Raw genomic sequence first — 59,905 nt, 5'->3', positions numbered from 1 at the left:
CTCCAACCTTGTTAGTTTGTTTTTTTTCACTTCCCCACAATCTCAGTTGTTTCTCGAAAAAGAAATACATACAACCCCATCTTCTCCTACTGTCCCTTACCTTTTGACAAAGTGTATCAGTAATAGCCTCAATAAATGCTCAAATTTCCTGAACAAGTTGTAGAAAAAGGCAAGAGGTTTAAGTTATTCTACACATCTTTAAAGATCCCAGTACTTCTAGTTTATCTGAGGTTTACTTGTATTTACTAATTGAAAGAATAGGTAAGCAATGTGCCATTCTTCCTTACTTTTACGTAAATCAATGAACAGAGAAAGGATTAGAGTAAGAGTAAGGACACTATTACTGATTTTAAAATAGGTTTTATGATTACAAGAAATGCAGTTCCACTGAAGGTTAAAAATTAATCACATACGTTCAAAGAAAGTAAATTATGACAGTAGCGCAAGTAGAGTAGGGGCATTAGGGGACGAGAGCTGAGGAAGCGTTGTTCTAAGTCAGCCATAAAAATGTTGGCATACTGTGGGGCCATGCAGGTACCATAGCAGTGCTGCTGATTTGAAGGTACACATTGTCCCCAAATGTGAAATAGTTATGGGTGAGGACAAAGTCACAAAGTTCAGCCACCAGGTTTGCCATGACATTATCGGGGATACTGTTCCTGACTGTTCCATCTTTGTGTGGAATGTTGGTGTAGAGGGGTTCTACATCCATAATGGCTAGGATGGTGTTTTCAGGAAGATCACTGGTGGATTGTAGTTTCCTCAGGAAGTCAGTGGTGTCTCATCATGAATAGGTCGGAATATGAACAAGAGGCTGCTAGGCAGCTCTCCATCACCATTTTCTACAAGCCATTACCCTCTGATCCCACTGAGGGTTACCAAAAGAAACTACACCATCTGCTCAAGAAACTCCCTGAAAAAGCACAAGAACAAATCCGCACAGACACACCCCTAGAACCCCAACCAGGAGTATTCTATCTGCTACCCAAGATTCATAAACCTGGAAATCCTGGACGCCCCATCATCTCGGGCATTGGCACCCTGACAGCAGGATTGTCTGGCTATGTAGACTCCCTCCTCAGGCCCTATGCTACCAGCACTCCCAGCTGTCTTAGAGACACCACTGGAAATGGCCCACCTTGATTATCACAAAAGGTCGTGTCCCCCCCCACCGCTCTCCTGCTGGTAATAGCTCACCTTACCTGATCACTCTTCTTACAGTGTGTATGGTAACACCCATTGTTTCATGTTCTCTGTGTATATAAAATCTCCCCACTGTATTTTTCACTATATGCATCCGATGAAGTGAGCTGTAGCTCATGAAAGCTTATGCTCAAATAAATTTGTTAGTCTCTAAGGTGCCACAAGTACTCCTTTTCTTTTTGTGGATTCAGACTAACACGGCTGCCACTCTGAAACGTCTGAGATGTAATTTATTACACCTTTCTTGGGGGTTATTTTCAGGTTATACAATGGTTTGATTTTATTTTTCATTTAATGCAATAAAATCATAAGCAATAGGCCCTGAGTATATTTCACAGCATTGTAGGTGTTCATTGAACAGGAGCACTTGAGGTGTGAAAAATGTTTCTCTGAAGTCTGGACCTTGACTATATCTTGGCCAAGAAATTTGGACCTTGACAAAAAATAATTAACTAACCCTGGTCTAGATTTACAGGAGACTTGTGAAACTTAAGTACAAAAGTGTGCTAAAATACATCATATTTGACTAACTTGAAAGAAACAGTTATGCATTTTTAGTCTCTTTCATTGTCTATGTTTTCCCCCAGACCAGTTTTTCTTGAATTTTTCATATTTATAAAAGTTTTCTCTTTTTCTTCCTCTGAAATTTTCTATTTAGGCCAAGATTTTTTTTTTCTTCCTGTTTGGCCTTTCTCTCCATATCTCTTTACTTTCAGTGTTCTCTCTCCTCTTTTTCCCTCTCTGTTCCAGTTTCTACCTACTATTATCTCTCATCCCTTCATTTCTTCCTCTTGATCGCTCCTTCCCCTCAATTGTTTTGGGATTTGGGAAAGTGAGCAGGTGATGTTGTGTGAGTGAATTAAGGAAATTTGAATGTCATCTTCCAAATACAGGTTAAATAGCATAAGAACACAAGAATGGCCATATTGGGTCAGACCAAAAGTCCATCCAGCCCAGTATCCTGTCTACCTCCAGAGGCCAATGCCAGGTGTCCCAGAGGAAGTGAACCTAACAGGTAATGATCTAGTGATCTCTCGCCTGCCATCCATCTCCACCCTCTGACAAACAGAGGCTAGGGACACCATTCCTTGCCCATCCTGGCTAATAGCCATTAATGGACTTAACCTCCATGAATTTATCCAGTTCTCTTTTAAACCCTGTTATAGTCCTAGCCCTCACAACCTCCTCAGGCAAGGAGTTCCACAGGTTGACTGTACGCTGAGTAAAGAATAACTTCCTTTTATTTTTTTTAAACCTGCTACCCATTAATTTAATGTGGTGGCCCCTAGTTCTTATATTATGGGAACAAGTGAATAACTTTTACAAATTGCCATCCAGGACACAAACTGCAAAATCCTCCCTGGCCTCAGGAGGGAATTACACCAAACCCTTAAAATCCACTGAGCGAGTCTTCCTGTCCGCATCCCCCACAAATTAGTGGGGAGTTAGACAAGGGTCTGGTAAAGTGAAGACAATTCCTAGATTTGTGCACATGGGAACAAGATGTATTCAGTGGGGGGCCTTTGGCTCAGGAATTTGCTTTCTGCTCTTGTGTGACATATCCTGAACCCGTTGACCTTCAGGGTGCAACGAGAGGCCTTCTTTTGGGGGTTGAGGGGTGGACAGGTGGTAAGGTGATGCGTTTTATCATGTGGGCATGGGAGTTTTAGTGGTGACAGCACTTCATGATGAGCCATGTGTACTATTTTACATTTTTTAAAACATAATAATGTGAAAGATTGGGGGACAGGGAGATTCTGTAGGGCCAACCAGCTTGGGAGGGGGCAATATCTGACTCTCGAAGGAACTAAATCCCCCAAGGGTCTGTGTTCACAGGCCCTGTCTACACTATCAGCCTTTCTCTGTCTCCACCCCATCCACCACTGATGGGGTCAGCGTGTGTCCTATGAATGCCCCCTTCGGGTGCCCTCCTCCCCCAGCACGTTGTGGTGTGTAGGAAGGGGAGCCAGCGCTGAGAAGCTGCCAGCGCTACTAGCTTGCGAGGCGGAAGGGACTGGGCTACGCTTAACGCTTTCGGGCACGGCAGTGTCGCGTGCCTATGACACCCCCGCCTGGCTGGCTCACGCGCACACGACGCTCCACCCCTCGGACCCCGGCGGGGAGGTGCTGGCACAGGCGGCGGACGCCCGCACTTGGCCCCGCCCCTCAGAGGAAGGGCGAGTGGGGGAGGGGCTGGCACGGCGCGGATCGCGCTTCTTTAGTTGTCTCCGCCCTCGGCGCTCGCTTGTCCCTAGCGCGGCCCCGTACGGCGCCCTCAACTCTTTCGGCCTGTCATGGAAGGTGCCGGGGCCCCCTCGGAGACCCTGCGCTACGTTGAGTACGCGAGGGTCCCTGGCGGCGGCAGGCAGGGTGAGCCCGACACGGACAGGGGGCTGGTGAGTGTGGGGCAGGGAGCCTGCGGCTGTCGCGCTCCTTCCCCTTCCCGCCCCGCCACTAGGATGGCGGTTACCCCTCCGCGCCCCCACCCGCGTCTCTGCGTGACGGGGGCGGAGAGCTGCGCGTGAGGGGCCCGTGCTGCGCCCCTCTCGCCTCAGTCCGGCCCTTCCGTGCTCCGCCGCTTTGTCCCGCGGCCGGAGCGCTGCCCCCGCCCCCCCAGTTACCCGCGGGGAAAGGGGCCCCGAGTGGGACTCGCCGCCCGAGGTCAGACGCGCCTCAGCCGTTAGGGATAAATTCCGGGGGGGGGGGGGGGAAAGGCTTCTGGAGCCTGCTGGCGAGGAAGGAGCGTGTCTGGTTCCCGGTGCCCGGCACTGGGCACTGCAGGAAATCACGCGTGTGCGTGGCGGGGCAACGCCGGCGCCAGGGGGTGGGAAGGAAACGACACCTGAGAGGGTAAATGGGTTAGTGACCGTCACTCGAGCACGTGTTCTTCTGTGCCACCGCCACGGACAGTTATCGCACCACTGCTAACACACGACAGCGCCACCGGTGGGAGCCAGATCGGGAGCCCTGCCCTCGAAGGCTGCTACCGCCCAGATTTTAAGCGCCATGTTGGTTGAGACCTCAGTGCTGACCTGGTCCTTAAAAGGGGTGACTTGACTTGATTATGGTCTGTGAGTATTTACAAATATTTAAAGATAGGCCGTTCAGTCTAGCACAAAGTAACACGATCCAACAGCAGGAAGCTGAAGCAAAACAAAGTTAGATTAGAATTAAGGGGTAATTTCTTTGTAACAGTGAGCGTTATTAACCATTGGACCAGTTTATGAAACGTCATGGTGGATTTCCCATCACTGAAAATTTTTAAATCAAGATTGGGTGTTTGTCTAAAGATCTGCTGTAGAAATTGTTTAGGGGAAGTTCTAGGGCCTCTGTTAGATCAGACTAGATGATCACAATGGTCCCTTCTGGCTTTGGATTCTAGGGGGAAAAAGCTTGTTTCAACAGCATTGTGCCTGTGTACATAGGAGTTCCCCCCCTTCCTATTCCCTAGTACAGACAGGGCCGAGGATTATTTTATTTGCATACTATAAAAAGGCATTATCTGTAAAATTCTCATCTGATTTAGTTCTATTACTTCTCAATTTAAATTATTTTCTAGGCTCTGAGAGTTACACTTAGGAAATTTTATTCTCATCAGACAGTATAACTGGTGGGAGAGCCAATGAGGCACTGAGTAAATTGTGTAGGTAAAATGCCTGCTGAATTTTAGGTAATATCATGATCTAATGAAAAGATTTTGTACCTTTATCTGGTGTCTGTTTATGTTTGTTCTGGTGATCAGTTTATGGAACGGGTGACAAATAAAATCGACAGGTTTCAGAGTAACAGCCGTGTTAGTCTGTATTCGCAAAAAGAAAAGGTATACTTGTGGCACCTTAGAGACTAACCAATTTATTTGAGCATGAGCTTTCGTGAGCTACAGCTCACTTCATCAGATGCATGATGAATCTGATGAAGTGAGCTGTAGCTCACAAAAGCTCATGCTCAAATAAATTGGTTAGTCTCTAAGGTGCCACAAGTACTCCTTTTCTTTTTGCAAATAAAATCGAGGCAACTCCACGGATCAGTTCTTAAAACATTGGCCACAGTTGGCATTACTGAAAGTAAACATGCTTCTAGTGCAATGGGGAAACTTTCACCATTTAAAATCTGCCTTGTGTTATGTTTTGCTTATGTCATTATTTGTGTTGTTGTAGTGCAAAGAATTTTTCTACTATGAAGGGACACTATCAGTTTTTTAAAAATCGCTTCTGTATGAATTTTTCATTCACCGTTGTTACAAGTTAAGATTTCTATAACTTTAGAGCTTTTTTCCCTCCTCTACTCTCTCCATTTCTTCAGTAGATTCATTTTGTGTGCTTTTGACAGCACTTCATGTATAGTTGGTTTCACTGTTTTTTTAATGACAGGTTTCAGAGTAGCAGCCGTGTTAGTCTGTATTCGCAAAAAGAAAAGGAGTACTTGTGGCACCTTAGAGACTAACCAATTCACTGAATGCATCTGATGAAGTGAGCTGTAGCTCACGAAAGCTTATGCTCAAATAAATTTGTTAGTCTCTAAGAGACATTAACTTTTAATATGGTGCCACAAGTACTCCTTTTCCTTTTACTGTTTTCTTTGTAGTCTATCTTATGGTTTTACAACACTGCCATCCATCACTGTAGTAGCTGAGTGCCTTCCACGTGAAGTGAACATCAATAGTAAAACTCCTCGTGGACTTGGGAGTCTCTGGTTCTTTTTCTCTTTTTGGAGAGGAGACCAAACTCCACTTGGGGTATTGTGTGTTGTGCTTGTGTTGGTTGTTTCATTTATTTTATTTTTTATTTTTTTTAGAGAGGAGATATGTTTTTCTTTCTATGGTAAAAAGGGTCAGACTCAGGATTCACCTAATCCCCTTTAGAAGTTCATTTCATAGAGTCTATGCCATAGACGGTTCCCCTCCCTTTTTTCCCACCTCTCATGTACTTCATCCTGGGTTTTGTGATCTGCCTGTCCTTGCACTGCTTTCACAGTGGTTCATAGAAATTCAGTTAACGTAGCTGGGAATGATGCATTAATTGCTTTGAAGGTTAGCATCAGAGCCTTAAAGTGGCACCTGAAACTGAGTAGGCACGAGTTTGGGGATTTGAATGCAGGCCTTACGGGCTCATGGTGATCCAGAACCTGGACAAAGCGGGCAGCCATTTTTTGTACTATTTGAAGCCAATCCATTGTCTTCACATTCAGCCATAAGTGCTGAAACTAAAAAGAAAAGGAGTACTTGTGGCACCTTAGAGACTAACCAATTTATTTGAGCATAAGCTTTCGTGAGCTACAGCTCACTTCATCGGCTGCATCATGAGCTGTAGCTCACGAAAGCTTATGCTCAAATAAATTGGTTAGTCTCTAAGGTGCCACAAGTATTCCTTTTCTTTTTGCGAATACGGACTAACACGGCTGTCACTGTGAATGCTGAAACTAAGAGTGCTAGGAGTGCTGCTGTACCTCCTGTCTTGAAGTAGTAATAACCGAAATAGAAGGTTTCAGTCTTCAGTATCCACACTATAAAAATTATTCTAGCATCACTGCATTCCGTTTCAGTGAATGGCAGTAATCCAGCCTAGAGATGAAAAATGAATGGATCAATGTGGCCAGGTCCTTGTTGGAAAGGAGGGGTGGAAGTTTCCTAGAATGCCTAGAGTGCTGAAAGAGGTGAAAGAAGGCATTTTTATTCACTGATGATACCTGATCATCTAAGCTTTGTGAGAAGTCAAATTTTAGAAGGAGACTTTGCACTGATTCAATGAATAGGGGTTGTATGCCTTCAATGGATGGTGGCAACTGTACCTCAGCTAGTTCTTCAAAAAGTTTCATCATTTTCAGTCTTGCTTGGCATCACTTTGAGTCAACTACACTTTGTCCAAGAGCTGATGTTCTGTAGGCTTTCTGATATTTTAGTGAGGATGGTTGCATTATCAGTGGTGAAAAATCTTGTAGAGTGTCATCAGTAGGGCCCTACCAAATTCACAGTCCATTTTGTTCAATTTCATGGCCGGGGATTTTAAAATTAGTCATTTTCTGTTTACATTTGAAATTTCACAGTGTTGTAACCATGGGAGTCCAAACCCAAGAGGCCGGTTGTGGGGGAATCACAAGATTATTGTAGGGGGGTAATGGATTGCCAACCTTACTTCTGCCTTTCTGCCTTCAGAGCTGGGCAGCCAGAGAGGAAGGCTGCTGGCTGGGCATCCAACTCTAAAGCCAGTGCTGCCAGCAGCAGCAGTGCAGAAGTGTGGGTCACAGGGTAGGAGGGTGGGTTACCATATGTCCGGTTTTCCCGGCAGTCTCCCATCCCAGTGTGTCTTGTGGGGTGACAGCTGGAGACACAGCCTCCCCGTGGGGGGAAGAAGGGGAGAGATGACAGCTGGAGATGCGGAGATTCCTGCAGCTAGGGGAGGTTCCCGGTAGTGGGTCTGACCCGCCCTGGGAGCAGCCCCTCCAGGGGAAGAGAAAGTCTTGTCCCTCCTCATCCCCAGCTGGGACTACTAGCGGGAACCCTGCACAGGGTAGGAGCCCCCGACTGGGCACCAGACTTCCTGGAGAAAATCAAATTCATGGTTCATGAGGAATTTTTCACAGCCATTAATTTGGTAGTCATCAGCATATTATTGGCAGCTGAACCCATAGTATGTCACTGTTTCTCCCAGTAATTTCGTATGTATTGAAAAGCAGATGGGGTGATCTGAATCTCTGTGGGATTCAGCAGGTGAGGGCCTATGGAGAGAAGGAGTAATTACACATCACTATTCTGAGGTCTGTTGGAGAGGAATGATTGGAGTGACTAGTGCTGTACCATCTACTCCTGTTATGTCAGGTAGGCAGGTTAGCACTACCTTGTGGTCTGCTGTTTAGCAGAAAACCCCAGCAATATGAACACGGGCAATGTGCTTGTGTACATACTATGCCCATCTTTTAGGGCCACTAGGATTGTTCCTATGCCCTAGTTTGAATCCAGGATTCTGGCTGTCACTTTTATGTAGGAGCTTGATGGTTACTACTTTCTCAATTATTTTGCCCAGGAATGGGATTTTGGAGACAGGATGAGGTCAAGTGTTAACTTCTTGTGGATTGAGCTAACTATTCATTGTTCAAAGAGTTTGACTGATATTGCTTTCTAAAGGAGGTATTAACAGAATACATTGGTCAGCTTTCCCTGTTTCAGCATGAAAGACCCACACAAATGTGTGAGAAATATCTTTCTAAAAATAGGAAAATGTGATTGTAGAATTACAGAAATCAGCATGGGTACCTGAAACTACTTCTCATTCACTTTTTGAAACTGATTAGATTTCAAGTTTTTCTTTTACAGTTAATTCAAAATCAAATTAAGGGACACGCCTAAATCAACTTTGACTTCAAAGGGACTACTTACATATTAAAAGTTAAGCACATGCTTAAGTACCTTGATGAATGGGGTACTAAGTTAATATCAATAGCCAAATCTCATCAGTTCTGATGAGCTAGATAAGTGCTTTCTCTTTCCCTGTCCTCCACAATATACTTTAGCCACTTAAATGCCTAAAAAATATATCTAGGCCTTGCAGTGAGCTATGAAGGCTATAGACATGTAAGCAATGGCATGTTTTCAATTCCATCAGGAAAGTGCTTTCCACATCATGCTAATATAAGGCCATATGAAATCTGTTTTACTATACTGGATTTTTTATATAGTAAATGTTTTACTTTTTCTTTCCTCTAATTCCTTCATTGAATGGAACATCACATAATTATGGAATACAGAAATTTTACATTTTTAGATATTTCTTCAATTGTTCTCCATGTCCACTGAGGGGAGGACAAGAAGTAATCTGTTTTAATATGCATCAAGGGAGATTTAGGTTAGATATTAGATATTCTAATTACAAGGATAGTTAAGTACTGGAATAGGTTACCAAGGGAGGATGTGGAATTCCTGTCAATGGAGGTATAGAAGAACAGGTTTGAGAAACATCTGTCACCGTAAGTGCCGACTCCGTGGGTGCTGCAGGGCTGGACGGGAAAAAAAAGTGGGTGCTCAGCACCCATCGGCAGCTCTGTCAGCGCCTCCCCCTCACTGGCAACCCACCGATTAACGCCGCCTCCTGCCTGCCGTGGATCAGCTGTTCTGTGGTGTGCATGAGGGCCTGGGGGAGGGAGATGGAGGAGTGCGGGGAGGGGCGGAAAGAGGGGCGGGGCTGTAGCCACAGGTGGACCTGGGTGGGCCACAGGCTACCCACTTAACATCCAACCATGCCCACCCAAATCTGGGCCAAAGTCCCTCGAATCCACAGGCTGGGACTCCCGACCCTGGCTTGGTGTCTGTTGGCCTGGCTGCATCCCTGTCCTGCTAGTGCCAAGTGCTGCTGCCCTGGTCTCCGGCTCCTGCGCCTGGAGTGTGCCTTGTTGGGGTGGGTCTGGGCGGGGCTAGTGCTGAGAATGGAGCAGAAGCAGCGCATGTCGCCAGAAGGAGAGGGATGTGGCTGGCCAGGCAGACGGACACCAAGCCGGGGTTGGGAGGGGCGGGTGTAGCTTGAGCCCCAGCGGTGCCCCCCTGTGCCCCATGGGCGTGCCCCGCAGCCTGTGTGCCCCTGGCAGCCTCATCTTCGGGTGCCTACTGAGCAGTAAGGGCTGGTTGGAGGGAAACGGATGCCCCCTCCCTGCTGCCCCCCATCATTGCCCACTCACCCAGTTTTCCTGTCTGAGCTATGGTGGGGCAGGGTAGGGAGGAAGGAATGGAGTGGGGGCTGGGCCTGGGCCTGGGGCAGAGCAGGGGTCGAGCATCCCTTGGCAACTAGGTAAGTCAGCGCCTATGTCTGTCACATCTGGTCTAGGTATAGTTGGCCCTGCCTCATACAGTGAAATGGACTTCACTAGATCACCTCTTGACCTCCCTTGCAGCCTTTTGTTTCTGTGATTTGTTAATGCAACACAGTAGATTGAGAATCTGTGGAGAGTGGAATTAAATCATTGCATCTTTTTGTTGTTGTGTTATAGAATAAAAGCTGTTGAATAATAGATCTTTAAAGGGTCATGAGTTGGCCTCTGTACACTTACAGTATATGAAGTTATTTCAATTTATATAATAGAAATAACATTTATTTGAGGGTAAACATTTTTTTCATCCTTTATTTATGTAACAGTGTGGTCTGTCATGTCTGAAGCAGCCTTTCTAATCTCTCTTCTGCTCTGCATTTCTTAAAAAAAAAAAAAAAAATCTAGCCTTTGCTGATTCAGCAACACTTTCCTTGAATCATAGAATCATAGAATCATAGAATATCAGGGTTGGAAGGGACCCCTGAAGGTCATCTAGTCCAACCCCCTGCTCGAAGCAGGACCAATTCCCAGTTAAATCATCCCAGCCAGGGCTTTGTCAAGCCTGACCTTAAAAACTTCCAAGGAAGGAGATTCCACCACCTCCCTAGGCAACGCATTCCAGTGTTTCACCACCCTCTTAGTGAAAAAGTTTTTCCTAATATCCAATCTAAACCTCCCCCACTGCAACTTGAAGCCATTACTCCTCGTTCTGTCATCTGCTACCATTGAGAACAGTCTAGAGCCATCCTCTTTGGAACCCCCTTTCAGGTAGTTGAAAGCAGCTATCAAATCCCCCCTCATTCTTCTCTTCTGCAGGCTAAACAATCCCAGCTCCCTCAGCCTCTCCTCATAAGTCATGTGTTCTAGACCCCTAATCATTTTTGTTGCCCTTCGCTGGACTCTCTCCAATTTATCCACATCCTTCCTGTAGTGTGGGGCCCAAAACTGGACACAGTACTCCAGATGAGGCCTCACCAATGTCGAATAGAGGGGGACGATCACGTCCCTCGATCTGCTCGCTATGCCCCTACGTATACATCCCAAAATGCCATTGGCCTTCTTGGCAACAAGGGCACACTGCTGACTCATATCCAGCTTCTCGTCCACTGTCACCCCTAGGTCCTTTTCCGCAGAACTGCTGCCTAGCCATTCGGTCCCTAGTCTGTAGCGGTGCATTGGATTCTTCCGTCCTAAGTGCAGGACCCTGCACTTATCCTTATTGAACCTCATCAGATTTCTTTTGGCCCAATCCTCCAATTTGTCTAGGTCCTTCTGTATCCTATCCCTCCCCTCCAGCGTATCTACCACTCCTCCCAGTTTAGTATCGTCCGCAAATTTGCTGAGAGTGCAATCCACACCATCCTCCAGATCATTTATGAAGATATTGAACAAAACCGGCCCCAGGACCGACCCCTGGGGCACTCCACTTGACACCGGCTGCCAACTAGACATGGAGCCATTGATCACTACCCGTTGAGCCCGACAATCTAGCCAGCTTTCTACCCACCCTATACTGCATTCATCCAGCCCATACTTCCTTAACTTGCTGACAAGAATACTGTGGGAGACCGTGTCAAAAGCTTTGCTAAAGTCAAGAAACAATACATCCACTGCTTTCCCTTCATCCACAGAACCAGTAATCTCATGATAAAAGGCGATTAGATTAGTCAGGCATGACCTTCCCTTGGTGAATCCATGCTGGCTGTTCCTGATCACTTTCCTTTCATGCAAGTACTTCAAGATTGATTCTTTGAGGACCTGCTCCATGATTTTTCCAGGGACTGAGGTGAGGCTGACTGGCCTTGCTGTTGTCTGAATCCAAAAAGCTTTGTTATTGTAAATTGAACTAAATAGTAAGAATAAACATACTGAGATCAGCACAATAGGATATACCAATGATTAACCCAGGAGAGCTGATGCACTAAAAAAGAAAAGTGTTTGTGGGTCAGCTGCTTTTGTCTTCTGTTCCATTACAGCTTCATACATCCTTGACATTAATTTGTTTCTTGGCTGTTAAGGGAATACTTTAAATGTAGCTACATCTAAAGCCTGTATTTTACAAATTCCTCAACAGTACACTCTCCAAAATGTAAACCTTAAGTAAGCACACTGTTGAAAGTTAATGACCCTTTATTCAGTTTCTACTATGCTGCATGTATAACTTATTTTCAGACAATGAGAGGAAGAAGTAGTTTGGTGGTACTAGTCTCATATAACACAAATCTCTTTGTACCCTCGAGAATGCTAGTAAATTGCCTTTTAACATCAACAAAAAATCTGAGTTTAATTCAAGTTTTGTGCTTTTGACATCAGTAATACTGAGCACGTTACGGTTTCAAAGCAGTGTACAAACTGATTATTCTTTAAAAATCCAGCTGAGATAAGTGGGTACAGATGGGGACACAAACAGAGGGCTAAACGATTTACTCCAGGGCTCTCATTGAGTCATTAGTGGTACTTGGAGTTGCTGTTCATTCTACTGGACCTCATGATCTGTCATTTAGTGACGCAGCATTTTTATGTATTGATTTAAATTAATCTTGGGTCATGTGGAAGAATAGAGAGTATCAATTTAGATTTTTAGTGGATTTCTCTACAATAGAAGCTTCAGTCTAGCACTAAAAATACTGAAATAACAGTTGAGTCCTTGATTAGTGTATGGAAGATTTCAATAATATACTTCCATAGTGTGCCTAAACAAGTTCAACTGAAAGACGCTCTAATTTTTATTTACTAAATTATTTAAGAAATCTGTACCCATTTTTATCCAGCAAACAAAAAAATTACACCATGAGCTATTTATCAGATTTTTTTTCAAGATTCAGTTAACATGGATACTTCTGAACCTCCATTCACAACTTTCTGAAAAATTGCATCAATTGTAACATTCCACATAAGGACTGGTGGTGTTTTATCGGTTATCTGGAAAAGTGAACTGTAAAGTGGCAGTTTTACAGATGAAAAAATATTTTGCTTATTCAAGAATAAATAAAACTGAGGAATTTCAGAAGGACTTAACAAAGTTAGGCCAGTGTCCAGCGCAATGGCAGGTGAAATTTCATTTTGACAAATACAGGATAATAAACGTTGGATGGAATAGAGAGAACTACTCTTAACACATTGTTGGGCTCTTAACTTAGAAAAAAGATGTAGCTGTTACTTGGACACGTCAGTGAAAGTCTTTACTTAGTACACACCAAAACAAACCAAACAAAACGTATAATGAAAATAGCATAATGCAATTATGTATCAATATGATGCCATCCCCTGAAATACTGTGTCAAGTTCTGGTCGCCTATCTCAAAAGAGATAGCAGAAATAGAAGAGGTTCAAAAACAGGCGTCAAATGATTAAAGGCCTGACAAGACTTCCCTGTGACGCAAGGTTGAAAAGATTGTGGCTATTAAATTTAGAGAGGAGATAAATAAGAGGAATGTAAAAATAATAAATGGTATGATGAAGGTAAATTGGGTGCTCCTGTTTACCCTTCTCCATAGTGCAGGAGCAATGGGAAGTTTCATGACACTAAATGGCAACAACTGTAAAACTGATATAAACTTTTTTTTTTACATAATTAACATGTGAAACTTTATGCTAACATTGAGACCAAGAACCTAGTTACATTCAAAGTAGGATTAGATATTTATATTGATAATGATACTGTTGACAGTTACAGAAAAACTAACTAAAACAGGAAGAAAACCTCTTTTAGGACGGATATAAACCCCATGCTTCAAGCAGAATCCAATGACTAATTGAGAGACGTTAGGAAGAAGCCTCCCTTGTTGGCAGTTATTGAATATTTGTCTACTATGAAGTTTAATACACCTTTCTCTGATGCATCCATTACTGGCCATTGTCAAAGACAGGATACTGTAATAGATGGACCACTGATTTGGTATAGCAGTTTCTGTGATTTTCCTTTTTCCCCCGTCCCACCAATTCTGACTTTTCAACAGGGAAAAAAAAACTCCATCTGGCTCCAAAAGTTTCAGATCTCTAATGACTTGCTTGGGGAGTTACAAGGAATGGAATCTCAAGGTATGAAACAAAACAAAGACTGCAGGCTGATGCTTGCTTGGAGGAATAGGAGCTAGGAGGACAAGTCAAGGGCTTCCTTTGAAGAAGGAAAACAAAGGTGGCTGCTTTGGGGAAGAACATCAGAGTTTCAGAAATACACCCCCACCAGCTTCCTCTCAGCTGCTGTGCCCAATGTGGAGGTAGTCAGAAAGCAAGAGGTTCTAGAACTTTTTCTCTTGATGAGGCCTGTCTGAGTTTGAGGGACAGAGGACTTAGAAGGCCCTAAGGCAGTATTGTACTCCCAGCTGCATTGTAGATCTCCCAGGCCGGATAGACTGACACAGAGCAGCTCTGTTCAAGCTAGCATGCTAAAATGAGCAGTGTGGATGTGGCGGCATGGGCTAGCCACCAAAGTACAGACAAGGGTGGTTGGACCAGCCTTGTACTTGAGAAGCTAGGTCATGCCATCTCCCATGCTACAACATTCATGTTGCTATTTTGAATCTGCTAGCCGAAGCACAGATAACGTGTTTGTTCAGGCTGGGAGGCTCCCAGCTGCAGTGTAGACTTATCCCTGCAGATCCTATTTTACCCCTGTGACCTCAGCTGTAACTCATGCTGATTGCATTGGGGAAGGAGTACCAAAGGCTGGGAGTTCTCCCAGTTATTACTGTGTAAGTCTAGGGACTGTGCCTGAGTTAATACTCCCTTTTCTAATCCCAGAAATTCTGTCATGATGAGATTCCTGTGCAAAGCCCTAATGAAAACTTTTTTCCATTCATAATCCAACCACCTGGATTTTCTAGTTAATATTATGGAGTTTTCTGTTATCTGTGTCCTTTTAAACTAAACTGGAGTTTTACTGTGTGAATTATTTCAAGTAACCCTAGCAGAATGGTTTTGCATGTCATTTTATATGATCTCCTGTGAAAACGTTTTAGCAAATCACATAATTGTGAAACACTAGCAAGAGTCCGTTTCAAACTAAACATGAGGTTTTGTCAGAGGTTAAGTAATGCCACGGAACAAGAAAAGCTATTTAATTTTCCAGTGTTTTCTGAGTTTCTAATTTCATGCATTAAAACGTATCCAAGAATTTATTCCTTTTTTACACACTGAAAGTATTGGTACATTCCAAAGTTAAAATACGCAGAGAAAAGTTGTAATTTCCTTTTATAAGAAAGAAATAAAATATTAAACCTTATTAGGGGAAGATTCGCTAAAGGGTTTACAGAGGTGGACCATATGGTATCCACATTCAGACTTCAGAAATGCTCACTGTTGCAATAGAATGTCAATTTACTTAAAATCAGAGCTTAAATTTTATACTGACTCAGTTTTTCTGTTATAGGCCAGAACTATGATGGCAGTTGGCCTGGGTGTTGCAGCTGTTGCATTTGCAGGTAACTGACCAGCCATCTGAACATGCGGTCCCAGTGTGATGCTGTGCCCAAAAAGGCTAATGTAATATATAAGCAGGAGCATAAGAAGTTGGAGTAGGGAGGTTCCATTTGTCACTGGTGAGACCATTACTGGAATATTGTGTCCAGTCTTAGTGTCCACCCTTGAAAAGGAATGTTGAAAAATTGGAAAGGTTCCAAAAAAGAGCTACGAGAATGGCTTGATGTCTGGAAAACCTGACCTAATGAAGTTGAATGTGTTTAGCTATCACAGATAATAAGAGGTGACTTCATCACAGTCTACAAGTACCTACACAGAAGGAATCACAGAATCATAGAATATCAGGGTTGGAAGGGACCTCAGGAGGTCATCTAGTCCAACCCCCTGCTCAAAGCAGGACCAATCCCCAATTAAATCATCCCAGCCAGGGCTTTGTCAAGCCTGACCTTAAAAACTTCTAAGGAAGGAGATTCTACCACCTCCCTAGGTAACGCATTCCAGTGTTTCACCACCCTCCTAGTGAAAAAGTTTTTCCTAATATCCAACCTAAACCTCCCCCACTGCAACTTGAGACCATTACTCCTTGTCCTGTCATCTTCTACCACTGAGAATAGTCTAGAACCATCCTCTTTGGAACCACCTCTCAGGTAGTTGAAAGCAGCTGTCGAATCCCCCCTCATTCTTCTCTTCAGCAGACTAAACAATCCCAGTTCCCTCAGCCTCTCCTCATAAGTCATGTGTTCCAGACCCCTAATCATTTTTGTTGCCCTTCGCTGGACTCTCTCCAATTTATCCACATCCTTCTTGTAGTGTGGGGCCCAAAACTGGACACAGTACTCAAGATGGGGCCTCACCAATGTCGAATAGAGGGGAATGATCACGTCCCTCGATCTGCTGGCTATGCCCCTACTTATACATCCCAAAATGCCATTGGCCTTCTTGGCAACAAGGGCACACTGTTGACTCATATCCAGCTTCTCGTCCACTGTAACCCCTAGGTCCTTTTCCGCAGAACTGCTGCCTAGCCATTCGGTCCCTAGTCTGTAGCGGTGCATTGGATTCTTCCGTCCTAAGTGCAGGACCCTGCACTTATCCTTGTTGAACCTCATCAGATTTCTTTTGGCCCAATCGTCCAATTTGTCTAGGTCCCTCTGTATCCTATCCCTAGCTGCCACCGTATCTACCACTCCTCCTAGTTTAGTATCATCCTCAAATTTGCTGAGAGTGCAATCCACACCATCCTCCAGATCATTTATGAAGATATTGAACAAAACCGGCCCGAGGACCGACCTTTGGGGCACTCCACGTGATACCAGCTGCCAACTAGACATGGAGCCATTGATCACTACCCATTGAGCCTGGCAATCTAGCCAACTTTCTACCCACCTTATAGTGCATTCATCCAGCCCATAGTTCTTTAACTTGCTGACAAGAATACTGTGGGAGACCGTGTCAAAAGCTTTGCTAAAGTCAAGAAACAATACATCTACTGCTTTCCTTTCATCCACAGAACCAGTAATCTCATCATAGAAGGCAATTAGATTAGTCAGGCATGACCTTCCCTTGGTGAATCCATGCTGACTGTTCCTGATCACTTTCCTCTCGTGTAAGTGCTTCAGGATAGATTCCCTGAGGACCTGCTCCATGATTTTTCCAGGGACTGAGGTGAGGCTGACTGGCCTGTAGTTCCCAGGATCCTCCTTCTTCCCTTTTTTAAAGATTGGCACTACATTAGCCTTTTTCCAGTCATCCGGGACTTCCCCCGTTTGCCACGAGTTTTCAAAGATAATGGCCAATGGCTCTGCAATCACAGCCGCCAATTCCTTTAGCACTCTCGGATGCAACGCATCCGGCCCCGTGGACTTGTGCATGTCCAGCTTTTCTAAATAGTCCCTAACCACCTCTTTTTCCACAGGGGGCTGGCCACCTACTCCCCATGCTGGGTTGCCCAGCACAGCAGTCTGGGAGCTGACCTTATTCGTGAAGACAGAGGCAAAGAAAGCATTGAGTACGTTAGCTTTTTCCACATCCTCTGTCACTAGGTTGCCTCCCTCATTCAGTAAGGGGCCCACACTTTCCTTGGCTTTCTTCTTGTTGCCAACATACCTGATGAAACCCTTCTTGTTACTCTTAACATCTCTTGCTAGCTGCAGCTCCAGGTGCGATTTGGCCCTCCTGATTTCATTCCTACATGCCCGAGCAATATTTTTATACTCTTCCCTGGTCATTTGTCCAATCTTCCACTTCTTGTAAGCTTCTTTTTTATGTTTAAGATCCGCAAGGATTTCACCATTAAGCCAAGCTGGTCGCCTGCCATGTTTACTATTCTTTTGACACATTGGGATGGTTTGTCCCTGTAATCTCAACAGGGATTCCTTGAAATACAGCCAGCTCTCCTGGAAGATATGGGATAATAGAGTACTCTTTAATCTAGTTTACAAGGGCATAAAAAGATGCAGTGGCAGAGAGTTGATGCGCCTTTTTCCCAGTTTGAATTTGTCTAGCAAGTTTTAGCAGTGAAGGTAATTAACCATAGGAACAACCAGTTCTAATTTTTTATGTCCATGTGCGGAATGAATTTTGTTATGTGCACCAATATGGAGGTGATGTGTGACACATCACCTCCATATTGGTGCACATAACAAAATTAATGTAGTGGGGATGGGGCCGAGGGGTTTGGAGTGCGGGAGGGGGCTCAGGGCTGGAGGAGAAGGTTGGGGTGCAGGGGGGAGTGAGGGCTCTGGCTGGGAGTGTGAGCTCTGGGGTGGAGCGGGGGATGAGGAGTTTGGGGTGTGGAGGGGGCTCAGGACTCGGGTAGAGGATTGGGTGCAGGGGGTGAGGACTTCGGCTAGGGTTGAAGGCTCTGGGGGTGGGGCTGGGGAAGGGGGTTGGGGTGTTGGGGGTGTGCGGGCTTTGGGGTGGGGCCAGGGTTGTGGGGTTTGGGGTGCAGGCTGTCCCAGGGCTGCAGTGGGGGAGAGAGGACTCCCCCCAGCACTCTTTCACTGCAGCAGCTTGGGGCCGGGGGAGAGGCGTCTCTCCCTGGTTGCGCAGCTCTGGTGGGGCTGGGCTAGGCCTGGGGAGGGGCTGCTCTCCCCCAGCTGCTGCAAGTCCAGGGCAGGTTCGCACTGGAGCCGGCGGGGAGAGGGCTCCTCTCCCCACCGGGGCAGATCCGCATTGGGGGAGACACATCTCTCCCTGTCGCAGCCCTGAGCCCCTGCGCGAGGCTTAAGAGGCAGTGGTGCAATTTACAGGCAATTTAGGGAACAATTTACCAAGGGAAGTGGTAGATTCTCCATCTCTCTAAATCTTTAAATCAAGATGCGATGTTAATTTGAAAGATAGATTCTCGTTCAACCTTAAATTATTGGGTTTAATTCAGGAATTACAGGTTGAAATTCTATGGCCTATGTTGCATGGGAGGATCAGGGGTTCCTTCTGGCCTTGAAATCTACAAATTGATTTCTGTTCACTTCAGGTAATCAAATCACACCATATTAACTTGATTTCTTCGTAAACCTAAGCACACGCTTTCATGATTGAAATGACCTATGTAGACATCTTGATCATTAAGAATGAAAACAAAATGCTATCTGGTTAAAGCATTATCTTATTTTAAAAAATAATTAAAATGGCATAATGATGACTAAATTTTCTAGTATATAGTAAGCAAAAAACAACCCAACCAAACAAAAAAATGATCATTCCTACGATGGCTCTGATGCAAATTCTGATACTGAACTTGGTAGACCTACTCAATTCTTTCCCAAAATGGTATAGAATTTACTGACTGCTAAATAGAGCTCCATCCAGTCTGTTTTGTATTTAGAGAGGGTCATGGCTAAGTTGGGTCTTTAATGGTGCTGGATCCAAAAAGACTCAGTTTTTCACTAAATAAATAAGAATGCAAAGAATTACTCACTCTGTGTGATATTGGTGCAAAGTTGTATGAACACTAAGGAAATAAATTGGGAAACAACTTTGAGCTGTACTTATTTTGGTGAATTACATTACAAATGCCAGCTATAATTGCTAATTGCAATATTTCCTACAATTTACAAGGCACATATCTCAGTTTATCCTATCCAAACATATTGGAATATATTGGCCTTGGGAACAAACATTGTGAATCTTGCAATTTATTACTTTCTTTTCCAAACTTATTACCAGACTTTTCCCCTCTTCTTAATATAAAGATTGAAAAATGCAACCGATTGCAAACTCATCAGAGAACTGTTCTGGGCCTGACTACAAAACTGACAGCTCAGGGAACATCTTGTAAAGCAGTAAAGTGCAACAGTGCTTGCCAGCAAACAAATTACATGAAGAGATTAAAAATGGAGATGGCTTTGATTTTTATACCAAAAATCCTACACTGGTATTATACTTGCAAAATAAGTGTTTGCACAGGTAAACCTCTGTAAAGGTTTCTTTTTTAAGTGAAGTTTGATTTTTTTATTATTATTATTATTATTTAATTGTTTTTCAGGTCGCTATGCTTTCCAGGTCTGGAAACCACTGGAACAAGTATTCACAGAAACAGCAAGGAAGATTTCAACCTCTGTAAGTTTAGAGATTATTTTATCATAAACAATTTAAAATTATATTTAAAATCACAAACATGATTTAAAATTGAAGAGAAACATTTTAGGATATCTAGTTAGGTTTTCCATTGCAAGATTATTCTCAACGCTACATGCTCCAGTGCTTTGTTCGGTGTAGTTTTAAATGCTTTCAGATGAATTTTTCTCAAAAGATGTTGGTGAGATCCAAGGTATGAGTTTAGTTCCCTAATTTGACTTTCCTAGTCTCAAAATTGTTTGCCAGAGAGTGTATAAGGAATGTAATCATGGCCCCTTTAGCTATGGCAAACTTCTAGAAGGATCCAAATGACTACCCGTGACCTAAGATATCACTTTAAATGGTGGAAAATAAAAATCTCTAGTCACTTTTCTTTCAGACATGGCTTATAAAAATGTAAACAAATTGCTGGGGAGGTTTGTCGTGGTAACATGAAAAAGAATTGAAGCCTGTCTTCTCTCGGACACATCAGTTGTGCTTTTATCCAGTGTGTTCCAGCTAACAGGTGCCTGAATTTTTACCCAGATTACCTCTTTGTGGTATCTTTTCCTTCATTCTGTTATGTGCGTCAGTGGAATCTTTGCTGTGCACTCTCCTTAATATCTAATCTTGGCTTCGGTGACTGTGTCCTCTCCTGGAATCTGAGCTAACAAAGGTTTCTCCCATTCCTCTCTGTGGAAGCAAAGTCCCACTAAGGGGGATATTTGTTTGTTTCAATGGATCCCTTCAGAGGCCTCAGGATATGGACACTTCCGTATTCTTCGCAGTCTGGAATGCTCTCTCTGCAGGGGGCATGTTGACGTTTAATATTCAGCGCAAAGCATATTGGATATTCAAGTAAAAGCAAATCTTAGTCAGCACCACTTCCCCTTTGTGATGAGATCAAGGGCAGCAAGGTCTCTTCACCCTCCCATGCAGAGCTGCAGAATTTAAATAAACACAAAAGCAAGCAGCAGGTCATAGATTTTTCTCACACAGTGCTATAATGGCACTTCTGTACCAATGTGGATGGGGAGCAAAGGTGGGTAAGTCATGGAGCTTAGAAGAAAGAAACAAAATTGTGGAATCTAACTTTTGTGGGTACCATTATAAAATAAATTCTTACTGTTCAGGGACTGGAAATTTAGGATGCGCTGCAAGTGTATAAGTGCACATTCACTTACACACATACAAAGGATAGGGCTGACATCAGAATCCATACACTGTCTGAGTCCAGCTGACGGGTGGACTCTTTCTTGCTCTGTAGGTCTAAAAGATGCACTCAAGTCAAAGTCCCCCTCTCCCCGAGCTTAGACTACTCTTGTGCCTAGAATAATGTCCTCTTCTTCTTCGAGTGCTTGTTCACGTTGATTCCAATCAGGCGTGCGTGCACTGCGTGCACAGTTGCCGGAAACTTTTCCGGCAGCTCCCACTGGGTCGTCTGTGGAGCCTCCTGGAGTGATGCCTTCATGGCACTCAATATATGACCCTGCTGACCTGCCCCCTCCTCAGGTCCATCTTACTGCCTGTGACAGTTGTCGGAAGTGCGAGTGGCTTGCTTGCAAGTTCTCCTCGCTTCCCCTAGCTTTCTAGTATAATTTATCTCAGTAGTTTATAGTTCTAGTTTGATTAGTTAGTAGTAGTTTCCATTGGAAGTGTGGGGGGATTCCCCCTCCATCCCGACCTTTCCCCCTGGGGACCTCAGGACATGCCTCGATCCCTGGAGTTCAAACCCTTCAACAAGCCTGTGCCAACTGGTGACACTTGTTTAAAGTGTATGGGGGAGGCTCACCAAGCCGATTACTACAGGATTTGCAAGGGTTTTCTACACAGGACCAAAAAGGAGTGGGATTTCAGGTTGAAGGCGACTCTTAAATTACAGTCCACCTCAGCACAGCAGGACCCGGCATGGAGCTCCTTGGTGTGGAGCACGCCGGCGTCGGTGGCAGAATCGGCACAGTGGAAGATCTCTGAGCACAGAGACTCGCGGCACTGCCGATCCCTCAGGCTTAAGATTGTGGGAACTGCCCAGCACCAGTCCCACTCTCTGGCGCCACAGAAGAGGCACGCCAAGCAGGGTAGAGGCGGATCTCCTGTGAGACCCTCCCCGGCAGTCTAGGTCAATGGGGCACATCCCAGAGGGGGAGACCTGGCCCAAAGACCCTTGGAGTTGGCACTGGGAACTTCAGACCCTTGAGCCTGGGGCCGTTCGACTCCCCAAACCATATAGTGGAGGAGGTGAGGCTACCATCCACTCCGGACACCTTTGAGGCTGCATAGGACCTCAATGCCGTGACTGTACTGCAGTCCCCCGACTCTCCACAGCCAGCCCCCAGGACTGCCAAGGCTGCTACTGTCACATGGTAAGCCAGTAATGATGTGCCTGCCCGTGTTGCCAGGTCATCGATCCCTGGCACTGGAAAGGGGGTGCCGCTCTCGCTTGCGGCACTGGTCAAACTTGCGGCACCGGTCGTTGGATCGTCAGCGGTCCGACTCCCAGCGCCAATCATCATCGCGTCCCCGATCCTCTTGGTACAGATGGAGGTCTTGGCACTTTCCTGGCAGCACCACTAACCCAGCCAGCTCTGATCAGCACCGCCATGGCCCTCTAGATCCCGGCCTCCATCCCCCTGGTGGCCAAGGGGGTAGCACACACATACTTTGTTCCCTCCAAGCATTACAAATATCTATACTTCCGCCCTCAGCCCTGCTCCCTGGTGGTGTCTGCGGTTAATGAACTTGAAAGACAAAGGCAGCAGGGACCCACACATAAGTCCAAGGACTCTAAAAAAACTCGACCTTTTTGGTAAAAAGGTCTACTCCACGGGGGGCCTACAGCTCAGGATTGCTAATCAGTTGGTAGTCCTGAGCAGATATAATTTGAACTCATGGAACTCCATGCTCAAATTTAAGGAACTAATACCATCAGAGTCCAGGAATGAGTTTGGGGCCATTGTGGAGGAGGGCAAGACAGTGGCATGGACCTCTTTACAGGCCTCACTGGACGCTGCTGACTTGGCAGTGCATGCCTTATTCTCTGGCATAGCCATGAGGAGGACCTCATGGCTTCAAGTTTTGAGCCTGCCCCCCCCCAGATCCGACAGACTCTGCAGGACGTGCCCTTTGAAGGGACAGGATTATTCGTGGAGCAAACAGACCCCAGGCTACACAGCCTAAAGGATTCAAGGGCGATGATGAAGTTGCTGGAGATGCATACCCCAGCTTCTCAGCGAAAACACTTTAAGCCTCAAACCCCCTCAATATCCTTATCAACCTCACCCTAGGCAAGACTTTTCTAGACGACAAGGTAGGAACAGCAGGCATAAGCCATCTCCGCCCTCGTCATCACAGTGCCAAGCGTGCACCCCCTTGGCCTCCAAGTAGGTCTTTTGAAGATGCACGCGGGGACGACGTGCTAGACTGTATAGCGGATCCTCAACCCTGCTTTCAGAATAGTCTATCCCACTTCTATCCTGCATGGTCCCAAATAACATCGGACCGCTGGATTCCCCACACTATAGAAGTGGGATATTCTGTCCAGTTCTGCTCCTCCTCCCGTCTCATTCCTGTCCCTCTTCAGGGACCCTTCTCACGAGCAACTCCTTATCCAGGAGGTGCAATCGCTTCTTGCCATAGGGGCAGTGGAGGAGATTTCTCAGAAGCTAAAGGGCAAAGGGTTCTACTCCAGCTATTTCCTAATCCCCAAGGCAAAGTGGGGGTCTCAGATCCATTCTAGACCTGAAAGGGCTCAACAGGTTCATGGTGAAGTTGAAGTTCCACATGGTCTTCCTCAGCACTATCATCCCTTCCCTGGATCTGGGAGACTGGTATGCTGCCCTTGACATGAAAGACACGAACTTTGATGTAGCTATTCGGCCAGTGCACAGATGATTTCTGTGCTTTGTAGCCAGCTATAAACACTCTCAATTCACGGTCTTCCCCTTCAGTCTGTTGATAGCCCCCTGAGTGTTCACCAAGTGTATGTCGGTTGTAGCAGCATTCCTCTGCAGGAGGCAGGTGCAGGTGTATTCCTACCTCAGTGACTGGCTACTCAGGATGTGTACCAGGGAGCAGGTGGAGTCTCAAGTCCAACTAGTCAGAGCTACTTTTGAGAGGCTGGGACTCCTCAGCATGAACAAGTCAACTTAGTCACTGACTCAAAGATTAGAATTAATCGGTGCAATGCTGGACTTGGTGCAGGCAAGGGCGGTCCTGCCAGAGACCCAATTTCAGACCATGACAGACATTATCCAAAACCTCAGGAGGTACCGGACCACTACTGCGAGGGGATGCCTGAGTCTCCTCGGCCACATGGCAGCCTGTACTTATGTGGTCTGGCATGCCAAACTGAAGACTCAGACCACTTCAAGCTTGACTCGCGTCTGTATGCCGCCTAGGGCTCGACGGTCTGGCACCATGACCACAGATTTCAGGCTAAGTACTTGAGTCCCTCCAATGAGTCCCCTTCAACAGCCCCCAGCTGCTCTTGTCCCTAGTAATGGACACATCAGTTCTGGGTTGGGGGGCGCATCTGGGAGAGCTCCAGACACAAGGATTATGGTCGCAGGACGTGCTCTCCCTGCATATCAATATCAGAGAGCTCAGAACAGTCTAGCTAGCATGCCAAACTTTGCTATCCCGGCTCTAATTCCAGGGTGTGGCAGTAATGACGGGCAACACCTTGGCCATGTTTTATGTCAACAAGCAAGGTGGAGCCCGCTCTTCCCCCCTATGTCAGGAAGCCCTCAGCTATGGGAGTTCTGCATAGAATGCTTCCAGGTGAATGGAGTGGGCTGTCTCCCAGGTGTGCAGAACAAACTAGCGGACAATCACGAGTGGGCCATGTGTCCGGATGTCATATATTCCATTCCAAAGGTAAGGGTTTCCCCAAATCGATCTGTTTGCTACCAGGAGCAATAGGAGGTGCCCAATGTTTTGTTCCTTTCAGAATCACAGCCTGGGTTTGATCTTGGATGCGTTCTTGCTTCCCTGGGGAGACTGTCTCATGTATGCCTTTCCACCATTCTCACTCATGCCCAGAGTACCGCTGAAAATCTGCAGAGACAGAGCTGTAGTAATTCTGCTGGCCCTAGCATGGCCCCGTCAACACTGGTACACCACGCTTCTGGAGCTGTCAGTGGACACTCCTCTCGTGTTACTACTCTTCCTCGATCTGATCACGCAGGATCACGGTCACTTTCACCATGCGGACCTTCAGGCCTGCCATCTCATGGCTTGGAAGCTTCATGGCTAAACCCAATGAGCTGTGTTCGGAACCAGTAAGAAAGGTCCTGCTCGGCAGCAGAAAACCATCCACCAGGTGAATCATCCACTTATCTAGCCAAGTGGAAGCGGTTCACTTGCTGGTGTACCCAACATCACACTCCTCCACTCCAGGCGTCTATACCACTCATCCTGGAGTACCTTCTGCACCTCAACCAACAAGGCCTGGCAGTGTCATCCATCAAGGTTGCTGCTGTCTCGGCCTTCCATCCAGGCATGTCTGGACATTCCATATTTGCTGACCCTGTGATAGGGTGTTTCCTTAAGGGCCTGGAACGGCTATATTCTCGGGTTAGACAGCCTCTTCTGGCATGGGACCTTAACCTGGTCCTCTCCAGATTAATGGAACCCCCATTCGAACCACTGGCATCTTGCACCCTTCTCTACCTGTCATAGAAGGTAGCCTTCCTGGTCACCATCACATCAGCCAGGAGGGTGTTGGAGTTAAAGGCCCTTGCTTCCAATCCACCCTACCTGGTCTTCCACAAGGACAAGGTGCAACTCAAACCTCACCTGGCTTTTCTCTCTAAGGTAGTGTCACAATTCCATACTAGCCAAGACATTTTTCTACCTGTCTTCAATCCCAAGCCCCACAACAGTACCCAAGAGCAAAGGCTGCACTCATTGGATGTTTGGCAGGTATTAGCATTCTACATCGAGCGCACAAAGCCATTCAGGAGGTCGAACCAGCTGTTCGTGGCGGTGGCAGACCACATGAAAGGACTCCTGGTCTCTTTCAAAGATTATCTTCCTGGATTCCAGCCTGTATCTGCACACATTAGGCTGACTCCACAAGGGCAGAGGCTTCGGCAGCTGCATTCCTGGCCCAGGTCCCGATACAAGAAATGTGCAGGAGAGCTGCTTGGTCCTTGGCGCATACGTTCACCTCTGACTGTGCTATCACACAACACTAAAGATGATGAAGCTTTCAGCAGAGCAATGCTCTAATCTGCGATTCCTTAACTCCGACCCGACCTCTGGGATGGAGCTTGGAAGTCACCCGATTGGAATCGACATGAACAAGCACTTGAAGAAAAAATGGTTACTCACCTTCTTGTAACTATTGTTCTTTGAGATGTGTTGTTCATGTCCATTCCAATACCCACCCTCCTACCCCTGTCAGAATAGCCAGCAAGAAGGAACTGGGGAGAGGCCGGGTCAGCAGCGTCATATATTCAGCACCATGAAGGCGCCACTCCAGGGGGCTCCACAGCCAACCTGACAGGAGCTGCTGGGGGAAAAATTTTCGACAACTATGCACACGGTGCACGCACACCTGATTGGAATGGACATGAAAGGTTTTTTTTTCCTCCCTTCAAATTCTTTCTTTAAATCTTTCTTTTGGCTAGCTTTGCAAGGATGATCTTCAGTCAGTGCAGTTTCTTTCTTCTGACTTGTCCTCCTCTATTTGCAAACTTAAAAATTTCAAGCATCAGACTCAGCATCTCTCACATGTTAAGTGTTTGTTTGTTATAACCTTCATCCCTCTGTTCTTTTTCTTGTTCGCCATTATTTCCTCTGTGTGTCTTATTTAGATTAATTTTGCCAGGGCAGGAACAATAGCTTTTGTTTTTCTCTAAAGTGCGTTATAAATTTATGGTCCAGTATGCATTAAAAAATGTCTAACAGTCAACCAACATTTTCTGGCATTTCTGTTTTACAAGTATCTTCTTTCTCTTGAGTATCTGTGTTGGGATATGTTTTCCCAGAATGTATCAATTTAATTATTTTCTGCCTGTGACTCAGAAGATGTGGGTAAAGCAGAACAAAACTGATTTTTCCATCTTCCAACTATGAAAGGAGAGAGCATATAGGGTACTTTTTCCCTAGGATCCTGCAGAAGCCCCTGCTGCCCAAATTCCTTTGTGCTCTATCTGTATGGTTTTTGTGAAGAAGGATTCAAAGCTAGAGAACATAATAAGGTAGTTCCTTCTAGTCCCCTCTGCCTACAACATATTGCTTTCTGGACGGTGTTGACTACTGAACTAGTAGCTATCACAGCAATAATTACTGCTGCTCTTGCTGCTGGAGAATACATTTAATAGTTGCATAGTTGTCTATGGTTAATGTTATAGGAGAGACTAGCAGAGCACATGGAAACTTTGGGACCCTTGGGTATGGGCCGTAGTTCCCTGTGGTTCACCTCCGGCTCTGTATAATCAGAGATCTCACCCTAATCCTAATTTTATTTGTTTGTAACAATTCCCAGTTAATTACATTCACAGATAAGAGTAAACAACATATTGATTTTCTTCCAGATCACTAACTGAACCCATGCTGAGTGATTATTAAATGGTCATTTAAAATGCCTGTATCTTGCGTCTCTTACCTATTTTTTTATGTAAGCAAAAAGCATGTATAGTCAACAATTCTGGTAATCTTTTAATTAAGATTAGTAACTGAAATCTATTGAAATTTACTTTGAATCACTACTTTCCATTTAACTATAACTTACTGCAGTTAAGTATATATACATAAGTAAAAACACTACCGTAGTCCAGCCTTCAAGTTTCTACTGTAATATGTTATTTCAGTGAAAGGATTAGAGGAATTTTGGGGGGAGGGAGGGTTGTTAAGTGTTTACCTCACCTACCATCTCCTGTAATGCGGCTTTTCCAGAGAAACACTTTTTTTCCAGTTAACTTAGCTTTTCAAAGTGTCATTTGCCACTGATGTCACTAGTGCGGCTTACACTGTTCTGCTAATTCTGTGGTGACATGAGCCTGTTGTCATCAAAAAGAGTGAAACATTAATTAATCATTGGTTTGCATTACTGAGGCAGATATTACCATTATTATAACTTCAGTCACTTTTCAAATAAGACATAGATAAAGAGTTATTTCAGTGGCACTACCTTGTTGAATTGCTGATGCATATGAAGACTGAGCTATAACCATATTAATTCTAAGGCAAAATGAATGTCCATGGCCCTCAGTATGCACAGTCATGGGAATTCCCTCTTCCACAATGAATATATCCCCTCTTTAGCAAACATGGAGTACTACAATAATTAGTTTGCAATTCTCTCCTTTCCGGTCGGAGTTTGGGATTCTGCTCAGTCAGGCTGTCATGTGACTGTCAGAGTCTAGGAATGAGATTGGGGGATCACATCTTCTGTGATTCATATAACTCAAGTCAGCCGTTCTAACGCTATGTGTAAAGTAAAGATGTTAAAAAGTCTGGGAAGAGGAAATGAATCTTGGGATTTGTAACATATGCAGTGTTACAGTGGTAACAGAGTGCCACAATAGGTTGTATCGGGACATCTTTTTAAAGGGTGACCTTTCTAAGTTCTCTAAAATTGACTTGCTTAGTTGGATTTCTTTGAAATTTGGCATACTTCAGGAGGATGCGTGGTAGAGTTAGTGAGCCAAATTTTGAGTCATTTGAGCATGGGATTTCAGAGAGAGAAGCCCTGAAAAATGCTGAACGTTTGTTTTGTTTTCTCAGCACTAGAGATCAAACTTTTGATGATGTGATGTGGGTCAAAATAGTTTCAGGCTGTCAAGATTTACCCAAGCTAGTGCATGGCACCCACTAAATCATTTTTACACTGTGAATGTGCCAATACAGAAAAACAGCTAGTGGGTTTCCATTCCTGCCATTTTGCCCGCTTTAAAGCTTAATTCTTGTAAGTGCTGTGAAGTCTGAACGGTGAATTGGATTGCTTTGAAATTCGGTGTGCCTTGTGAGGGTGCCGGGGTAGGGTTAGTGATCCAAACTTGGAGTCATTTGACCCACAGGTTCCTGAGTTACAGTCCCTGCCAAAAAATAGTTTCCTTCTGCTGCCTTGTTCTGTTTCACTGAAAAGTACTGGTGACTAGATGAATCACAGACCTCCTTATGGTTGTGAATTCACCCATCCGTTAATGTAACTAAGGTTAAGTTCCTCATTTCTCTCCCCCTGTTGTCCCACCCTCCTACAGTGACAAAAGGAGTTTTGGACTGAGTGGCTGGAGGTTGGGTACAGTTTGAGTCATGGGTAGTAATTTCATTTTGGGGGGTGAGGTGTGTAATCAAAGAATTCAAGGAAAGAAAATTGGATATGTGAATGCTTTCTGGGAGGGGAAGTGCATTGAAGGGTGGAGGAGTGGGGGAATATGATGAGAGGGGTTGGGGCTGCAGTGAAGAGAACAGGGTTATTGGAAGGGGCATGGGTGGTAGAGGAAGGGAAGAGGTTGGGGGCTCAAGTGAGGGAAGTGTGGCACTCCACAGCTCTGCCAATGCTCCCTCACCCCAGTGCATGCCACAGCTTTGCCATTGCCTCCGAACCACCCTGCACCTCCCAAAGCCTTTGGGGAAAATTTAGAGATGTGAATTCTTCCGGAGAGGGATGGGGTAATTAGGGGGAAGAGAAATGGGGGAAAGGGAGGAGAGGGGTTTGGAGCTGCAATGAGGGGAAGGGAACGGGGGTGGGAGATGAATGGAGGTGGGTGTTAGGGGAGGGAGGCTTGGGGATTAAGGTAGGAGTAGTGGGAAGGGGGACAGTGGGTTGAGAGGCAGGGGGACTGTAGGAGAATAGAGGCAGGGATTCTTCCTTCCCATGTATGTGCCCAGCTATGGGGGGGCTTTTTCCCTTTTAGGGGGTCCTGAGCCTGCCCTCCTCATATGAGCCAGGGTCTAAGGCCTTGCCCCTTTGGGCGTGTCTGAGCCCTTCTGGCTGCCCCAGCCAGGATCTGTGGAGTATGTGCCCACCTACAGGGGTTGGACCCCCTCTTCCCCACCGTTGCCCCCATGTGAGCCAGGATCTGGAGGAGTATTCTCCCTTTGGGTGGGGAGCTGAAAACAGGCATGCTTCATGCATATCAGAGGCTCTCCCATACTCAGGAGGGCGATATAACACCTATTGAGAAGAATGGAGCAATTCACATGTCTCAGAGCTATTGTTTCAGGTTGTATTAATCTCCATGAGGTGTTCTCATTCAGCTGAAAACACCTTATTGAGATGAATTGGTCACTTCACACATTTCAGAGCCTCCTGTGCTGCAGATGGACGGGCACAGGAGCCTTTTCCATCCATTGTCCATCCATCTTTCCTGTTTAGAGAAGGATGTTTCTAAGCGCTCTAAAATCTTTGTGCTTGTATGGAAATTTGCTATGCTTTGTGGGTGTGCGGAGTAGGGTTAGTGACACTTCCCCCACCCTTGGGGTTTGAACTGGGGTTCCAGATATATAAGCTCTGAAACAACAACATTGTTTTTCTAATGGTTTCTAATGGGGTTTGCACAGAACTAGTGAGCAATCTATTGCTGTGTCATGGGTCAGATTGATCTCTGTTGCTCAGTTTTACCCAAGTAGTGCATGGCAGCCACTAAGTCTTTGGGAGACCCAAATTTTGAATTTAAGTTCACTTTTTCACTTGCATAGATGGTGGATAGTACTCTGAACACATTTGCACAAAATAGGAAAGGGATAGAAAATATGATAATCCCCCTGTGTAAATCCATGGTACGCCCACACCTTGAATACTGCTTGCAGTTCTGGAAACCTCATCTCAAAAAAAAATATATTAGAAGTGGAAAAGGTACAGAGAAGGGCAATGTAAATAATTAGGCTTATGGAACAGCTTTCATATGAGGAGAGATTAAAAAGAGTGGGACTGTTCATCTTGGAAAAGAGATGATGGGGGTGGGGGGAGATTAGAGGTCTATAAAATCATGAATGGTGTGGGAAAAGTAAATAGAGAAGTGCTATTCTACATAACACGCAACTGGGGGATCTTCCACTGAAATTAATAGCAACAGGTTTAAAACAAACATAAGGAAGTTCTTCACATAATGCAAGTTAACCTGTGGAACTTGTTACTAGGGAATGATGTAAAGGCCAAAAGTATAAATGAGTTCAATAAAACAGATAAATTGGCTGTGGTTGTGATACGAGGAGATCTGTGTTTTGCACCCTCTGAAACGTGTGAGGAAAGGGAAGACCTGCATGTGTACCTCCAGGATGCATCACTTTTATGTAGAATGGTGTAGGTTATGTCAGTAGCAAGGTACAGGGCTTTTATTAAATGGCAATTGTCCAGTAGTGAGGTGGAATAGGAGAGGATTCTAATGCTTTAATGATGGTTACATGAAAGTGTAGGTTGAGATGGTATCCTCTGAGTAAGTGTAAGGGAGTTGTAAAAGGCCGAGAAGTGATTCTTAAATTGTACACATGTGGTATTCTTTCTGGGAAGTTGGCTGTATGAGTGAGTGTACACTAGGATCTGGAACCTCCTGAATGTTATAGTGCCAGGAGCCAGTGTGAGCATGTGCATATGGATACGTTGCTTGAAGAGGGCAGGTGGTGCAGGCAACTCTTTCTTCCCCCCCCCCCCCATTTCCCCTTATTTTAGCCTTTAATACTGTTAGATGGAATCCTGTGGCTGAGTGTGAATGGGTGGTTAAAAGAAGGTGAAGAGCTTGTATATTTCAGCAACTGTGGGGTTGGCAGAATTAAAGTGTGTGTGCTAATGGAGTGGAGGGTGTTGAGGCATTTCCTGGTTTTCAGAAGTGTGAGTTTTGTTCAACTCAGGATACGGCAAGGGGACAGCATACCATCAAGCAACCGTAAATCTGTATTAACATAGTTTTTCCCCCATTAAATATTCTTAATATCTAGCAGAATATATATAGTGGCTCTTTTATTTTGTGGAGTTATGTATTGTCTCTTCAGTGAGAGATTGTGATGACTTGGGGATACTGAAACACCTACACATTTTATAAAAACCATAGCTTCTATACAGATGGGGTGTGGTGATTAGTCTAAAACATAAGGACACTGGAATATCTCTTATTGGTGCAGAAATTGTAACAGAAAGGTGGGTTACGTGAGTCGGGGAAGGTCTTTAAAGATGTCACAGCCCAAATAAATTTGGCTTCCCTATCTGACAGCCTTTTTTTGGAGATTGTTGAGGGAAACCATACACTTAGAGTGGGCCTAAAGCTATTTACCATTTTCTTTTCACCTTTTAATAGAGTTCATGCAAGAAACTGAATTAACTCTCATGGGCTGTATAGGGCACAACGTGTAAGGAAGACATGCCTATGATTAAATGGTGCCCAGAATATCAGAAGTAATCAGGAAGTGGAGAGCTCACTTGTGTGATCTTTCCAGCCCAGCAAGGATTGCAGATGTGGTAGGCTGATTTTAATATTGTAAGGTGCCTGAAATGTCCTTCCCTTATCACTTTGAGGAGTTTTCCTAACAGGGAAATACCAAAAGTAGCACTGCTTCATGAAAACACTTCACTATTTTAGTCCAAGTAGCACGTGTAAGTGAGATGAGTAGTCAAACCTCTCTCTTCTTTGGTAGCTAGAAAACTGCCTTTCTACCTCTTTTTTAGGAATGTTCTGTCCCCACTTGCCCATGCCTCTAACCTAGACAAAGATGACTTTTAGTCTGATTTCTTTTGCTTTAAAAAGGAAGCTTCAAATCTCTTTAGGACTGGGACTTTCATTAAAAAAGGGGCTGTTTGTGCCATAAGCATCCCCTGAGAAGGAAACCATTATCCTTAATGACCTAGCTGTGATTTTAAAGGTCCAAGTCAGCCTGAGTGTCTTCCTCTCAAAAGAACAGGGCAAACACTTGTTTAATGCCTTTTGGAAACTATAAAGATCGGGGCTCCCTGAAGTAAACAGTCTAAGCAGGGACTGTCTTTTGTGTATAATACCTAGTGCAGTGGGGTCCTGGTCCATGACTAGGGCTCCTAGGCGCGAATAAGAAGAATGTTTACAATTATAAAAAGGAGTTTGTATTTTGTCTTGCAGCCATACTTCTCAGGCCAGTGATGGGCAGCCTGCGGGCCACATGCGGCCTGTTGGGGTAATTCACTGGAGGGCCGCGAGACAGTTTGTTTACAATGACCATCTGCAGGCACGGCCGTCTGCAGGCACGGCCACCCGCAGCTCCCATTGGCTGGGAATGGCGAACCGCGGCCACTGGGAGCTGCAGGCGGCTGTGCCTGCAGACTGTTGATGTAAACAAACGGTCTTGCAGCCCACCAGTGGATTACCCTGATGGGCTGCAGGTTGCGCACCACTGACTTAGGTTGTGATCTCAAGTTAATGAGTACTGGTCAGTACCTCAAATGGAGCCTATTAAAGGCAGGGGTAGGGTTCTGTGGGAGAAGGTGGAGATAATTCGGGACATAGCAGACTTTTCTCCATCAGCACTGAATCAGTATCCCATTGTCACATTAGAGAGCTATGCTAGAGATGATGCCTAACATTTTCAAAAGCACCTAAGTACCAAAGTCTCTTTTGAAAATGGGACTTAGTCTCCTAGATGCTTTGGAAAATAAGTCACTTAAGTCCCTCTTTCAAAGAAGACTTAAGTGCTTTGGAAAATGTTACCTGTGATCTTTTACTACTTCTCCCCCCAGTTATTAGGTATCATTGCCAAGTTTCTCTTTAGGCGGTAATGTTCTACTCTCTCTCAGGGTCTGATCCAGTAGTTCTCAACCTGTTTACCATTGTGGGCTGCATATACAGCTCTTTGTGTTATGTGGGCCACATCCACGCAATATATATGCCACCCTACCTGCTGTGGCTGCCCAATTGGCCACATTTTCCTCAACATCTTCTCCCAGACAGTAAGGGGCAGTGTTAATCCCACCCACCGAGCCATGGGGGATCGTAGCTGGAAGCCACAATGGGACAAATTTCCACCCCGCACCAGCTCTCCCACCGGAGACAGGACCTGCAGGGCAGCCTCCAGCTCTGGCTGTGAGCTCTGGGTCTGGACATGGCCAGCAGGGGCTGGGCAGGTGGGCACTGTCTTCTGCAGGCAGTCCAGGGTGCACTGCAGCCTGGAGCATGCTCATCCTGCCCCCAGAGGTGACACACAGCTGTGGCTAGTGCGGGGGCACTTGCCACCCCCCCCCCCCATTTCTGTGGATGCCTTTGGCACGGATGCCCAGAAGCGAGGAGACAGCTCTCTCACTGGCAGGGGCGCTCAGTCATCCCCTTTTCTTCTCTCTGCCCCATCCTTGTATCCCCTTCCTCTTCCCACCCCACCCACCTTTCTCTCCCCATTGTCCCTTTCCGCCGTCCCACTCTCCAATCCCCATCTCTTTCTTTTCTCCCTGCCCCATCCCCTCTCTCTTCCTCTCCCCCTGTCCCATTCTTCCATCGCCTATCCCCTTCTCTTCCCCCTGCCCCATCTGGCTGTATTTCAAGGAATCCCTGTTGAGGTTACAGGGACAAACCATCCCGATGTGTCGAAAGAATAGTAAATATGGCAGGCGACCAGCTTGGCTTAACGGTGAAATCCTAGCGGATTTTAAAATAAAAAAGAAGCTTACAAGAAGTGGAAGGTTGGACATATGACCAGGGAAGAGTATAAAAATATTGCTCGGGCATGTAGGAATGAAATCAGGAGGGCCAAATCGCACCTGGAGCTGCAGCTAGCAAGAGATGTCAAGAGTAACAAGAAGGGTTTCTTCAGGTATGTTGGCAACAAGAAGAAAACCAAGGAAAGCGTGGGCCCCTTAATGAATGAGGGAGGCAACCTAGTGACAGAGGATGTGGGAAAAGCTAATGTACTCAATGCTTTTTTTGCCTCTGTCTTCACGAATAAGGTCAGCTCCCAGACTGCTGCGCTGGGCATCACAACATGGGGAATAGATGGCCAGCCCTCTGTGGAGAAAGAGGTGGTTAGGGACTATTTAGAAAAGCTGGACGTGCACAAGTCCATGGGGCTGGACGAGTTGCATCCGAGAGTGCTAAAGGAATTGGTGGCTGTGATTGCAGAGCCATTGGCCATTATCTTTGAAAACTCGTGGCGAACGGGGGAAGTCGCGGATGACTGGAAAAAGGCTAATGTAGTGCCAATCTTTAAAAAAGGGAAGGAGGAGGATCCTGGGAACTACAGGCCAGTCAGCCTCACCTCAGTCCCCGGAAAAATCATGGAGCAGGTCCTCAAAGAATCAATCCTGAAGCACTTAGGTTGGATATTAGGAAAAACTTTTTCACTAGGAGGGTGGTGAAACACTGGAATGCGTTACCTCGGGAGGTGGTAGAATCTCCTTCCTTAGAAGTTTTTAAGGTCAGGCTTGACAAAGCCCTGGCTGGGATGATTTAATTGGGGATTGGTCCTGCTTTGAGCAGGGGGTTGGACTAGATGACCTCCTGAGGTCCCTTCCAACCCTGATATTCTATGATTCTATGATCTCCTTCTTTTCCCCCTGCCCCATCCCCTCTCCCTTCCTCTCCCCACTGTCCCACTCTTCCGTCACCTATCCCCTTCTCTTCCCCCTGCCCCATCCCCTTCCTCTTCCCTCCCCATCCTCTTTCCTCTCCCCTCTGTCCCCTGCCCTGTCCCACTCCCCCATCCCTTTCTTTTACCCCTGCCCCATCCCCTCTCTCTTCCTCTCCATACTGTCCCCTGCCCCTGTCCCACTCCCTCCTGCCCCATTCCCTTCTCTTCCCCCTGCCCTATCCCATCCTTCTTCTTTCCCCACTACCTTGCCCTGACCCCGCATAGGCACTCACTATTGTACAGAAACAGGACCCGGCACACGTAGAAGAGGACAATGACAGGCACCAGGACGCAGGAGGCAGCATCCCAGAGCTGCCAGCCTCCACCAGGGAGAGGCGCAGAGTGAGCTGGCACAGTGTGGGAAGGACAGAACCTGTGCCTCTCACCGCCCACCCTGACAGGCTGAGCAGAGCAAGTCCTGCTCAGCACCCCCTATTTCTGCGAGAGGTGGTGGGGGCAATGCCCCCCTAAACTACGCCTATGGCTGGCATGGGTTGATGGCCCAGTGCCTTCCCCCACACGTGGTAACTGGGCACCTGGCAACCCTACCATTTGTCCTGGAGAGGGAAGAAGCATCAGGCTGCCACCAGAGCTGCTCCCCTGCCATGGAGAGCTGCTTTGCCTTCCCTGATGGCATTAGCGCTCCAGCAGGGCTCCATGATGCCATCTACCCCTCAGCTGGCCCTGCCCTCTGCTGGGACCGGCAAACTTTGAATTTTTTTTACCACACAGCTGGGTCTGGGCTGCAAGTGGCCCGTGAGTTGAGAACCACTGGTCTGATCCAATGGCCGTTGAAGTGATTGGGAGGATTTCCATTGACTAGAGTGGGCACTAGCAGGCCCTGTGTGCTCTCTGAAATTTTATTTGATACTAAATTCTCTGCCTTTCTAAAGCCGTAATGTTGCGGTGTATTAGCTCAGAGGTGGCTGCTTTTTGGTAATAGGTGAAGCGTCCCTCTTGTGTAAGCAGTATGGTTTGGGAGACTATCTGCTCCTAATCTTAACTATGAAGTTTGCTTAGATACCGTAATAGGTGCCTTATAAGTGCATGTAATTTAAATGAGTGTTTGTAAATTCATTTGGGATGAGGTGCTGTATAAATATGACACATTTTATTATTGGTAATTACTAGGTATATTTAGTAGCTAACTGAAAACATGTTTCATTAAGTGCCAGGCATATTTTAATTGTGGATAAAAAGCCCAGTTCTGAAGCCAGACTTCAGTTTGATGATAAAAGAATGAAACTTACTTTTTGTAAAGCTTACTTGTTGATAAATTTGGCAGTTAACAAAACTTCAGTCTTCTTAACTGACTTCTGGGTTCCAGCGCCCAATAGTCAGGCTGTCTTGGAACTACATCTGTTGTCTCTGAGGCTCGTTTGACTTAGAGGGTTGCGGCTGTGCGATGCTGGACTAGTCCCTAATTCTTTTTATTTAAAAAAAACAAAACAAAAAAAACCCACTGATATCTTTAGTTATGCTATGGTATTTCAGTAATTTATTTTAACACACTTACGGTTGATAGGCATCAGTTTTATCCTCACTCCATTCCCTGGACAACTACAGTTTTTGCTTTAAAAAAATTTACCACACCTCACTCTCCAAAACAAGTTTTCTCTTTCCGTTGTTTTAAACAGTGGTTAAAATCTCAGTTTCTGATCTGGGAAAAAACCAGCAAATAATCCCAAATGGCAGGGAAAGTTAAGCTGGCATGAATTTATGTGCACATGAAGCCCAGGGCTGTGCTCATGTGCAATTTCATTCTACCCAGCATTTAGACAATTAGGGTTCCCCTGCCAAGGGGCAGGGAGACTCTCAACCCTACAAATCAATGGCTGCAACAATTAATGTCTTTCATTATCAGTGTGACACTGTAAAAACACAAACTGTAACTTTTAAGAGGTCAGATTTTCAGTGTTTGACAGAGTTCCTTTTAAACCATATTTGTTTTGCAGTAGTTTCATCACTTGAAGTGAAATCTAATCAAATGCTAATCAACCTTGTTAAGGTAATAGAATAGCATTGAGATCATGACACCTATGTACGTGGAACTAATTATTTTCCTCTCTCTCTTCCCTCCTCCTCCTTCCATTCCCCCATAGAGTTTCTCATCATACTATAAAGGAGGATTTGAACAGAAAATGAGTAGACGAGAAGCTAGTCTTATTTTAGGCATAAGGTAGGTGTGCTGCATTAATACTGTTTTTGTTTTATCACCAAACTGAATGAAGAAATGTAAGGTGAAAGAATAGGGCTATATGGTGCTCACAGTTGTAACTTGTTAACAAAAATTGTGTTCCATATGCCATTCTAAGGTTGTATTTTGGTGGGAAAAAAAACATACAATAAAATGGGCAGCCACGCAACTTTTGTCATACCTTCAGGCCACTTACAGCAGTAGAGGACAAATGCTGTAAATATAAATCAAAACAACACATACTATGCTGATCAACATGATCTACTCTGATCTCACTAAAAATCAAGATTTACAATACTGTGGATTGTATTAATGCATCAGTAATGCAGAAAGCAATTCCATTGAGTCTGTCATTTCAAATGTATGTGTAATCTCTCTTCACATCTTTTTTATTGTGGTTAAAGGAATTGAGGATGCTATACAACGTATTAGGATGAATTTAAGGGTGAGCGTAGGCATGTGTAACTTAAGGATAAAACACATTACAGGGATATTGTGATTATCCCCAATACCAAGCATTACAAACCCAGGCAATTAAGAGTTAAGGTTACACTTAAACATGTTTGGATTTCTTTTAACATATGGAAATGGATAACTGAGGCACCCAAACCACCTTTATTCTTCCCTATAGCAACTCCAGGAAGGCAGGAAAGGGTAGGGCGAGTCCTGAAAGTCTTTAAAAACAGTTTAGCATTTGTGGCCCCAGATAAGATTAGATTAAAATGTTTTAATCATAATTGCATGATTATTGCAGGAAGTCTCTATAGGCCAGAGTTAAGATTGTTTGGTTGCCTTAACTGTGCAGTTCAAACATGTTAACATGTCTGGATTTTTGTTTGTGTAACCTTAACATTAATTAGACTTTAATTACAGGAATGTTGTAACGATGCCATATCTAACCCTTATTAATCCAGGCAATTGAGAGTTAAGGTTACATTTAAAGTTAATTACAACATTCCCGTATCTTTAACTGATATGTCCCAAAATTATGTCCTCCTTGATATATTTTTTGTCTTGCAATTTCCTTAGGTTTTGAAAATATATATTTCATACATGCACACTAAACAAGAAATCCAAAGAGAATGGTACCACGTGGTATTTTGGATAACTTAAAGATATGCGTTAGCAACCTTAAATCACTTATTAAAATTAAACTTATGGGTAGATTCACTGGTACCCCAGAGTAGTGCATTGCAGTTAGAGCTTACTGGTCCATTTAGATGGCTTTTAAAGTTGGTTTGCTTTGACAGAACAGTTCATAGCAGTTGATGTACTGGTGATTCTGGACCTTAATTCCCAGTTGAATTATTGTTTCAGAGGTCTGTGTTAGAGAACTGGTGCTATGTAAAGGAGGGATGGGAGATCCCAACCCCATAATTCCAATGTCCATGCACTTTAAAGGTATCCCTTATGCTCTGTTTCAGTTTCCCCAGTTAGTACTATCTTAGTGTGCAGTGGAGAAAAGGCAAGAATGCCATCCCGTGGGGAGCCTTTTAAAGTACTGATGCCCCAGCCAGTATGTGGTCAGAGAACCTTTACTTGCCCCAATTGTCACTTTTCTCCTTAATCTGCCAACAAGAATTTTGAATTAGGGCTGTCAATGAATTGCAGTTAACTCTCGCGATTAACTAAAAAAAAATTAATCACAGTTTTAATCGCACTGTTAAACAGTAGAATACCAATTGAAATTTATCACCTTTTTTTATGTTTTTCTACATTTTTAAATATATTGATTTCATTTACAATACAGTATATAAAGTGAGCACTGTCTACTTTGTATTTTTTTATCACAAATATTTGGCACTGTAAAAATGGCAAACAAAAGAAATAGTATTTTTCAGTTCACCTCATACAAGTACTGTAGTGCAATCTCTTTATGGTGAAAGTGCAACTTACAAATGTAGATATTTTTGTTATGTAACTGCACTCAAAAACAAAGCTATGTAAAAGTGATAACAGGCGTTTGCATGGCACTATTGTAGCCAGTATTGCAAGGTATTTACGTGCAATATGCTAAACATTCATATGTCCCTTCATGCTTCGGCCACCATTCCAGATGATGTACTTCCATGCTGATGATGCTCATTAAAAAAAGAATGCATGAATTACATTTGTGGTTGAACTCCTTTGGGGAGAATCATATGTCTCCTACTCTGCGATATATTCCATGTTATAATGGTCTTGGATGATGACCCGGCACATGTTGTTCCTTTTAAGAATACTTTCACTGCAGATTTGACAAAACGCAAAGAAGGTACCAATGTGAGATTTCTAAAGATAGCTACGTCACTCGACCCAAGGTTTAAGAATCTGAAGTGCATTCCAAAATCTGAGAGGGATGAGGTCTTCAGAAGTCTTAAAAGAGCAACACTCCAATGCAGAAACTACAGAACCTGAACCACCAAAAAGAAAATCAACCTTCTGCTGATGGCATCTAACTCAGATGATGAAAATGAATATGCGTTGGTCCGAACTGCTTTGGATAGTTATTGAGCAGAACCCGTCATCAGCATGGACGCATATCCTCTGGAATGGTGGTTGAAGCAAGAAGGGACATATTACTCCTGGGGGAATTCTGCCCCAATTCATATCATCTGCAGATTTCTTTGCTTCCCCACAGATAAATGACTTTCCGACAGGGAAGCTGCAAGAGCAGTCATGCACCACTCTCTAGCAGCACAGGTACATTGTTTCAGGCACCCAGAGCAGCCAGCAGAGAGGTTAATCACCACGGGGTTGGGAACACCGCAGCCAGTGGCTCCTACCCTGAGCCGGGATCAGCTACTAGTCCTGTCTGGGCGGGAGGCAGGAGAGGATAGGACTTCCTCTTCCCCTGCAAGGAGTGGGTGGGGCTGTGTCAGACCCATGCTCAGAAACCTCACCTAGCTGCATGAAGCTCAGCATCCTCCCCTGCTTCCTACCCTCATCCCTCCCCATACAAGGGGAGGGGTCATTGTACAGGGAGCTGCTCCCCCTATCCACTCAACCCCCGTGCTTCCAGACCTCCTATACCCAGACACCCCCGCTTAGCCTCGCCTTCCATACCCAAAAAACCCATTGAACCTCAACCACTGTACCCGGAGCCCCCCTGCACCCAGACCCCCCGCCTCCAGACCCTCACCCCTGCACCCAGACCACTCCCCACTGAGCTCCCTGCACTCAAACCCCCACCTTGATGCACCACCCTGAGCCCCCACATCCAGACCCCCACATCCAGACTGACAGATGCTGAATTTCTTAGAGGCTAATTTTAATGAATTTTTAACTCACACTAATTACTGGACTTGTAAATTCTCAGAAAATCCATTCTGTGCCCCCGAAATAAACAACAATTTTGTGGAGGCTGTGTACATAAAACTGAGGATTAATTTGTACTTTAAATGCAAAATGGAACTCGGCATTAACTATGGAGCAGTAACTGGTGTCTCCATAAGGGAAGAAAAATGGTCTTGTGCTTGGGTCTTGTGATTCCCTATTCTGTGCCATAAAATTCCTGTGGCTTTTGGCAAATTGTTTTAATCCCTGTCCCTCATTTTTGTCATCTGTAAAAAGGAAATCCTTAGTTTGCAACGGTTCTGGGGCTTAATTCAATTTTGAGATTTATGAGGAAGGCATTATAAGTGAAGTATTATGATGTCTGCCTGCTGCAGCCAATGGAGTTGAGAGCTTTTCAAAGAGAAGTACACAAGAACCTTTTATAACGGAAAATGTTAGGGAATCTAAATATAGGAGATGTTACTAGCTTCCCTGTTTTAAGCAAACATCCTGAACTTTCCAGATTTACAGAATAAGTCCAATGAGAATTGTAAGTTAGCTAGTTCTAGATGAGAGAAACTAAAAATGTACATATTGTTGTCTTAACAGACAGCTTACAAGATAAAATAAAGATTTTTTTTTCCAAAGGAAATCTTTATACTGTTTCAATATATGGTATGTAAGTGGTGGCAAAAGTATTGATATGTTAGCTAGAAAAATTACATAGTGTATAAATCAGAGGTGGGCCACATCCGGCCTGCGGGCCACATCCGGCCTGGCTCCTGGCCCCTCCCCTGCTGTTCCCCCTTCCCCGCAGCCTCAGTTTACTGCGCTGCCGGTGCAATGCTCTGGGCGGTAGGGCTGCAAGCTTCTGGGGCGGCACGGCTGCAGAACCATGGCCTGACCTGGTGCTCTGTGCTGCGTGGCTGCCTGTCTGTCCTGATGCAGCCATGCCACCAGCCACTGGTACCCCAGGCAGCGCGGTAAGGGGGCAGGGAGCAGGGTGGGATTGGATAGAGGGCAGGGGAGTTTGGGGGTGGTCGGGGCCAGGGGTGTGGATTGGGTTGGGGCAGTCGGAGGGTGGGGAACAGGGGGATTGAATGGGGGCAGGGGTCCCGGGGGGAGGGCAGTCAGGAAGGAGAGGAGGGGTTAGATGGGGCAATGGAGGGCAGTTACAGGCGGGGCTCCCTGACTGCCCCTGGACTGGGGGGGCAGTCAGGAGGGAGAGGGAGGTTGGATGGGGCGATGGGAGGCAGTTAGGGGCAGGGGGGTTCAGAGATGGTCAGGGGACAGAGCAGGGGGGTTGGATGGGGCAGGGGTCCCCGGGGGCCATCAGGGAACTGGGGGGTTGAATGGGGCAGGAGTCCCGGGGGAGCCATCGGGGGGAGTCGAATAGGGGGCAGGGCCATGCCTGGCTGTTGCGGGAGGCACAGCAATTTCAGAAACGCGATGCGGCCCTCAGGCCAAACAGTTTGCCCGCCCCTGGTATAAATCAATAAAAATAAGTATGAAATAATAAAAAGATAGCAAGAATATACAATAGAATCTAAGACTGTAGAAAAATCATAAGTTATTGCATTTCAGAAGTAGTACAGTAGATTGTATAATCAATGCATACACACGGGGCAACGTTGAGATCATGTATTCAACCTTAAAGTGTGATTATACTCTGAAAAATGACTGGAGAATAGCATCACGTTACTCCATAGATCTGTTCCTATATATATCCAGAGGCATATGGCTGACCAAATGTACAAAGCCAATCAGTTACCCCTGTGTAACCTTCCTGAAGGTAATGAGTAAGGTTGCACTAATGAAACTGAGGCTTGTCAGTGTAACTTGCAATGCAGAACCTTTATGACTGGTGATGTTTAAGAAAGTGTTTTGAGTTTGCAGGATTAGTGACATCTGGTAAATTAAGCAAATTTGATGTTACATGCCATTTTATCAGTCATTTTTCAGAGCAGAACTGCACTACTTTACTGCAATTTTGCCAAAACCTGACTATTGAGCATTAAAATTTCTAACCTTAACAATACATTAATACTCATTTTTGGATTCTAATAGTACTTTGCACTTAGTGCCCTTTAGCAGTGTAGGTCTGAAATCCCCTGACTAAGGAGGGCAAACATTATTGTCCCTATGAGAACTACGCCTGTGGGGTAACTGAAGTATATAGATTTTCTTGTCCCAGGTCACACAGTGAGTTACAGAATTGAGAACAGAACTCAGCTAAACTTGGTTCTAATTGTGTGGTCAATCCACTAGATTACAGCAGCCTATTTATTAACAGCTTTATAGGTTGAAATAATGGGAAATTGTGCTCTTTAACAGTTTGATATAAAAATTATTTGAAATATAAATAATCCTATTTCTCAATAATTTTCAAGGCCTCTGACCGCCTAATTTTTATTCCCATCGCTTTTTCTTCTCTAGTGCAGTTCTGTGCACCACTTCTGCAACATATGTAGGCTTTGATTTTTCCGTGATTGAAGAGTAAAAATTACAATATTTAGGGGAGTCCCCCCACAAGACTATAGTTAGGCTGAGACCTGGCATTCCTGCACAGATAGTGGAGTTAGGTTCTTGGAGCCTTCGGCTAAAAAGGGGGCAATGGGGTGGAAGTATGTATTAGCCTCTGCTCTTGGAGACTTAGGCTAAAAAGAAAAGGCGGGGGCAGTATGTATTTGCCTTCTCTGCTGAAATTTTGTACCACTAAACAGTGTTACCCTATAGCATTCTTTAGCGGAGTGACAAAAAGCTGCCTTCCTCTGTCTTCTCTTGAAGTGGTAAATGTTGCTGCGAATGGTGGCTACATTTTCCACGTCAACGAATTTTAAAAAAGCTAAACCATACAGCTTCAAATACAAATGTTCCTCTTCAAACCAGAAGGAACTCTGCTACTGTGCTGGCACAATGCTTCCATAAGTGGCTATTTGCTGGTAAGGTACACACTTAATTTAGTTGAAGTACATATTTTATCTTCCTGTCATTGAAAGGAGCAGCTTTATGTAGCATTTGTAAATTGACATGTCCCTGAGTATAACACATTGAACAACTTTGGAAAAACAAAAAATGCAGAGTTTTCGGATCTCACCAGGATGAGGAATTATTTTAATAATACTCTGTATAGATTCATAGTTACAACAAATATTATATATTTTGTCATTGGTCGTAAATAACCATTTTCCGGGAATCATTTTTCCCTGTTCACTGGTGGAAAACCAGTTAAATGTGTGTAAGGCTTTGTCTATAATGAAAAGCTATATTAGCATAGCTACATCAATTAGAGGTGTGAGGGAAGAGGGCTTCCGTTGACCTAGCTAATGCTGTTCGGAGAGGTGATATTCCTACGTTGACAGAAAACCCCTTCTGTCAGGGTAGTGCTGGCATAGCTACACTGACATAACTGTGCTGATACAGTCTCTGTAGTGTATATGGCAGGAACTGCTGAGTTTTGGAACAGACAAAAACTGTCAGTATTCCTTCACTGTACTGGCTGCGCTTTTTTTTTTTTTTTAATACAAAAGAGGTGTACTTCCTTAAATGTCTTAAAAGGCTTATTAAAATGTTACATCCCAAAAGGTGCAATTGTGTGTTGTGTCCACAAGATGGTGAAAACCTCTAGTTTTAAATTGTCTGAAGTCAGTGCAAACTGATCATTTACAATCTGAATTTGACACTATGGTAAGCACTTTAATTTATTTCTACAGTCCATCTGCTGACAAGGCCAAGATTAGAACAGCTCATAGGAGAATCATGATTTTGAATCACCCTGATAAAGGTACACTGTTGTTTTCATTAATATTGGGTGGAAAGAACATACTACGAGCTCCTTTCAGTTTACTTAAACTGGTTGTAGCTAGCCATTTATGTAATTCATGAAATTATGTGCTGTATATTTAGTAGTGAGACTTACAGGTAAGCTTTTATATGTTGTTGTTTTCTCTAATAAATAAAGCAGACCGATATCCAAGCTCCATATGCCATAGTAGCACTAGGTTACTCTGCTGCCTTCTGAGCTCATTTTCTAGATCAGCACTTCACTAGTTGTTAGTTTTTCAGGAGCTCTGAAGAAGGCAAAACACTAGCCATGAAGTTCCCACTTACATTACACAAAAATGCTTGAACTGGGTTTTTTCTGGCCATAAATATATGAGCACACAAGTCTCTGAGGGACAAGTGCTATAATCACTAAATATATCAGATTCTGGGTTTCTTAAACCCATCCTGGAAAACTGTAAAGCTGGGCACAGTTGCTTTAATTGGCCAGGTTTTTAATGTAAATTTATCTTACAAAAAGGCTTATTATAACTTTAACTACACTACAGCTGCTTGAGAAAGAGAGCGCCCATATGTTCATTCCTGTTTCTACTTTTCAATAACAGATGGTAGAATTGCACTGTATTTCAAAAGTCAAAAGGGGGAAGTGAAGTTTTTTATTTCTTGTTGACAGATTCACAGGATTTTGTTCCTAACAATCATAATAAAAAGATAACTGACCGCTGGCAATATAAGGTGTTGAGTAAGCACTTTTCTTTCAGCTGCCTTATCTCCTTAGATTGCTAACGGCTAAACAGTCTTGCTTAGATGTTGTCTGTCATTCTGCTTTTTAATTTGTTTTTCTGTAAAGTAGGTATACTGAAAATAGGAAAGGAATTCTCTGTTATATTTGTAATATATTATGATGGTCAGAGCTACAGTTTAGAGTACAGTATGTTAAAAGTTTTGATTAACAAACATTATCCTTTGTATTGCAGTGGCACCCAGAGATCCCCATCAGGATCTTGGTTCCTTTGGGCTGGGTGCTGTACCAACATATTAAGACAATCGCTGTTCTGAAGATGATATACACTAAAGTCTCCCACTCCCACAATTGATAGCATCTGAGCTGACAGTTGCACTTGCCTGGGGCTCTGTAGACTTCAACAGGGCATCGTGTAGACTCAGCAACCCACCTGTGCGCTACCAATTGCAGAATTGGGGCCATAGTTCCTAATCCTGCATCTGCACAGGCTGGCCCATATACCCACTTAGAACTCCTTTGACTTCATTAGTGGCAGGGTTGAAGCCAAAGATAATACACAACTGTAGCAGATAAATGGAGTTAGTGTAAAAGGACAACAATGGAAACTGATTAAAACTACAGTTATATAGGCTAGTTATGAGAGAACTATGGGATCTGAAGACACAATTTTAAATAAATAAATCAAAATCAAATGTTTTTAGAGAAATAATATGCACAGCGAAAGCCACAAAAATTGTTGCACGGAGTATCCAAACTAAAATTACAAATTGAATTGCATGATACAAGTTTCTCTCTCATTGGAAGGCAATGAAATAGGTTGTGCACTTGATGTAAATGTAACAAAAAACGCTTTTAGCAAATTTGACTTTATTTTGAGAGAATTCACTTTTGGCATTTAAACAGTGCATAGTTAATATTTCTCTAGCTTGTATTGCTTTTTGCAGTTATTTTATTTTTCATGCCTCTGCTCTCAAAGGGGAATAGACAAGCTATATTCAATTCAGTAATCCCCACTCCTTACTGAAACCCAATTTATCAGAAAAACTTTACATATGTATTGGTAAGCATTCTCCCCCCTCTGCCCCTCCCAACCCCCCCACCCCAAACACACAAACACAACACAGCACACACTTAAAAATATGGACTTCACTCAGTTGTTTCTGTATTAGATCTGGGAATAGGGTTGCCAACTGTCTAATCACACAAATCCAAATGCCTTGCTCTGCACCTTCTCCGATGCCCCGCCCCGCTCACTCCATCCCCACTCCCTTCGTCGATCGCTCTCCCCCACCCTCACTCACTTTCAGTGGGCTGGGGCAGCAGGTTGGGGTGCAGGAGGAGGTATGGGCTCTGTGGGGTGGGGCCAAGGGGTTCAGAGTGTGGGAGGGAGCTCTGAGCTGAGCCTGGGGTGGAGGGCTGAGGTAGGGGGTTGGGGTGCAGGAGGTAGTGTGGGGTGTAGGCTCCAGCCGGGAGGCGCTTACCTTGGGCAGCTACCGGTCGGTGGCGCAGCTGGGCTAAGAGGGCCACAGGGACGTGTCAGCCACTTTAGGGAGCGTTGCAGTCTTAGCCCCGCTGCCGCCACCAGACTTTCAGCACCTAAAATCTCCCAGTTTGGCTTTGGTAGCCTCCGGGAGATAGGGCATGATTCCGGGAGACTCCCAGTAGTTGGCAACCCTATCTGGGAATGAGTTTGTAGTGGTTTAGACTCCTGATCTAAAAGTCACAGTGAAGTTCTCCAGTCTTCGAAGTCCCACCTCCTTCTGTTGCCAGGCATCTAGAACTGATACTTGTCCTTTCTGTATCCTTAAATGTTGTTCATAATTTTTCATTCATAAGAACAGATGCTTAGGAAAAGGTTGTTCAGGGCACAGTGATGTTTAAACCACATTTTAGTGTACAAAGATAGAGGTTTCAGAGGAGCAGCCGTGTTAGTCTGTATCCTCAAAAAGAAAAGGAGGACTTGTGGCACTGTAGAGACTAACCAATTTATTTGAGCATAAGCTTTCATGAGCTACAGTTCACTTCATCAGATGCATACTGTGGAAAATACAGTGGGGAGATTTATATACACAGAGAACATGAAACAGTGGGTGTTACTATACAGACTGTAACAAGAGTGATCAGGTAAGGTGAGCTATTACCAGCAGGAGAGCGGAGGGGAAAAAATCTTTTCTAGTGATAATCAAGGTGGGCAGGCCATTTCCAGCAGTTGACAAAAACGTCTGAGGAACAGTGGGGGGAGAGGGTAGGATAAACATGGGGAAATAGTTTTATTTTGTGTAATGACACATCCACTCCCAGTCTTTATTCAAGTCTAAGTTAATTGTATCCAGTTTGCAAATTAATTCCAATTCAGCAGTCTCTTGTTGGAGTCTGTTTTTGAAGTTTTTTTGTTGAAGAATTGCCACTTTTAGGTCTGTAATAGAGTGACCAAAGAGATTGAAGTGTTCTCCGACTGGTTTTTGAACGTTATAATTCTTGACGTCTGATTTGTGTCCATTTATTCTTTTACATAGAGACTGTCCAGTTTGGCCAATGTACGCCATCCTTGCCACTGTGGATGTAGAAGCCCCCTACACCAACATTCCACACAAAGATGGACTACAAGCCATCAGGAACAGCATCCCCGATAATGTCCCAGCAAACCTTGTGGCTGAACTTCATGACTTTGTCCTCACCCATAACTATTTCACGTTAGGGGACAATGTATACCTTCAAATCAGCGGCATTGCTATGGGTACCCGCATGGCCCCAGAGTATGCCAACATTTTTATGGCTGACTTAGAACAACGCTTCCTCAGCTCTTGTCCCCTAATGCCTCTACTCTACTTGCGCTACATTGATGACATCTTCATCATCTGGACCCATGGAAAAGAAGCCCTTGAGGAATTCCAGCATGATTTCAACAATTTCCATCCCACCATCAACCTGAGCCTGGACCAGTCCACACAAGAGATCCACTTCCTGGACACTACAGTGCTAATAAGCGATGGTCACATAAACACCACCCTATACCGGAAACCTACTGACCGCTATGCCTACCTACATGCCTCCAGCTTTCATCCAGACCACACCATACAATCCATTGTCTACAGCCAAGCTCTGCGATACAACCACATTTGCTCCAACCCCTCAGATAGAGACAAACACCTACAAGATCTCTATCAAGCATTCTTACAACTACAGTACCCACCTGCTGAAGTGAAGAAACAGATTGACAGAGCCAGAAGTGTACCCAGAAGTTACCTACTACAGGACAGGCCCAACAAAGAAAATAACAGAACGCCACTAGCCATCACCTTCAGCCCCCAGCTAAAACCTCTCCAATGCATCATCAAGGATCTACAACCTATCCTGAAGGACGAGCCATCACTCTCACAGATCTTGGGAGACAGACCAGTCCTTGCTTACAGACGGCCCCCCAACCTGAAGCAAATGCTCACCAGCAGCCACACAACAGAACCACTAACCCAGGAACCTATCCTTGCAACAAAGCCTGTTGCCAACTGTGTCCACATATCTATTCAGGGGACACCATTATAGAGCCTAATCACATCAGCCACACTATCAGAGGCTCGTTCACCTGCACATCTACCAATACGATATATGCCATCATGTGCCAGCAATGCCCCTCTGCCATGTACATTGGCCAAACTGGACAGTCTCTACATAAAAGAATAAATGGACACAAATCAGACGTCGAGAATTATAACGTTCAAAAACCAGTCAGAGAACACTTCAATCTCTTTGGTCACTCAATTACAGACCTAAAAGTGGCAATTCTTCAGTTAAAAAAAACTTCAAAACAGACTCCAACAAGAGACTGCTGAATTGGAATTAATTTGCAAACTGGATACAATTAACTTAGGCTTGAATAAAGACTGGGAGTGGATGTGTCATTACACAGAATAAAACTATTTCCCCATGTTTATCCTACACCCCCCCCACCCCCACTGTTCCTCAGACGTTTTTGTTAACTGCTGGAAATGGCCCACCCACCTTGATTATCACTAGAAAAGATTTTTTCCCCTCCGCTCTCCTGCTGGTAATAGCTCACCTTACCTGATCACTCTTGTTACAGTCTGTATAGTAACGCCCATTGTTTCATCTTCTCTGTGTATATAAATCTCCCCACTGTATTTTCCACTGCATGCATCCAATGAAGTAAGCTGTAGCTCACAAAAGCTTATGCTCAAATAAATTTGTTAGTCTCTAAGCTGCCACAAGTCCTCCTTTTCTTTTTAAAGATAGAGCTGTGTTCTAGTGAGTGATGATACTGATACAGACCTTATAATGTTGTTTTTGGTGACTGTAGGCAGATGGTTGACACTCAAGGGGAGAGTAAAAAAACAAACACAAGGACCACTGAACTGTAATCAGATTGTTAGATGGAGCATAAAGCAATGACACTGTTCAGGACCAGAAGTTAGAAGGAGTACTGTGTTTAAATAGCTTTAATGTGACATCTTTTGGCTGGTATTTCTCTGTCTCTGAATCTAGAATGGAATAGGCTTGGTGTATGTGCTTAATGATTCTGTATCAAAAATTGGCTTATAACATTTTTGCCTCTGATGATTTCCTGGGGGGAAAAAATCCTAGCTGTTCTCATTAGATGATCTGTGCAGTGTAGCTGACCTTGCTTAACAGGTGCAGGAACAATGCATTCAGTCTAAAATTATTCTCTCAAATCATCTTAGTATTTAGACTGTTCATGACGACTTCACTTTGATAGGAGAGTGCTGCTCTGCATTATTTTTCACAGTGATTAAGATTTTATTGCATGTTTGTTCTGTTTACTTATCCACTAGTTTAATTTATCTCTGACATTTTCACGTAAGCTTATGAATGATTTTTTTGGAGAGGGAGGAAACTAATAAACCACATCACCAATAATTTAAGGGATGCTCTAAGTTAAATGGTTTTGTATTTCATACTGATATAAATCTATTTTTCTCCCTTTTTTTCAGGTGGATCTCCATACTTAGCAACAAAAATAAATGAAGCAAAAGATTTGTTAGAATCCAGCACCAAAAATTAATGTCCAAGGACTTCTGTGATAGAACTTTTTATATATTCCTTTCTACTGGAAATCCTGTAGATATATTGTGCAATAGCTGCGTGCTGCTCTATATAGTTGCATAACACTGGATCAAATATTCAGTTATCTATCTTCATTATTAAAGATCTAAGACTATTTAAAAAGCAAACTGATACATTTTACAATAAGTCTCATTTCTAGTATTTTTTTCCCCCTCAATCTGTTTTGACTCTTTGGAAGCATTGAAGCTGGTTCTTCATTGACTGTTCTTTAAAAATGGTTTATTACAGGTTTGTGCAATAGGGCTGGACTTCTGGAACTTATTTTTTTAAAATGGAAACATTTGTATTATAATATAGGCTTTATTTATATATTTATTTATTGATAATGGTGATACTGTATAGCGCTGTCACTTGAAGTGGCTCTAGAAGGTAAAACTGAAAGCCTTGCCACATGTTGGATTCCTTTCTTTTGATGTGCAGCATAGATGCCATTTCAAAGTTGCTGGTTGGGACAAAATGACTTGAAGATTACGCCAAAATGCTGGTTTCCTTATCTCTGTATTTGAGGGACGTAGAAGTGTAAAGGAGAATATCGGCCTGATTTTTTTAATTTTTTTTTTAAGGTGCTTAGACCTTTTCCATGTTAAGACCGCTTTGAGAAAGATAGCTTTCCTTAAACTCACTGTCTGTTTATGCCTCACTGCATTGCTGGCCTTTGGGAAAACCAGTGCCACAACTCCCTTTGTGAGGACTCGAGATCAGTTTACAAATATATAGGGCAGTGGCATTCAAGATTCATTCATGGTACTAGTGTGACTGTAGGTTCCCCCTCAATCAGCTGCCTGCAACCGAGCTAACTCCTCTGAGTAGCCCGCGTTACCTCTTCCCACAAGGAGGAGCAACAGAATTCCATGAGACGTCATCCTAGAAGATTAAGAACAGGAGATTCCTGTTTTCTAATTCAGCACTGACTAGCATCCCTTTTGTGACCATGGTCAACTTATTTAATTGTTATGCCTTAGTTTCTCTATAAAATACTAGCCAGAGGGAAGAGAGTTGGGACAGTTACTGTTGGTAACATGTAATGTGGTAACATTCAGTAGAATACAGAGTGCCTAATGGCCCCTAGGTATCCATCTTACTTGGACAGTTTGTTCCTGGGAGAACTCTTGGTTTTTGTTTTTGTGTTTTTTTTTAAATATTGGCAGCTAGCCACAACCCTCCACAGCTGGGCTCCACTTCTGTAACTAGAGGCTCTGGGGTGTCTTGTCTTCCCATTCTTACCTAGATACACACACTTTGTGTTAAAATGTGTCAATTAAGCAGAACACAGCCCCATTATACTAATCTTCCTCAAAATCCTTAGATTAGTCCTCTATGTAGCACAGTGATCATGGTTAATAGGAGTCTGATGATGGGGAAGAGTGTGAAACTCTTTTGCCAGCCCACCCAAAAAAATGCTAAGGCCAGCTTTGAAAGAAACCTTGAAGGTTAGGTCATCTAGTCATGCTTCCTGCCAGTCACAGATGCAGGATGTGTACGAGACTGCATGGATTAACTTAGATCAATGTGATGAAAATCATGATTTAAATCACCAAGTCAAAAGCCTCAATTTAAATAATCGATTTTAATAATTTTTCCATTTCTACTTGTTTTCTAAAGAGAGGTGCATTTTTATTGGTTGGTATAACGATTAAAACATGTTGATTTACAAATTAATGGAACCTTTATACTAAATTTGGTGCATCTTTTTCTACGTGCAAACACAGTGTAACAATGTACATTTATTTAAGCAATTATATAGCTTAATATTTGCAGTTTCTAATTAACTTCATTTTTAGTATGTCAGAAAATGGTGAATGATATGATATATTGCTTTTGTACGAGATAATTAACTTTTGGTCATTTTGGGTCGAGCTGAATTAGGACGGTAACTGAAATTTAATTAAACACAAAATAGCTATAACATTTATTTTTATTAAACAAAACAACCTTAAATGTTTTGGCTCCATAAACTTCTCTTATCAAAACATATTTCACATTTACAGCTAAATTATAATAAGTTTAGGCCCTAACATATTTTGTATTGCATTCAGATTTCATTTTAAACAGGTTTATTTTTTTAAACATTAAATAACTAAAAAATCCAATTAAATCAAAAGATTTTTTTTTATTTTTATCCACATTTCTGTGAGATTGTGGGTCACATGATACATTTAAAATTAGAATAGATAAAGCACTGAAGATCATATTGAAGGGGAGACTCCTGCTCTGGCGTGGACATAGACTATATAACTAATAGGCTTCTGCCATCTAACTGGTTTTCTAATGCAAGATGAAAGCAGACCAGGAAATCTATTACATTTTTAAAGCAACGTGCCTGTACTTCAGTGAGTCCTTAACAGTGTCGCTTTTGAAAAAGAATAGTAGCAATTTCAAATAGACTTAAGATTAGCTGTACCTTTCACTGATCTAGTGTGCATTAGGAAAAAAAATGGTCAAAGTTTTCTGTCCCTGATTTTTATAGATCGAATCTGTAATTGATCTGGACCATTGCCCAAAAGCAAAACTGCTCTGCATGGTAGACAGCAAAAGTATTCCCTCTAATGATTTTATGAGCTGACTAGCTATTGTTCCCACATGAGAGCTTGTTTTCTTGTTGCTGAGCGAAAATTTTTATAAAAAACTCACATTTTAAAAATATCAATTGAAACAAATATAATAACTGTTAATTTTGCTCTGTTCTTAATTAACTTCTCAGGGCTTTCCAAGAAATAAGTTTTTTTTTCTCCCAGATTATAGTTGTTTATTTTATTTCAAGTGACTTGAATCTTTCCTACCAGATCCGCTGCCTGTACCAAATTGCTTTCCAGGCAGCATGTGTGTCATGTCATATTGATTTTTTTTTTCTCTCCACATTTTCTTCTTCTTAGTTCAGTTGTTCTGTTTTCTTTGAAATAGCTCCCACCTGTCCCATTTGAGACTTGTCTCCCCAACCCATTCAGCCAGGCATAAGTCTGACGGTCACTGAGGTCTCACTGAAATCTGTTGGGCCCAATGAAATGTGGGACTTGACAGATATAGAGTAGCATGAGCATCATCATTGTGTGCTCTGGCGCATGTGTAGCAGCACAAGCTGGTCAATAACTCTGCACATGTGGGTGAGCAGTAGAAGAAAACTAAAGCTGATATTTTGTCTATTAAATCATATTTGGAAGTAAAAAAGCAGGGGAGTGAAATGAAATAACAATTGAGTCTGTCAGACTTAGCTCGTGATTTCCTAGCTTTGATCAGTGCATCAAGACATGTAGGTATTTTTTCCTTAAAATTAAACATGTACAAACAAACTTTCAAAAAACGAGTGAAATCATGTAAAATTATCTTGAATTCTAAAGGAACCATCTGGTCTATCAAGCAGATGCTATATATACTGTCTAACCTAACAGTAAGCGCATGGGAAATAGTATTGGCTTAACTTTTCTGTTTATGTGTATGTCATCCCAAGTTTTGAGCTCTCTGGGGCCTGGAAGGTCTTTGTAGTGTGCTTGTACAGCTCCTAATATGCTGAAGCTTGTTTGGGGTCCTTAGGCTCTGTTGAAACAGAAATAAGTAGATACATTGTTTTACAATACATGCCCTTCAAATTACTATTTTATAATAGTGGAACTATGTACTCTCAAAGGGCCATATTCTGCCATGAGCAAAACTCACTAGCAAGAAAAATGTATGAAGAGCCTCCTCCATTAAAGCACTGAGCCCCCATTTATTTAATAGAATATGACTTGCCAGTCTCTGCACTTGCTTGTCTGCCTGGTCTTCGCTACAATTCCCAGGACACTCTTCTGGAACTTGGCAATCTTCTTAGCAATTGGTTCTGCTGACTTAGTACATTTCAGGAACGGATTCTGAGTGTCTCCTGGGAGATCCTGAACATTTGCAGGTCTTCTTAAGCTCAGTGGGATTTGAGAATGGTGACCACCTCACACAGTTGGAGTCCTTAGGGAGAAAAAAGTGCATATCTGAATTGGTTATTTGGTTTGTTTTTGCCTAACTTGGTGTCTTTATGTATATTTGAGGGCAACTGGAGGATTAACAAATCCTCAGTCTCTTAAGTGTTCATCTTTTGATTACCGTAATCAAATTGCTTACGAAAAAGTTTATGATCAAGTGCTTGGTAATAACTTAAACTTCTCATAATTGTATTCATAATACACTCTTTAGGATGATGACCACTTTTATCAGATTTTTTGGTGTGTGCAGTAGCTTTTTTCTCCTTGTGTCTTCAGTACATGCACAAAGGTGGTTTTTTTCCCTCTTTTTGTTGGCAAGCAGCAGAATAGACTGGCACCTGTTTTGCCCACTGCAGCCTCCAGAACTTCCAGTTTGAATAGAGATTAAATTAACATTGCTGTTTTTGGCTTCACAACAAAAGCATTGGCTTGTATAGTGCTGAGACGTCTTTGTTTGTGAATCGGCATAATCAATGATGTCAGTACAACCATGAGACTTGTGTTTTCTTGTTTAACTGTTGCAGTCAACCAACAAAATACATAAGCACATGACTTCTTAGGATCCCATAAAGAGTTTGTTTGGTTTGTAACATTTATTATATAGTACTGGAATTCATAAAACAAAAACCCAACAGAAATTTAGAATCCAAATAGGCTTTCTAAAGCAGATAATTACAGTTTAAAAGGAAGTAAAACTTCCACTTTGAAATGTGTGCTTGCAATTTCACAAACACCTCCCCTTGTGCCCTTGCCAAAAAATAAACAAAATCCTAGTTAAAAGTTCCACTTTAATTATTTTCATTTAAACTTAAACTGAGAAGTCATTTGGAGATTACTGGAATTCAATTTTTTTCTTAAATAATTTAATGCTCTTGGACCAATATCTTTAAACCAAGTTACTGTTCAAAACAAATGTTTACAGGATAGTTAAAAGCACACTCTATATTTAAATTGATTAATAAGCATTGCAGTATTACTACTTCCTTCAATTTGGGGCAATACATACCAATGTTTTAGAATGAGAAAATACTGTTTTGATATTAGTATTATCAAATATACTGAGCATTATGTATGGTACAGATAGTAGTTGGTGTATAACCTCTTATGACAGTAAATTATCGTTATTGTACTATTATATTTCCTGATTCCTATTTATACTAATTCATACAAGGAGGGGATTGTGTTTTTTTTTAAATATTACAAATATTACATGTAAAACTCTTTTAACCGGTGTCAAAGCATCTCTCACAGGATAGTTTTGTGGTGTTAAAATATTGTATAAAGCCTGGCTTTGGAAGTACGGACTTCCACCAGTTCATGGAATTTATTCATGAGCCTTCAGTGTTACGTATGTATCTGCAATTGTGCAAATAGCAACTTATTGTGAAAAATATGAGTCTACACAGTATTACAATGACTATAATCAGAAATATAAAGGGAAATCCAATGTTAAAAATAGATGGCTGGCATAAAAACAGCAGAACATGCTTTCCTGGGAAAACAATCTGTAGAGTATGTGTGGGGAGGGTGGTTTATTATTATTTATTATTTTAAGTCATACGCTGTAATGTTCAAGGCTACAGTTGAATATGAAATCCTGTTCTAAATAGCCTTGACTATTCAAAGAAAAGCACAGTAGCTAAAATTTGGTGGACTGGTGCAATAATACATTAGTGTATTAGAACCAGTGCTCCAGAGGATTCTGAGTCAAGCCTTGGAGTCAGTGGTCAGGTCAATACTTTGTTCTCAGTGTTGAGTCGTGAGGGGTTTTTCTTGGCTCAGGTTGTACCAAGAAGAGGAAAATCTGGCTTGTAAAGCTGCCCTTGACCTAAAATAAACAGAAATCTCTGTTGGAACCATGAGCACCTAGTTAGTGGAGTTCAGCAGCAGGCCAGCCAGTAATTGTTTAGTGCTTCCCTCACTGGCGTCAATGAGAATTACTGTAGTATAAATTGCTTTAGGGGACAAATTGATCAACTAAGGGAGGTTTAAAGATTTGAGTGTTTTAGGTTACTGACAGCAATTCAGGTTTCGGAATTAAGTGATTGAATACAATGGTCATAGTTAGATTTTCTTTAGCCACAATAGGGGGAGAAACAATGGGATTTCCCATTTTATCAGGCTTTAAAATGAAAGCTTTCAAGTGTTTGTACTGATCTCAATATATTATTTAACCCCCAATTGACATTGTTCTCCACAGCACATAAATACCATTTCAACAGGGGCCTTAAAAATATGTGAGAGCCCAGTTGCTAAATGCCGGCATAACATCTACACCTTGCTTACGTGCTCAGTTGGACTCTTCGTACATTTATTTTACACAATTAAGTTTTCCCCTGTACAGTAAGTCACTTTAGGTCTTGCACTCCACCCAGTTCATTAAGAACACAATCCTGCAGATGTTACTGGGACTACTGCCTTCACTTCAAGCTATATTCTCACATACAGTATTAATGTGCTTCATGTCCAAGATCTCTCAGTGCAGCTGCTATACTTATAATCTTATGAGACGCCTTCTGTTTCAGAAAATGCACCAAAATGGTTTTAGCTACCCCAACTTTTTTGGACAGAATAATAAAAATGATTGTTATTGCAACTACAGCAGAAATGGCTGTATGTAGGTCTGTTCATTAATGAAAACTCAAATATAACATTATGAAGTTTTTCACTAAAAGTACACTATTATGTATTAAAGCGTGGTTCTATTTATGAAAAATTACTATGTAAATGAGCATTTGTTATATATTTTTGTTAAGTTTTTCTATTTTATTCCTGTTAACTGTTCGTGCTGCAGATTTAACACTGAATAAGTTGAATTCTCTTCCTTCCCCTATACTGTTGCCTCACCCCATTCCCACCCGCCACTCCTGCCAGGGAGTGGGGTCAAGGTGTGGGGGCTTCCCACGCTCCACCTGCCAAAACCCCGCACCCTGACCCCACTCCTTTGCAGGAGCACTGGGCAGAGCAGGTCGGGGTGCAGGGGCGCCCAATTAGCTGGAGCCCCTGGGCACAGACCCTGTTGGCCAAGTGGCTAATCTGCCATTGATAGCAGGGAGGTTCAGAAGCCAGTAAGTTGAGTGGGGAGCCACCTAAACTAACTAGAGAGAAATGCAAAGAAAAGGGGTGGGATTTGGGCCCAAGTCCTCATTAGTATTTTTGTGCCTGATAGATGGGCCAAAAATAGGCCCCTCCCTACACTCAGGATCCTCAGCAGTGAACCCTCTCCAGATCAATCCTTTTGGGGGTGGATGAGAGGAGGAAAGAGAGAGATGCTTCAGAAAATAGCCAGTAGTACAGTGATTAGGGTTACTCCCCTGAGATGTGGGAGATCAGGATTCAAATTCTAGCACTACCTGATTTGGAGCAGGAACTTGCACTTGGGTCTCCCACATTCCACATGGGATATTCTGGGGTGGGTATCTCAGTGTCTCATGTTGGAGTTGTTCCACTTTGTATAACTCTTCATTGGGCCAGAGAGAGACCAATTCTCCAACCCAGTGGTGAGGGCACTCACCTGGGATGTAGGAGGGTCAGGTTCAAGTCTCACACTGAATACTTTGGAGCGAAGTGGCACCTAAGTACGTTTTTGGGCCTGCTCTTAAGTTTCTGTAACGGCTATAAAGAAAACCGTTAAAATGTGACACTAGAGAAATCAATGTGGCAGTGGCTGCTGGAGTTGGCAGAGTTTGAGACAATAGCTCAGAGATGTGAAACTCATTATTCAATTCAACGGTTGTGAATTCAGATGATATTTTAAATGTCAGCATTGTTAGCTTTTCTTAACTATTTCTTCAAAGTCTGTAAAAAAGGAGAATAAGTATCATAATATGAAGACATTTTGGTTAGGGTCACTGGGGCAACACTCTACTCTTCGGAAAATGCCATGAGAGACATATAGTGGAGGTTTGTCCCAGGTGGACCTGGCTGAAATTTTAGGAACCCAGAAGTTTGTCTTAGCTCTTGTCTACACTGAAGGTGCGGGGCGGAGGGGATCTACTCTACATGGTGTCTTCAATACGGTGAGTCGACTGCTGCCACTCCCCGGTTGACTATGCCTGCACCTCTCACGGCGCTGGAGTGCAGGAGTCAACGGGAGAGTGCTCGGGAGTTGATTTATCGCATCTAGTCTAGATGTGATAGATTGACCCCCACTGGATTGATTGCCTGCCGATCCGGTGGGTAGTGTAGACATACCCTTAACGCTGGAGAGTTTTAGTGACCCTACAGAATGTAAAATTGGTGTATGCTGCAAAAGTACCTTTATTGGTGGCTGCTTGGTGCCCAACACTTTTGAAAGTCAGGCCACTTGTTTAGGTGAAAGATTTAGGAGCCTAACTTTAGGTGCCTCCCCCTTTTTATTTTTTAAAGTCATGGCTTATGTAGGTAGGTTCTTATTTCAAAGACTCATCCACAGTAAATTGCGCAAGACAGCCTCAGAAGAATGGAGGATTGAGCTGACCTTCTGAACTTAGGGATCTGAACTTGTGGTTCCAGGAAGTCTACACAGAGAAACCTGAAGGTTAGCTCACTAGCAAGTAGTGTAATGGCTTTGGAATACTGGATACAATAAGAGCTGTCTAGTGCACAGCTGCTGTTATCAACAATCCCTAATGCATGACTATAGCCCTTTTAAATTCTATTTATAATTTTAAATATGAAACAGAATGACACAAAAGCCACTAATGATAGCAATCGGCAGAGGACCTAGCTGCACAGTAGAGAAGACAAAAATTATAGTTACAGAAGCTATGGTCAGTGTATGCCCAAAAAGAAGGGAGAAGAACAAGATCATTAATTTGCAAAAATACCTTAATTGTTCCCTTGACAAACACATGAAGAAAACTGCTATCAAACTTTCTAGTGATCTACTATAAAGAATAAACAGCAACAGTATGAAGGGGCAAAATGACAGAACAAAAGGAAAAAATAATAATTTCAATTAAAGAACTAGTCTGTACCAGGAGGTGCTAATCTGACTCACATTTTCACCAAATTTATAATCCAGTTTATGTCAGCTTTAGTGGAGGTGGCTAATGATTCTACTCATACATGAACTAATTTTCCTTTAACAAACATAGGTAGATGGAAGAAGCTATAGTCCTATAGTGAATTACCCATCCCTTTGCCCCCAATTTTATAGAGTATTGCTTGTGTCATAAATACAAAGGGAAGGGTAAACACCTTTAAAATCCCTCCTGGCTAGAGGAAAAACCCTTCCCCCTGTAAAGGATTAAGAAGCTAGGATAACCTCGCTGGCACCTGACCAAAATGACCAATGAGGAGACAAGATACTTTCAAAGCTGGAGAGGGGCAGGGGGAGAAACAAAGGTTCTCTCTGTCTGTGTGATGCTTTTGCCGGGAACAGAACATGAATGG

General features: G+C 43.5%; 1 protein-coding gene across 3 annotated transcripts; it reads left to right on the top strand.

The window, feature by feature from the left end:
- The first annotated feature begins 3,393 nt into the window (after positions 1 to 3,393).
- DNAJC15 (DnaJ heat shock protein family (Hsp40) member C15) lies at positions 3,394 to 58,431 on the top strand. Of its 3 annotated transcripts, none has more exons than XM_077811871.1 (6): positions 3,394 to 3,573; positions 15,368 to 15,419; positions 19,904 to 19,977; positions 37,602 to 37,678; positions 44,665 to 44,735; positions 50,447 to 58,431. In XM_077811871.1, the coding sequence occupies exons 2-6, from the start codon at positions 15,377 to 15,379 to the stop codon at positions 50,515 to 50,517; spliced, it is 336 nt and encodes a 111-aa protein (XP_077667997.1). In that variant the 5' UTR covers positions 3,394 to 3,573; positions 15,368 to 15,376; the 3' UTR covers positions 50,518 to 58,431. The 3 variants fall into 3 exon arrangements, with proteins under 3 accessions (XP_077667997.1, XP_077667988.1, XP_077667978.1); XM_077811852.1 differs by having other exon boundaries at positions 3,411 to 3,599; XM_077811862.1 differs by lacking the exon at positions 15,368 to 15,419 and having other exon boundaries at positions 3,409 to 3,573.
- Positions 58,432 to 59,905: the final 1,474 nt, after the last annotated feature.

The sequence above is a fragment of the Eretmochelys imbricata genome, chromosome 1 (genome assembly GCF_965152235.1).
Source record: "Eretmochelys imbricata isolate rEreImb1 chromosome 1, rEreImb1.hap1, whole genome shotgun sequence".
Lineage (NCBI taxonomy): Eukaryota > Metazoa > Chordata > Testudines > Cheloniidae > Eretmochelys > Eretmochelys imbricata.
Note: the sequence above shows the minus strand (reverse complement) of the source record. Positions and strands in the feature narration are given on the sequence as shown.

Bases quoted from the DNA above. Each gene is read 5' to 3' on its own strand.
- DNAJC15 (XM_077811852.1), top strand. From the start codon at position 3,498: ATGGAAGGTGCCGGGGCCCCCTCGGAGACCCTGCGCTACGTTGAGTAC. The intron at 37,679-44,664 runs GTAGGTGTGCTG...TTATTTCTACAG, and splicing joins AGTCTTATTTTAGGCATAAG to TCCATCTGCTGACAAGGCCA. The intron at 44,736-50,446 runs GTACACTGTTGT...CCTTTTTTTCAG, and splicing joins TTTGAATCACCCTGATAAAG to GTGGATCTCCATACTTAGCA.